This window comes from Arabidopsis lyrata, assembly GCF_000004255.2.
Source record: "Arabidopsis lyrata subsp. lyrata unplaced genomic scaffold ARALYscaffold_6, whole genome shotgun sequence".
NCBI lineage: Eukaryota > Viridiplantae > Streptophyta > Magnoliopsida > Brassicales > Brassicaceae > Arabidopsis > Arabidopsis lyrata.
In genome coordinates, this window is record NW_003302550.1 from 18,687,708 (window position 1) to 18,757,885 (window position 70,178).

The 70,178-nt window shown below is 34.3% G+C and overlaps 3 protein-coding genes, 1 long non-coding RNA gene and 3 pseudogenes across 5 annotated transcripts; 4 read left to right on the forward strand and 3 right to left on the reverse strand.

Moving 5' to 3' along the window:
• Positions 1–7,827: 7,827 nt before the first annotated feature.
• On the reverse strand, positions 7,828–8,853 carry LOC110227494 (annotated as a pseudogene).
• A 621-nt stretch (positions 8,854–9,474) lies between these two features.
• LOC110227403 lies at positions 9,475–12,194 on the reverse strand (annotated as a pseudogene).
• A 1,472-nt stretch (positions 12,195–13,666) lies between these two features.
• Positions 13,667–15,931, forward strand: LOC9308474 (pumilio homolog 15). The gene is made up of 5 exons (XM_002872359.2): positions 13,667–14,363; positions 14,452–14,614; positions 14,988–15,151; positions 15,226–15,475; positions 15,556–15,931. The coding sequence occupies exons 1-5, from the start codon at positions 13,699–13,701 to the stop codon at positions 15,661–15,663; spliced, it is 1,350 nt and encodes a 449-aa protein (XP_002872405.2). The 5' UTR covers positions 13,667–13,698; the 3' UTR covers positions 15,664–15,931.
• A 2,352-nt stretch (positions 15,932–18,283) lies between these two features.
• Positions 18,284–21,445, forward strand: LOC9308475 (E3 ubiquitin-protein ligase ORTHRUS-LIKE 1). 2 transcript variants are annotated; one of them, XM_021021807.1, is made up of 7 exons: positions 18,284–18,762; positions 19,624–20,150; positions 20,250–20,402; positions 20,560–20,659; positions 20,742–20,806; positions 20,880–20,982; positions 21,063–21,445. In XM_021021807.1, exons 1-7 carry the CDS (start codon positions 18,397–18,399, stop codon positions 21,204–21,206), a joined length of 1,458 nt encoding a protein of 485 aa, XP_020877466.1. In that variant the 5' UTR covers positions 18,284–18,396; the 3' UTR covers positions 21,207–21,445. The 2 variants fall into 2 exon arrangements, with proteins under 2 accessions (XP_020877466.1, XP_002872406.1); XM_002872360.2 differs by having other exon boundaries at positions 18,286–18,762; positions 20,304–20,402.
• A 762-nt stretch (positions 21,446–22,207) lies between these two features.
• Positions 22,208–24,687, forward strand: LOC110227506. The gene is made up of 3 exons (XR_002331199.1): positions 22,208–22,509; positions 22,734–22,818; positions 24,409–24,687. It is a non-coding gene; the product is annotated as an uncharacterized LOC110227506 (long non-coding RNA).
• An 8,159-nt stretch (positions 24,688–32,846) lies between these two features.
• Positions 32,847–40,488, reverse strand: LOC9310608 (annotated as a pseudogene).
• A 26,718-nt stretch (positions 40,489–67,206) lies between these two features.
• On the forward strand, positions 67,207–68,566 carry LOC9310609 (heavy metal-associated isoprenylated plant protein 24). The gene is made up of 2 exons (XM_002872362.2): positions 67,207–67,496; positions 68,139–68,566. Exons 1-2 carry the CDS (start codon positions 67,340–67,342, stop codon positions 68,432–68,434), a joined length of 453 nt encoding a protein of 150 aa, XP_002872408.1. The 5' UTR covers positions 67,207–67,339; the 3' UTR covers positions 68,435–68,566.
• Positions 68,567–70,178: the final 1,612 nt, after the last annotated feature.

The window sequence follows — 70,178 nt, forward strand, 5'->3', positions numbered from 1 at the left end:
TTTTTTTTCCATGAGACCATTTGTCTAGGTTGAAAATCATTGATTGTAAACCTCATATTACTTATGTATACAACATTCCTCAGGAATGGTTCTTTTGAATTTTAATTAAAAGCTGTTGACAAAAAAAAAACCTTATATGTTTTCATTTTTATGAAATATTTACATTCTTAGCAAAAAAAAAAAAAAAAGAGCAACAGCAATGATGGCTTTTAAAGGGCTCTAAGCCTAAATTTCTTAAAATAAAAAGCCCAAATTTAAATCAAAACTGATATTAAACCCAATAAACGTTTCTTATTTTAGAGTTTTTTGGGCTGATAAGAGGCCCTGACGTGTCACCGCGTCATTGGTTCGAAAAAGTGAGAAAACAATTTTTTTTTCTTTCGCGATTCATTTTGCCTGACTCTCTCTCTCTCTCTCTCACTTTGTTTTCGCGATTCACAATGCATGTAAGATCGACCAAATCCAAATTCGATCAAATAAATCAAGAATAAACACAAATCAATTATGAATTAAACCAAAAAAAATCAAAGTCAAATTATCTACTTGCAAGTTAGAAGAGAAACCAAAGTGACATGACTGGATTTGGGATTTGAGTCTGGGGAATATATATGATTCACCAGTTCTTATCCTATACTATTATTTGGGGAATATAATTTATAATTACCCTTTAATAATCTTCCTCTTTTTAAGTTATTACATTAGAATGCCATTAGAGATAAAAATTTAAAGAGTAAATTAATTCAGCTCATTAATGATAAACAAGTCTAATACTAATTTAATTAATTTAATTATTAAAAACGAAAATATATTATTAACTTTTAAAAAAAAGAATGACCAATCAAAATGAACATATAAGATTTGATATTTAACTTACCATATTAATTTGTTATTAATCATTATACTTCACCTCTCATCTTTATATGATTCTATTTTTATGAAACAAATAAATCATCATATGATCCATATAACAAAAAAAAAAGTAAATTTTTTCTGCATATGCCAATATTTGAATTTTAAAAAAACGAATATAAATTGTTAAATCTACGAGAAAAAAAATTTAACGGGTCAAAAATTCACATTTGAGTAATATATTTCTTTTAACCAAAAATAAGTTCAACAAAAATTACGACTGAGTAACGGGTCAGAATTTGAATATTTATATTTAATTTCATACATTTATTTTTTGAAATGTATTATTTTATATACTACAATAAGATTTTTAAATATTTTAATTGGTAACATATAAAATTAGTTTTACTTGATATTTTTCAAGAATATCATAAATATTTAAAGAATATCATCAATAAATACTCTAATTTGATTTTTTAAAAACAAATATTTATAATAGGCAGTGGGTTAAATATAATATATTATATTAACAAATGAGTTATGATTCTTATAACTGTTTGAATATTTCGATTTAATTTCATATAATTCTTTTTTGAAATTCATAATTTTATATACTACAAGAAATATTTTTAAAGATTTTAATTTGGAACATTTAAAAATAGTTTAATTTAATATTTTAATGAATATCATAAATATTTAATAGATTAAAAAGATAAAAAAAAATTATAAATACTTTAATTTGATTTTCTAAAAAGATATATTTAAAATAGTTATACAGTAAAACCTCTATAAATTAATAATGTTGGGACCATGATATTTCATTAATTTATAGTGATATTAATTTATCTATAAATTAATACTTATTAATTTATAGCATAAATTAATATTTATTAATTTATAGAAAGTTTTGTTTCAATTGTGAAAACGTTTTTTAAAAAATACGAGCTAAAGCAATGTGATCTAAACAAAATTAATGTTTTGGATGTTATAAATTTTATAGTTTTAACCTTAAACACTTAATAATTCGAAGAGAAAATAATTTATTTTGATAATGAATAACAACGATTATAAAATTCACATATACAAACGATATACATAAATTAAAATTCGTAAATAGTGACATCCATTGTTGTATTTTAAAAATCTATACGACTACTAAAACAAAATTTATGCATATTCAAAATTTGAAAACTTACAAAAACTTTTGGCTATTTTTATGAAAAACACTAAAACTATTATATATGTATATATATGCAAATTTATATGATTATTAATTTATGATATAAAATTATTTTTACATAGGGATTTCAAAAAACTTATTATCTTATTATCTAATCGAATTTGGTTAATTTTTACACTATCTCGACTAGGGACCGGCCAAATTTATTAATTTATCGGGTTTATTAATTTATCGAGTATTAATTTATAGAGGTTCTATACTGTAGTAGGCAGAGGATTATATGTAATATATTATATGATATAAAATTATGATCCTTATAATAGACGGCATGTTAAGATTATATGATCAGATAGATTAAATAAGGTTGACACCACAAAATATTTGAAAATTTGATTGTGCAAGCAATTTTGGAAATAACGAATAATAGATTGTGCACGCAATATTTTCATTAGGATTCTAAAATAAAAATATAGACTCCACGCACGGGTTGAATTTGGTATATTGTTGGTGTCGGATCCCGCACGGATGGTTCGGGACCAACCAAAGATTGCCACATATGTAGAAGAAAAGGCCACTAGGGATAAAGCCCACTAGATCCACAAGCCAAGGACGTGGGCGAGGTGGTTACACCGCGAAGAGAGATCAAAGTGGTTGCACCTCGAGATGGGAACGAAGTCGAAATCAAGTATATTTCTGATCGGGACTTTTTGGGCTAAAGGGCGATTCAAATCGGAGTCGATTCAAATTCGAACGTTTAAAGCAATAAATTCGAAGACCGAAACGGAGGCATAAAGATAGAATAATTGTATTTAATTAGGAATTAAATATGTTTTTACAAGTATAAGTAGGAGGGTCAATTGTCATGTAAGACACACGCAATTCTTTCTGAGCAAATATACTGTAACCATTTTCACACCAATTTTTAGCTTTGTCACATCAATTTTTGTCCTCAAGAATAATCTTTCTCACTAAATAAATATATACTTGAGTGTGTGAATCCGACATCCACATATATTATATACTAAATATATGTTCATAACATATTCGATTACGCGAATAATTGGTAAATTCCGTAGTTACCTCAAACAAATCTCTATTTCAACAACCAAAGAATTAGAAATTGAAAAAAGAATTTCCTAAATTAATTCAAAATAATAGCTAACTTTCTTAATTAATTAAAAATAATCTACGTTTTAGAAGCGATTCATTTATAATATTTTGATTTTTGATCTAACTGTATTATATGCAATCTCATTTTGTGGTTGTTAATATAAATTAACTCATTGTTCAGACCAAATTAATTTATTAAAATAATTTTATTTTCTGTTTTCTTATTTTAAAAAAATATATCCATAATTGAGTATATTGTGACATCCATAAGGTAACCGGGCACTTAACCAAAGATTGCAGTGTCCTTAAAAGGCATAGAGGATTTCGTGAAGGAGTATCACGAAGCAAGAGATAGCGCCAAAGATCAGAACTCCAAAAGACCAAGGTTGTCCAATGAAGAAGAACCAAGGAGTTCGAAAGAAAAGATCAATGTAATTCTAGGAGGGTCCAAACTTTGCCGAGATTCGATTAGTGCCATCAAGAAGCATAGGCGAAATGTTTCACTCAAAGCAAACTTGGGCGAGGAAGTGGACTTTCAATGTGCATCAATATCGTTTGACGAAGAAGAAACACGGCACCTCGAAAGACCTCATGATGACGCCCTCGTCATTACCCTGGACGTTGCCAACTTCGAAGTATCGAGGATTCTCATCGATACGGGCAGTTCGGTCGATTTAATCTTTTTGAGTACTTTGGAAAGAATGGGGATTAGTCGGGCAGATATAGTGGGACCCCTGTCTCCTTTAGTGGCGTTCACAAGTGAGTCGGCCATGTCTCTCGGAACGATCAAGCTACCAGTTCTTGCCAAAAAGGTGTCAAAAATCGTGGACTTTGTTGTTTTTGATAAACCGGCAGCTTACAACATCATCCTCGGGACTCCGTGGATTTATCAAATGAAGTCCCCTCTACATATCATCAATGCATCAAATTTCCAACTTAGAGTGGAGTGGAAACAATTCGGGGAGATCGAGAAGCTTCGCGAACGTGTTATCTAGCTAGTCATCGTTTGAAGATCCAATAGCAATTAACGAAGCTTGCAAAGAAGGGAATAATTCCAAGATTTTCTAGTGGGCAGAAAGAGGATGACGTAGTGATCGAAGTAGTATTAGAAGAAGACAAACCAGATCGAAAAGTCCGAATTGGAGCTACTTTGATCGGCAAAACTAAAGAGGCTTTGATCGAACTTTTGAGGAAAAACAAGATGTCATTTGCGTGGTCAGCAGCGGATATGCCTGGCATAGATCCAAGCATAATTTGTCATGAACTAAACGTGGATCCAAGCTCTAACCTGTAAAACAAAAAAGAAGAAAACTCGGAGTGGAGCTAGCGAAAATAGTAAATGACGAAGTGGACAAACTCTTAAAGATAGGGTCCATAAGGGAAGTACAGTACCCGGAGTGGGTAGCAAATACCGTCATGGTCAAAAAGAAGAATGGAAAGGACAGAGTATGCATCGATTTCACGGACCTCAATAAAGCATGTCCAAAGGATAGTTTCCCGCTCCCGCATATAGACCGGCTCGTAGAATCTACTACTGGGAATGAGCTATTAACCTTCATGGATGCCTTCTTGGGTTATAATCAAATAATGATGAATCCCGAGGACCAGGAAAAAACGTCATTCATCACGGATAGAGGTATTTATTGTTATAAAGTAATGCCTTTTGGTTTAAAAAATGCAGGAGCAACTTATCAACGGTTGGTCAATAAAATGTTTCACGATCATCTCGGGAAGACAATGGAAGTCTACATAGATGATATGTTGGTTAAGTCGTTGAAAAAAGAGGACCACATTAAGCATCTGGAGGAATGTTTTGAAATTCTTAACCAATATCAAGTGAAGCTGAACCCGGCGAAGTGCACATTCGGAGTCCCATCCAGAGAGTTTCTTGGCTATATTGTGACAAAAAAGGGAATTGAGGCCAATCCAAATCAAATCAACGCCTTTCTAAACATGCCGTCTCCAAAAAAACTTCAAGGAAGTACAGCGGTTGACTGGGCGGATTGCGGCTTTGAATCGTTTTATTTCGAGATCAACGGATAAATCTTTACCTTTTTATCAAATTCTAAAAAGAAACAAAGGATTCCTTTGGGATGAGAAGTGTGAAGAAGCCTTTGAGCAACTTAAGGCATACTTAACTACTCCACCTGTATTGTCTAAACCCGAGGTGGATGAAAAGCTTTATTTGTACGTATCAGTTTCGAATCATGCGGTTAGTGGAGTCTTAATCTGGGAGGACCGCGGGGAGCAAAAGTCGATTTACTACATAAGTAAGTCAATAACAGATCCAGAAACCAGGTATACAATGATTGAAAAACTCACACTTGCGGTAGTGACTTCAGCCCGGAAGCTACGCCCATATTTTCAATCCCATCCAGTCGAAGTATTAACTAACCAGCCACTTCGAACAATACATCATAGTCCGAGTCAGTCCGGATGGTTGGCGAAGTGGGCGATAGAGCTGAGCGAATATGATATAGAATTCAAAAGCCGAGTCAGCATGAAGGCCCAAGTTTTAGCGGATTTCCTGATCGAGTTGCCAGTACTTGGCATGCCAGAACAGCCGGAGAACCAGACTTGGAAGTTGCACGTAGACGGATCTTCATCAAAACAAGGATCCGGAGTGGGAATCAAGTTGGAATCTCCCACATCGGAAATTCTGGAATAGTCGTTCCGATTATTATTTAATGCTTCTAACAATGAGGCAGAGTATGAAGCCCTAATTGGCGGACTTCGATTGGCACAAGGAGTTGGAGCTGAGGAAATAGTTGCTTATTGTGATTCACAACTAGTAGTTAACCAGTTCAATGGAGACTATGAAGCCAAAGATTCAAGAATGGAAGCATATCTCAAAGTTGTAAAAGATCTATCAAATAACTTCAAGAAATTCGAGCTAATTCGTATACCTCGAGGAGATAATACAACAGCGGATGCACTTGCCGCATTAGCATCAACGTCAGATCCTGAATTGAAAATAATCATTCCGGTAGAATGCATCTCGGAACGAAGCATTAAAGATGACAAAGAAACTTTCGTCATTACAAGATCTCGAGCAGCGGCATGCGACCGTGGTGAACCTGAGATCAAGCTGCCACTCATCAAACGGAGAAAATCAAGAGGATCAAACATATCTGATCCTAATAAATCCAAGGAAAGCGGTAGCGAGGAGCCTGTTATCTTGTCAGAAGGCGTAATTCCGAAAACAGTTACAGAGACCGTGCCGTTAATCGAAGAGGGTACTCTTAAACTAAACAAGCATCCCGAACCAGATCTTGAACCAAACGAGCATCCCAAACCGGAACCACGAATATTTCATGAAGACGACCAAATTCCGGCTAAAGACTGGGGGCTGATTGGAGGGAGCCAATAAAGCACTACATTAAGTACCTTTTGGTCTTGACAGACTATTTTTCGAAGTGGATTGAAGCTGAAGCATATGTTAGCATCAAAGATTCGGCGGTGAATACTTTCATTTGGAAAAATATTATATGTCGACATGGGGTTCCATACGAGATAGTTACTGATAATGGGCCACAGTTCATTTCGCACAAGTTCGAAGCTTTTTGATCGGAATGGGGGATCAAAGTCAGTTACTCTACTCCACGGTATCCATAAGGAAATGGCCAAGCCGAGGCCGCAAAGAAAACGATTCTGAGCAATCTCAAAAAACGCTTGAATCACCTAAAGGGAGGGTGGTATGATGAACTCCAACCTGTCATATGGGCTTATCGCACAACCCCTAGGCGATCTACTGGAGAAACTCCGTTCTCTCTGGTTATGGCATGGAGGCGGTAGTACCGGCCGAACTCAATGTACCTGGACTTCGCCAAACAGAAGCACCATTGAATGAAGAAGGGAACTCAGCAATGCTTGAAGACTCGCTAGATACCATCAATGAAAGGCGAGATCTAGCTTTAATTCAAATTCATAATTACCAGCAGGCAGCAGCTCGATACTACAACTCTAAAGTCAAAAGTTGGCCGTTCTTTGTAGGAGATTATGTGGTAAGACGAGTCTTTGACAATAAAAAAGAAGAAGGCGTAGGGAAACTCGGCATTAATTGGGAAGGACCTTACATTGTTACCGAAGTGGTTCGCAATGGCGTTTATAGGTTGAAAGACTTAGAAGACAGGCCAGTCAAGCGACCTTGGAATGTGATCAACCTAAAGAAGTTTTATGCTTAAGTGACACGCATTTTTATTATGTACATGGACTACGGTGTGGCTTGATCCCGAAATGGGTACGTAGGCAGCTCGGAAACGAGTTCAGATACTAATAAAATTTGCTTTTATTTTAGAAAATAGTTCGACTACGCGAACGGACAAGATGAATAAAGTTCGACTAGGCGAACATATAGAAACTGGAAACAAAACATTTATTTAAGTAAATGAAACGAAGCGTCGATCTTCACACACTTCGAATTAGGGAAATCTTCTTGATGAGCAAAACACTTGAACTCCTTGACCAGCGAGATCGAGAATCGGCATCATACAATCCGGAATACGAGCAAATTCCGAGATTCCAAGCTCGATCCATTCTCCGGGGTGAGAGCCGAGGACGTGAAGATCTCTCGATATCGCAGTAATCCTGCGTTGCATTCGATTAATCCTTTTTCGGAGTTTCCTCCTTTCCAGCGTCAGCTTCCGGTGTTGAATCGCAAGCGCCCTTATGAATGCCATCGATGTTTCTTAATCTCTGACTGGGAGGTCCTTGATCAAAGCGCACGGAGTTCGGATCTGGGATCTGAAGAAGCCGCGAGGTGGAGAAGGCCGCCTACTTGGCACATTTGGAACATCTTCATCCATCATCCCTACCCTGGAGAAGTCTGGCATAGACTCTGAACATCGAAGGATGAACTCCATACCTGCAAAAAGAAAAGAATGATGAAGGATAAAGAGAAGATGAAGTTACAATTTATAAGGACACCGTATCACTAGTAAGCCACGGTTTCCATCCTGGAGCAGAGTGATTCGCGGAAAGATTTATGCCTTAAACCAATCCTTCATTCAAGATATATCTCCGACAATATTTCGAAAAAGGAAGGTAATAAGGTTTCCATAAACAAAATGGGCCGAAGTCCATTACGAGTCCAAAAGTTTTAAAGAAAAATGAGGTGAAATAAAATGAGCAGAGTTCGGGACATTTATGGGAGAGGCTCAGGAACAGGCTCCTTCATCGCTGGTTTGGACTTCGAAGTGGACGCCTCCTTCTTGCCATCCATTCCGGGTTCGTACCGAACACGTTTGCAAGGATTGTCGTCCTCCTTCTCGTCCTCCTCTTCGCTGTCAAGAGGGGTGACGTCGACCGGGGCATTCACGGGTCCCGGAACCTGACCTCTATCGCGGAGATACATCCGGAGCATCTTCGGGATCTCCGCGATAGAATCAAAGTTCCTCCACTCCCATTGAAAAGGGTCACTCTCCAGAGCCCTCACCTTCCTCTCCACCTAGCCACTGCCTCTCATCGCACAAACGGCGATGTTTGTCGACAACCTGTCACAGAAACGAGTGAATTAAGGAGAAAGACAGAAAATTTTGATAAAAAAAAAAATGATGGATACTAACCTTGTCCATGAAGTCATAAGCCTCTTTCTTTTCCCTCGAAGGGAAGTGAAATACAGCGTGAGGAAAGAGAACGCCGGCCGGCTCGAAACCATCACCGGACAGGAATAGTGGGCTGCTAGGATCGATGGGAATAACGTTTTCGTTGTCCATTCTTGTGAAGTTAATCAAGTAAATTTTGAAATCCCTTGAAGAAAATAAAGAGGCAGAGAAGCTCCTATTTATAATAGGATTAGGGTTTGTCTTGGAACCATAAATCCAGTAATGGTAGCGTGTCCGAGTGGTTTAAACCATTTTCGGAAATAGAGAAAAGGCAGTTATTACCTTAAAGACGTGTGGCTTTTCCTATTTCCCAAGGAGGGTAAAAGGAAAAAGCAACCGTCGCATTTAAGGCAAAAAGCCCATTAAGTACAAAAAGTTTTTAGGCCCAAGCCCAACAAAGTTACCGAGTTAACTAAACCCGAAGTGGGGAACTCGCGTTAAGCCGAGCTTAGTTCTCGCACTCTAAAGAGAAAGGTCTGATCAGCCTAAAAATCTCGAAAACATAGCCACAAGGCAAAAAAGTGTTAAAAGCGGACTTTGAAAACCCGCACATTGTTTTAACCAAACCCTCTAGGGATTACAACTCGAAAAGGTTTAAAAGCCTCCTCATGCAAGTATCTTGTTCAAAAGAAGATAACAATAAAGCCTCCTTAGGCGAAAAACATATCCAAGTTTAAACTTTAAGTCTTTCAAATAGATGGGACAAGCCCTAGTTTATAGTGGACACAGCCACTACAGGTTAGCACCCATCTCGGGCTCGACTTCAGTTGACGAGGGTTCATTCGGCTCCTTCGCCAGGACTTGTTCAGAAGATGTCCCATGCTCGCTTCCAACAACACTATCAACGTCCAGAGTGACCACCGGTACGGCAGGGACTTCAGATGGGGCAACACCTTCTGTATCACTTGGATCTACGAAGAACAGTTCCAATCAGTCAAAAATAAAAAGCAAAGTAGAGGACAAGTGTCAAGGAGTATGAACTTACCAGCCCAGTCTAAACCCGATTCACCTAAGAGAGGTGACTCGGTGAAGAACTCCTCGAACTGCTGAGGGTTGAAAGAGGAAGCGGGAATGGCTGCGAAGCGACTTTGTTTTTCGGCTAAACTAGCAGTCAGCTCGGACCTTTCTTGCTCTTCGGAAAAACCCTCTTCATGAATTTGGTCTAGCAAGTGTAAATTGCTCTCGTGCTCCTTGATATCCGATTCAAGCACCGATCGTGCCTTTTCGGTTTTCATGAAGCGGATGGACCCTTGAATCAACTCCATCCCGTGTTCCTTGACCTCTTTCCTGGCTTTCGAGGCCGATTTTGCCAACTCGGAGTCCCTCAGCTTGACGATCGCCTTGTACTTCGCGTCAAGTTCGACGAGTTGGTTATTCAAGGAATAGGCGGCCGATTCGGATTCGGAGAGTCTACCTTGAACGCCGAAACTCATCCTGAAGTTGGCAATTCCGGTCGTACTGGTCTTGCAGTTCACTTTTCACCTTCGCGAGTTCGGATGTGAGATTATCGACTCGGTCTTCTAATTCATGCTTAGAGCCGGAAGAAGAGCGGAGGTCATCCTCGAGAGCAGAAAACTTGCCCTTCCCCATGTCAATCTCCTGTTGCCGACTGAGCAACAGTCCCTCGTAGTGTTCAACCATGTCGTTGAGTTTGCTGTTTGCCTGACATTTCACATAAAATCGAGATGGTGAGTCAGTACAAAGAATGATAACAAAACCAGAAACCAGAAAAATAAAATGGCACCAACCCGGGATGAATGATACACATGTAGTAAGAAGCGTTCGCGAATTACAGGGCACCACTTGTCGAAATCCGGCAGGATCGAACCAGATCGGGTTTTGAAGCATCGAAAGACGCTACCCTCTTTCTCCATGGCTGCGAAGGCAGAAGGAGAAGAGTTGTAAAATTTGGAATGTGAGCAAGATAAAAATTTAAAAGTATGTATGAATAGCCGCCAGACCCGAAAGCGATTTGCTCTGAGGGACGAGTACAACCTTCGACTTCGGGGGAGCATCTCGAGACTTAGTACCCCACCTTTTTAGGAGACGCGCTCCGGACAGTCTTCTCGCCACTATGTTGGGAAGAGGAGAACATGTCAACAGGAGGAGGGGGAGCCATTGGTCGGGAAGGAGAAGACGATTGAGGGGAACTGCCAGTCCGGGCCCTAGACTTCTACCTCTGAGGAGAAGAGTCACTACGAGATGACCTTTCTCTCTTTTGACAAATCAGATTCTTAAGAGGTTCGTTGCTAAAATCATCTCGTGAAGAAGGACGAGGAGAGTCGTGACGAGGAGATCGAGTTCTTCGAGGAGAACGGTCACCGCGGCGTTCACGACGAGGAGTTGACCTGAAAGCACCGGCAGATCTGGCCCCTTTGCTACTGCCATCGTCAACCAGTAAGGTCCTACTGTAATCTTTTTTTGTCAATGGCGGTTGCAGGGAACGCCTTGTTCTCCTCGCAAGCCTCAATCATCGGCTTGGAAAGCACTTTACGCTGAGCGGTGAGGGCCCGAGCCGACACCCCTTGAGTTGGGGGAGGAGGTGGAAGACGATGAAGTTGTCCAGGGGGACTCATCCTAAGTTTTTGATTGGCCTCTATGAACCGTTCAAGGGTGAAGGAGTTCCAAAGGGTTTCCCCCTCGAGGACTATTTTGAAGAATCCAATGAATTCTTCAGATGGAAGAGTCGGAGCAATGAAAGCTGCGAAATGAAACAACAAATCTAGTTAGTAGAAAGAAAGTAAGATAATCAGAGAAAATATACTTGACCTAATTTCTACCGGGTTTCGTAGAACACTTCGATGGAAGCACTTCGGAAAGGTTTCCAGATCGAAGTAGGGGTTTTCTTATTCAAAAACCAAGAGTGGTGCAAATTCTCATCTTTATTCGGAAGATGAGAGATGAGGTTTCTGTTGGCACTCGGGTACGCTGAGAAGTACCCTGTTTTCTTCGACGAACTTCTCACGCTTAGAAGCTCGTTCAGTTCGGGGACTCCGATAATATAACCAACCTCCGCCGCAACGGTTATAATCCCAAGGATGGTTCGGAGGAGATTGAGAGTTAATTGAGGCAAAGCAATCTCAAGAGCCGCTAGGTATCGAACTAGGGCTTCAGGAACTAGGGCTTTGAAATAGATCTCGTACACACAGAAGTAGACGTCGCGGTGATTTTTTGGGGACTCCGTAGGATTGGCTATTTGCGCTTCTGCCATGATTCCAGGTGGAATCCGGCAAAGCTCTTTCAATCGCTCGAGGGATTGAAGAGTACATGTGGATCTGTAATGTGGACCAGCGAAGTCATTTGGGCGAGTGCATTCGTCATTGCTGGAGCGTCTCTCGTCGTAGGACGGAGATTCGGGTCTCTCGGAATCAGAAGTCATCGAGAGAAATGGTGTTCGGAATTGAAGTTTGGAGAAGAGAAATTTGGCGAAGGAAAGCAGAGAGAAATTTCGATTAAAGGAGAAGAGTAAAAGTAAAAATGAAAGAAGTTACCTCACACAAGCTAGATGAAGATGATGGAACCGCCTCGGGAGTCGTGGGGGAAGTGGGAAGGTTTTTCCCGTTTTAATAGTAATTAATTAACATACGGCCATAATGACGACAGATGTCACACAGTTAAAAATGGATAGTGCCGAAATTAAAGGAGTGATGGGATTTTCGGCGGGAAATCAGAAGATTCTCAAGCGCAATCTTTGTTCATTAAAGCATTAAAATCTTCCGAACTAGAGTAGCACTTCGGAAGACTTGGGGGGCTAATTGTTGGTGTCGGATCCCGCACGGATGGTTCGGGACCAACCAAAGATTGCCACATAGGTAGAAGAGAAGCCCACAAGGGATAAGGCCCACTAGATCCACAAGCCAAGGGTGTGGGCGAGGTGGTTACACCGCGAAGAGAGATCGAAGTGGTTGCACCTCGAGATGGGAACGAAGTCGAAATCAAGTATATTTCTGATCGGGACTTTTTGGGCTAAAGGGCGAAGCTCATGAAGATCGGAGTCAATTCAAATTCAAACGTTTAAAGCAATAAATTCGAAGACCGAAACGGACGCATTTAAGATAGAATAATTATATTTAATTAGGAATTAAATATGTTTTTACAAGTATAAGTAGGAGGGTCAATTGCCATGTAAGACACACGCAATTCTTTCTGAGCAAATATACTGTAACCATTTTCACACCAATTTTTAGCTTTGTCACATCATTTTTTGTCCTCAAGAATAATCATTCTCACTAAATAAATAAATACTTGAGTGTGTGAATCCGACATCCACATATATTATATACTAAATATATGTTCATATCATATTCGATTACGCGAATAATTGGTAAATTCCGTAGTTACCTCAAACAAATCTCTATTTCAACAACAAAAGAATTATAAATTGAAAAAAGAATTTCCTAAATTAATTCAAAATAATAGCTAACTTTCTTAATTAATTAAAAATAATCTACGTTTTAGAAGCGATTCATTTATAATATTTTGATTTTTGATCTAACTGAATTATATGCAATCTCATTTTGTGGTTGTTAATATAAATTAACTCATTGTTCAGACTATATTAATTTATTAAAATAATTTTATTTTCCATTTTCTTATCTTAAAAAATATATCCATAATTAAGTATAATTAAAAAAAGAAAATATATTCATTCTAATATTATATATAGGGACTCACAAAAATCTAATTATAGTTTTTCAATTACTATTATAATATATCACAACTTTATTCTAAAATATATAATATATAAATTTTGTAATAAATAAAATTTAACCCGTATTGTAGTACGAGTGCTGATCTAGTATCAATACAAAAGAATATTCTGCTATTATCTAAATCTGATTAATATATTTTCCTTTTCGATAAATCTAAGATATTGTATAACAGATGGATCTTTCTTTTCTCTAAATCTCTTTTGACTAAACCCTTCTCCAAGTCGTCGTGGTCCAGTCTTCTCCAATGATCAATCGGAACGGAAGAGTGGCGGTCACACCGTTTCAGGAAGCCATGGAATCTCCGGCCCAACGGATTAGGTGGGAGCTTCTCAGAACTTACGACCATTCGTTTCCCTTGAGTGATTATTCACCTGAAACCAGAGCTTCTTTATTTTCCTCTGATTTGCAAACCCTAGAACATGAGTTTGGAAGATTTGATATCTCCGAAGAAAATAATTGTGTTAATGGGTATGATGCTCGTAGGTCATATAACTATGATTTTCATGAACGTAGTCGTAGTGCTAGTGTCATGGGTTCTCCATATCCTCCCTTCAACGGAAATTTAGTAGACGTTCCTTTTTTTCCAAGTAATCCTTTCTTTGACCAAAGCCCTTGGAGTGATGCATATGGTTATATGTCTGGAATCCGCAATACTCTATTATCGCGTGCTAAAGACCGTATAGAGTCTCGCCTGTTGCAAGATGTGATTGCCAAGGGTTCAAAGGAGACAATTGATAAGATATTTGACAATTTGATCTCAAATGTTTGTGAATTGATGCTTGATCCTTTTGGCCATCGCGTCTTTGAAAAGCTTATGGAGAAATGCACCGATGAACAGATCACTCGGGTTTTGGATATAGTCCTTCAGCAACCTCTTCAATTTGTTAGGCTTTGTGTCGATTCACACGGGTATGCATTATTCTTATGTCCATTTCATTTAGGCTCACTATTACCATTTATGTAACTTGTATTTTGTCTCTTATGTTGGAGATAACAGAACCCGTGCAATACAAGATTTGATGCGAAGTCTTTGTTCTGTAGAGCAAATAGCTCGGTTCATGGCAACACTATGCCATGTTGCACTTCTATTGACCAAAGACGCTAATGCTAATCTTGTGATTTTGTTCTGCTTCAATCACTTTTCTCCTTCACATAGCAGAGTAAGCATCTTTACTTCTTTGTTCCTCAAATATGATTTTATAGCTAATTGAGAATTTCACCGAATTTCTTATAACCAAGATGGTGAATAATTAAATTTCCAACACATTTTATGAATTTTAGATGGCCGGATTCGAACTATGGTTATAATGTCGCGGTTACATAGCTTTCAAAACTTAATTTTGTTGTGTGTGGATATTTGAATACACTACTGGTGGTGAGTAAAAGTGTAACAAAGGCTTTCGAGCTCTCTTGCTTGTGTTACAAGAAAATGAGTAGTGGTAGACCGTAAATTTTATTTTGTAAACCGGTTTGAACTTGTTTATGTTTTTTTACTGATCATTTTTCATCTGTGATCTCTTCTATATTTGACAGTATCTTCTTGAAGTGATTGTTCAAAATTGTTATCAAGTTGCAATTGATCAACATGGATATTGTATGCTTAACCAATGCATTAGACAATCCTCTCGAGAGCTAAGAGACCCTTTGATTAAGGAGATAATCACTAATGTTGTGAGATTATGCAAGAATTGCTACGGGTAAGATAAGATGCTTTTATGATTTGTGCGTTAATTTTTACTCTTACATCAAAATCTAATTTTCTATTGGTCAGAAACTACGTGGTGCAATATGTGTTGGATTTGGAAGATTGTGAGGTTACAAGTGCTCTCTCGAAACATCTTGATGGAAATTACGTGCAACTCTCTTATGACAAGTATGGGAGTCACGTGGTGCAGAAGTGTTTGGAAAATAGAGAATTTTGCTCCAGGAGGATCATAGCCGAGCTGCTAAGTGACATTGATTCTCTTCTTGTAGATCCGTTTGGAAATTATGTGATTCAGACCGCGTGGATTGTATCCGAGGTAAGAGGTTAACATAATGATTCGGAGTCCTTTTATGTGGAATTTTTGTCCACTTATCTTGTTTTTTCGGTGTTTTGTAGGATCATATGCGAAATGTATTGTTGTACCATATAAACAGAAATGTTTCATTCATGAGGTGCAACGTATATGGGAGAAAATTACTCCAGAAACTCAATCTTTGGAGATAGAAGAACATCTGCAAAGAGAAGAGGAGTCCACAATTGATAAATGGTGCTGGTGTTGGTTGGTGTTGTTTTTGTTTTTGTGTGAGTGTTTTTTTTAGTTAATTAGAAAAATAGGCAGGCATTTTTGTCTTAGATTCAACTTTCACTAGTTGAGAACGTGGGATTTCTGTGTATTTTTGTTCTTCATGATTTGCTTCAAATTGTTTTATTGAAGTGCTTTTAACAAATAGTACCTTGTTAGATTCTTAACAGAAAATTGTTCTCAGTAAACTTTATTTTCTGTTAACTTTTAACCAAAAAAAAAAACACAAAATGCAAATGAGATTGGAATACCCGCTCCGAAATCCATCACCATGGTATTTGGGTATGGAAATTAAGCATTCATAATAGGGATGTTGTTCCGTGGAACACATCAACAAGATTAACATAATAAAAGTAATGTTCAAAAGTCTTACTCAGAAAATGTATTTGACAACCCAGTTTCTTGAATTCTTCTTACATCCGTTAGCTTTGCAGAACTTTTTAGGCCGTTGCTTTGATTTTTTTTTTTTTGTTTAAACTTTTTTGTTGCTGCAAATCTGTATATATAATTGTTGTTATAAGTTAAATGATTTGAAAATATCTTGTATCTATATTCTAAGATAAGATACACCGCATGTCAATACCCTATATTCAATGTTATACTATAATTATCATATGACATGTATGATTATCGTATGTCTTGTCTACGAGAATAACGAGATTATGTTTGTAGACGTATTTGTTTGGTAAATTCATAATCCAAGCTCATGTTTTTAAAAGAAAAATAAATTATCGAAATATGTGTGCATTTACCTTAAACGTCTTTTATTTTGATATAGAGGTCCTACATGAAATTTACTTGCTTAAAAACTACAAAAGAAAGAAAAACCTTTCAAGTCACCATTTTTTGCAACTTTATCCTATATACTAGATCATAACCCGTGCTGAAACAGCACATATGAAATTTTAATTTTTAAATATTTATATAAAGTTGGATTATTGTTTGTTTTATAGTACAATTTTGATAATTCTTTACATAATACAATCACATATAAGGATTATTTTATTTTATTTTATTTTGTTTGATGAGAAAATATTAGGGGTGGGGTACGGTTTCTCGGTTTAGTATCATTTTTTCGTTTTGTACAAAGTGAAACCATATAGAAACCGTATGTAATTCGGTTTAGTTACAGTTCGATTTTTACGGTTTTTTTATGTTTTGTTGGTTAAAAATTAAACGTATGTATTTGATATATGCTAGTAGTAAGTGAAAAAAGTTGCGTATATAATAAACATATTTTGGTATATAATAAGATTAAATTCAACCCGTGCGTACCTATATTTTTATTTTAGAATCCCAATGAAAAATTGTGTGCACAATCCATCATTCATTAGTTTCATATATACTTATAGAATCAAAATTTTAAATATTTAGAGGTGTCAAACCTTATTTAACTCATCTCATGATATAATCTTAACATAGTTTCGGTTATAAAGATCATAACTCTTTTTATCATATAATACATTACATTTAACGTGCTGCTTGCTATAATGATTAATAACAAATTAATAAGGTAAGTTAGATATCAAATCTTATATATTCATTTTGATTGGTCATTTAAAAATAAAAATAATAATGTATTTTTCGTTTTTATAATTAAATTAAATTAATTAAATTGTATAAATTGACTTGTTTATCCTTAATGAGATGAATTAATTTACTCTTTGAAATTTTATTTATAATGGTATTCTTAAGTAAATTCTTACAAAAGAGAAGGTTAGTTAAGAGTATCTTATAAAGTGTACTCCCCAAATAATAGTATAGGATTCAAAAAATGCAAGTTAATCTTATGAATTCAAAAATAATTCATAATAACATAGATTCCTACATAGATTTTTATCCTATATTTAAATTTCAATCTACTCGTTTCATATATAGATTCTTTTTTTGAAGAAATTATAAATTATAAGTTTATTTTTTTCTCGAAAGAAAAATCATGTATCCTTGTTTGGACCGGGTGGAGCTTCAACAATACAGGCTCAAACTTTTTACGGACTAGGTCGAACTCAAATATATGCGGGTTTTGCGAGCTTTGGGCCAGTCCGGGCTAACCCGATTGATATACCGAAAAGGAAAAAAAGTTATTTGGTTTGAAGTTATTTGAGAGGAAAAAACACTTATGATAGCTCAACTTTTGTGAGCAATCGAATCGAATCAAAGAGAATATAGAATTATCGACTGCAAAAAAGTAATCAATAAGTAAATAAATGTTGCTTTGCCTATATTTTTCTCCAAATTGTTTTTAGAAAGATATCAAATTAGTTTTAAATTTTTTTAATAGTTTACCAAAAATTTTAAAAGTCAAAGGATATAATAGGATTTTAATTATATCAAAACATATATGACCAATAAAATGAATGCATAGATAGAAAATAGTTTAATTTTCCCTAACTAGAATAGGCAAAATTTAGGTTGAATATCAAAATGAAATCAAATAATCAATCAAAAATAGAATTGCAGTCAACGACTTGATTTGAAATTTTTTCTGATATTTCCTTTTTTTGTTTTTGGCAATTCGTCCCCAAAATTTTAAAAACCCGCCTCTTCAATTTTCGGCTCCCTCTCATAAAAAAACCCACTCTCTCTAGAATCTTCTTCTCTCCATATCTCTCGATTCACGGAAACACCTCCGATCTTCGGAATCGCTCATCGAAATGGCGCGTGACAACCAGCTTCCAGGCGACGGCGACGGTGTATCCACGCCGGAGGAATCCCTCACTTACCGCACGTGCGATACCCCTTCGCACGTGACCTGCGTTTCATCTCCTCCTCTTGATCGCTCCGGCGATGTTGATCCTCTTCCTGTTTCCGGCATCGGGGGACACGAATCTGGTGGCTCAAAGGCCGATGAGTCTATGATTGACACAGATGAGACTAAAAAGAGGAAACGGTTACTCAGTGGTGAGGAAAAGAGTGACGGAGAAATCGCGAGTGTCGATGACGGTGTTGATGTGTTTGCTGCGATTTGTGAAGACTTGAATTGTTCTTTGTGTAATCAATTGCCTGATAGACCCGTTACGGTTCGTTCTCTCTCTCGCCTCTGTATTTTGCCTCTTATGCTTGTTAAAGTTAGGGTCTTTTTTGTGATTGTGTTGTAAATTTGGACATAACTTAGAGTAATCTTATAGAGAGAAATGGTTAGTCAATCAATAATAAAGGCGAATACCCTTTTAGCGGCTCTTTAGGGGAAAATGTGAGTCTCGATGTTGATGTGTTAGTGAAAACATGAATTGTTTTTGCTAGGTTCGTGTGTTGTCTTGGATTCTTTCACCAGTTTTCATATCTTTTTGTGAAACTGTTAAATCTCGAATCTATTTTAGTGTTTCTCCTTATTTGTCGAATCTAATTACAAAGGCATAGACTTTATTTACACTTGAGTTGCTAATTTGGGCAATTTAGCAGTTGAATCTATCTTTTTGCTGTTGTTATATTGCGAAGGCATAGACTTTATTGTGCAAGTGTTTACATTTTGTGATAAACTTTGTATATAAGTCAATTTTTTTCACCTACATTTATAGATAACAGATTTTGCCAAGTTCAGTTATGTACAAGAATGAGATGCCATTATGTAGTTAATACTTGTTTATTTATCCTTTTCTGGTTGGGAGTTATCGTGGTAACAAATCTATTGTATTGTTGAAATTTGTTGATAGTAGTATGTGTGCACTTTTCTTGAAGTTTGATTTATTCTATTTTGGTGTTTCTTTGTTATCCATGTTTGACGAGTTGGTGTTCTTGTCAATGATAAACATTATTGTATATGATTGTTTTTTTTTTTTTTTGAGTATTAACTTCTTCTTTTCAGAATAAGTATTTTTGACAAAGATGAAGACTATTAAAGTAAGGCCGATGGATAATCTTGTATGTGTTTTTTTTTTCAGACACAATGTGGGCACAACTTCTGCTTAAAATGTTTTGAGAAGTGGATTGATCGAGGTAATGAAACGTGTGCAAAATGTCGTAGCCCAATTCCCGATATAATGGCAGGCAATCCTCGTGTTAACTCGTCCCTCGTGCCTGTTATCCGTTATGTAAAAGTTGCTAAAGGTGCTGGTGCTGGAACTGCAAATTTTTTTTCTTTTACAAGCAACCAAGGTGGTCCAGAGAATGCTTTTAGAACCAAGCGCGCAAAAACTGGGAGGGCGAATGCTGCATGTGGAAGGATATATGTTACTGTACCATTTGATCATTTTGGTCCTATACCAGCTGAAAATGATCCTGTTAGGAACCAAGGTGTTTTAGTTGGAGAATCCTGGAAGGATCGAGTAGAGTGTCGGCAGTGGGGGGCTCACTTTGCACATGTTTCTTGCATTGCTGGACAATCAGACTACGGAGCTCAATCTGTAGCAATCTCTGGAGGTTATAAGGATGACGTGGATCATGGAGAATGGTTTCTATTCACAGGAAGGTTTGTTTTTCATTACCCCCTAGCTTTTGGTCCATTTGATCTTCTATAATTTAGTTCTCTCATGTGTTTAGAAGTAGCTATTGTCCAATTTGCTTTCAGACTTTTGTCTCTTTACGTCTTGAAAATATGCAAATACGCGGATGTGTCACACAGGGGAAGGAGAAATTTCAATAACGAGGATCAGGAGTTTGAAGAATTGAATGAAGCTTTAAGAGTTAGTTGCGAAATGGGGTATCCAGTTCGAGTTGTCAGGTTAGCTTTTATTCGAGCAGAACAGAACTCCGTTGCTCTTAAAATTGCTTCCTTGATTGAATAAAGAATAGAGTTATGCTAAGCTTGCTGCAGTTATCCTCCGAATTACCGGGGTGTTCCTTAGATACACCTCATAATTTGAGTTACCTTAAACTAGGTCTTACAAGGAGAAGCATTCTGCATATGCCCCTGAGGAAGGAGTGAGATATGACGGTGTCTACAGGATCGAGAAATGCTGGCGAAAAGCTAGATTCCAGGTACACATATAGTGAAACAACCGTAGTTTTTTCCCTGTTCTTTTTATGCATTGACCTGTAACTGTTCTTCTCATTTCCATAGGATTCCTGTAAGGTCTGTCGTTACCTGTTTGTGAGATGTGACAATGAGCCAGCTCCATGGAACAGGTTCGATCTACGTCTTGAAAGGGCCTTTTCGATATAGTTCTATTTTGAGTCTAATACTGTGATAATATTGCAGTGATGAGAATGGAGATCGTCCAAGACCTTTGCCTGATATCCCAGAGCTTGAAACGGCCACAGACCTGTTTGAGAGAAAGGAAAGTCCATCATGGGATTTTGATGTAAGTTCCAATTATAACAGTTAGCGAGTGAACAGATATCGAATTTTCTTAATTCTTATAATATACGCTTATGAAATCAGGAAGCTGAGGGCCGTTGGAGATGGATGAAGCCTCCACCTGCTAATCATGAGCAGAGGAAGAGAATGAGGATCGCTATGACATGTCTTCTCCTTTTTGTCATGATCATTTTTGTTGGTTCATCATCTATCTTATACCGGGTTTAGAAGAATCACCGGCAAATAACTTGTTCTTTTGGTTTGATGATCCCTTAATTATCTTCTTGTACCAAAACAGTCTTCTCTAGTTCTCTCACTACTCGTCTTGGATACTTGAGGTTCTATGGTATGAGTTGGGACACAATTTTTGTATGCTTTGTTCCGTCAATTTGTCCTGTTTCTTCAACAGGCGCATTGATGTTTTTAAACATAATGATCAACTCTTTATATAAATTACTAGATTTGAACCCGTAGTACACTGCTGGGCTATAATTTTTTTAAAAAAATTCTAAATATAATTAGTTTTGTTTATTAATAGAGAGTATAATATAATATTTCGACCTATTTTATAAATGTCTCATCCATATATCTATATTAATAGTTTTGAGTATATTAATTGTGTTTTAGGTTTAAACTAGATCCTCACCCGCACGTACGTGCGGGGTTTCATATTTTAGGAAAATATTTTTTTTTAAATAATGGGTTTTAAAATATATTATGTATTTACTTTTGTGTTTGTAAAAATTATAATATATATATATTAAGTGAGATTATTTTGTTGGTTTTTTATAGAAAATTTGCAACTGACATTTATTATCTGTCTGATTCATTACAATTTTAGAGTAATTGTTTATTTTAAATATTTGTATGTGTTTGTTTGAAAAAACTAAAACTGGTTACAGTGATCAAAAGATAATTTTTACATTTAAAAAGACATGTGTAATAGTTAGAATAGGTAAATTTTTATTTTGAAAGAAACTTAAATTCATATAAATTGTATTTGTATAATAACTATATGTTAATGTTGTTGTTTATTAAATTTTATTACAAAATTCGGAAATCCTCTAAAACCATATGCTAATTAATGGCCCAAATATTTTTTCCGATCTAGTTTTAATGGGCTTTTAAAATATTGTATTAGGCCCAATCGTGATATCGTGAAGCCATTTAGTGTTCCATTTGTTTTTTTTTGTATTTACCGTAATACTGCATATTAATGTATTTGGATTTGTTGTAAACAACTCGTTGTCTTATACAGAAAAAAAAAAAAAAATCACCGAACAAAACGAAGATCATCGATCGATCTCCAGAATCAAATGCGATATTCTCATAAGAACATCATTACTTCGTCTTCTATTATACCTCTGGTGGCTTTCAATTCGTGAATTCTACGAAGAGATAATCTTTTTATTAAATCAAATTTACCTTTCTACAGTTTTTGCACATGTCGGTTCAATCTTCAATCTTTAAAATTTTCTGTTTTAATCGTATAGAACCGCCAAGGATTGTCAAGAAGCCGGATCTTATATGGGTAATCTATATTTCTTAAGGCTGATTCGAAATTAGGTTTTGATAGATTTTTTTAGGTTTTTATACCGAATTTGATTTACTGTGGTTTTGAATCGTTATATAGAGTAGCTCTGTAAATATTTAATTTCGAGTATCCGTAGCTTTTTTTAGTTTGAAAGGAAAAAATTGAGAATATTTTGTGTATACTGTGTTTTGAATTTTTAATTTTTTAGTTTGTGTATTCAGGTGAAGGATGATTAGCAAGTAATTTCAAACAATGGAGGAGACAATGGGATTTTGTCGCAGCTTTTCAGAAATATATGTGTCAAAGGTTAGTAATTCCTTCTTGCAGATTTTTGATTCTTTAAGAATGTCTTCTTGGATTGCAACTGCTAATCCATCAGGTGGTAAACTAAAAAGAGTATAAAGCATATGTTAATTTAGTACTATACCTCTTTCAAAATAACTTATAGGGCATAAATAAATATTTAGTTTACATAAGTAGCAACAAACTCTTTGATTTCTAGCAAAGACATTTCAAAGACATTTGAAATTGATCTTTCACCTGTTAAAAGTAAGGTGAGTTAGTATAACTATAGAAGAATAGAAACTCAATCGTAGTATAGATTAACTTTTAAGTACCTTTAAAGGTATTGCACTTAGCAAGTCGAATCAAGCATATAACCTTGACATTGCCTACAGTCTCACATGCATTCCACATGGTTTCAGCAAATCGTTTCCAAAGAGTACTTGTCAATTGGTCATCACTACAAACAAAGATTTTTTCATTAATCAACTATTTCAAACTTTCAAGATAGTCGAAATAGGGTGGTGATAAAAGAAATAGATCGAATACCTGGAGTCTCGCAGTTCATACTCAAGTTCCTTAGTAGCCTTGTTAGCTACATCCAAAGTGTTCATCTCTCCCAAACTCACGACCTGGCCAATTACATCTTAAATAACATATGAGCATCTTAGATAGATTATAAGAGAAATTAGATTATATGCAAGATAAAGCTATAACTAAAAATATATACCTATCAAGATATTCTCATTCAATCCTGATTCATTCAAAATATCTTGAAAGTTTGCAAAATCGAAGAGCATATCATCTGAAAGAGAAGAACACCTAGTGATAATAGTCTGTTCATGAGGGACATATTGAATCCATGTTTGGTAGCTTTGTACTTTCCCAGAGATTTTGAGAGAGTAAAATTTTCAATAAATCTCCACTCTCCAGACTTGATAAACGTTGTTCATCTGTTGTTTCTTTATAGTAGCATGAATCAATGTACCCTACAAAATTCACATTTGTAGTAAACAAAACAATACTACTTTTTAAATATGAAAGGTTTGAAGTTAGGAAGTTAAAATACTTACAGAAACATCAGCAAGAATCATTTCCATTCACTTATTTTCCACATTGTTTAAAAAGAATGTCACGTTAGCAAGTGGTGATAGGAAAATTTGCAGCCTTTTTTTTGACGAAAAAAAGAAGAAGAAATGAAGTTAAGATTTGAAAGATTGTGTGTTGTGAAAGTGGATTACCGAGTTTACTATATATATTATTAACAGATACAACTCTCACTTTTAGGGTTTAATTTTGTGAATATGGAAATATATTTGTGTAACCGTATTTCTTAGAATCATTAATCGAATATGCTTGAAATATTTTGTGCTTTTGAAATTAGGGAAATATAATAACTGAGATTATAGATCTTATTGAAAACAGTTGCTATAAAATTGGTTGTGTTCCGTATATTTGGGGATTTAATTTGTTGATTAAATTTGCAACTTTCTTAAAAACAGTTTTGCGAATATTTGTATATTTATTGATTTCAACTGATTTTTTTTGGCAATTATTTCTGTTGATTGTTTTGGCAACTTTTTTAATGATTTTTGCAATTATTTTCTGTAACAGCACTGGAGAATATCAGAGTAAAATCTTAATGATTTGTTAACCCAAACGGATCGAATCGAGGATCCGCGTCGGGACCGTATAACGCTGGATAGGATCCGCGTCTTTATCCGAAAAGCAAACCAGGATCCGCGTTATGTACCCTATCAATTTGTCCAATTTAACCTTATCCGAATTTTTTAATTTATTCTTTAACTACAAAAATACCAATGGCATTCTTCGTAATATTCTACAAACTAAAGGTTATTTTATATTTAGTGATTCCCAATTAATAGTATAGATGGTATATCTATATATACACTTAAACGACATTTGTCTTTCTTCTTCTTCTTGCCTCAGTTTAGGAGAAAGATTTTTCTTGCGGTACACCGCGGAACTATTATTTTTTAAAAAAATTTTTTCTTCCTTAAACTTCCAAATCTAGATTTTACCCCACGGTACACCGCGGGTCGATTTTTTTATAACTAAAAAATTATTTTGCAAAATTTTAAGTTGTATTTGTTTTGTTAATATTGTTTATTTTGTTTAGTGTTTCTGATTTTATAATTAAATTTTGATTTTTAATTCTAGGATTTCATCCATAGTATATTGTTTAATATTAATATTGATCTAAACCCGTTGCACCATATAACCCAGTCCCGTAAAATTAAACATCATTTGTTATTTTTTTTGAATAATATTTTTATCCACTACGGGTCGCAGGTTCATGCGGATAAGCTCGTAGAGAGTTGCGGGTTTGCGGGTCGACCCGCCAAAAGAGAAGCTATCTTTTGAAACCCTTTGTTTTGTTTAGAGGTTTTAAGAAAATATCCCTAAAAAATAATTTTCATTATATGAAAAAAAAGAAGTAGAAGAAATTGTAGTATCAACATTCCCGATTTTTATATCACTCGTTACAATTAATTTTTTTTTGCAGATAAAAATCAGAAGTTAACTAAGTCGAGATTTTTAAAAAGATTGTGTATAGATTTTTGGTAAATTGTTGAGAACATATTTGATTTCAAAATCTTTACTTAAATAGATAAGGAAAGATTTTGTAGAGACTTTTGCTAAATATATGAGAAATGAATTTCAATTAAAAATATTTACTTAAATAAAATAAATCTAAATAATTAATGCTAATGGCATGTCATTGTAAATACTTCTCAACTTCAGGATTTATTTGCTAATTGTGATCCAAAAATGTATATATAGATGTTATTCGGTGAAGTTTTTATTTTTTTTGACCAAATATGAGACTGTATAACCATGTTAAGGAATGTCCAGTTTCTTATAGCCAAACAAGAGTTAGTTACATTTATACTATATCATGCTGATAACAGTATTTGATTGTTCGGTAGGATTTGGTTTTAGTTGGAAATCGAATTATGAACCCATACTTATTCTTTAAGACCAAAAGAATCTTTCAAAGATTATTCTTTAAGCACGCCAAGTTTATTTTCGGAATAATTAGATTGTATGTCCTAAATTATATTAGAAATTTGAAATGTATACTAAAATTTTAAAAATTCGATATGAATCTTCTTCTTTTTCTAAAAAGACATTTTTGTCCTTAATTAATAACCGAAAATTCCAAAAACGAAAATAAAATAATTTGATTAGTTAGTTTTTACAAATATTATTTAAAATTCAAAATTAAACTTCATATTAAAAAATTATATATTCAAAAAATTTATTATTATTTTGTGAAAATCTTAGATAATAATGAAACTAAAACTAATAATCATGATATAAACGGTGACTTTTAATTATATAATAAATTATCAAGATTTTGGGTTGATGTAGTAAATATTTTGGATAATGTTTGGTTTAATATTAACTACGAATTTTAATTATATATAATTCAAAAATATGTTTTAGATTTTTCATAGTTAATATTTTTGAGATATATATATATATTAGAAATGATATGTTGCTTAGTTGGATAAACCTTCAATGATATATTGCTTAGTTGGGTTAGATAGATTCTTATATTGAAGCAATTTTAACAAGTTGAATTTTGTGAAATGTGAAGGTTTTTCAATTTTAGGAGCTGCTCTTGCTTAGAGAGCAGTTAAAGAATCTATCTATAGGATGGTAAATGGGACACCAATGACACAAGACAATCAACCTGCAGTATCTTCTTTCATGTCTAATGAAAGTGCAGAAACATTAGCTCTTGGATTATGTGAAATGCGTGGAGCTGCTCTTAAATTTGGGAAAATATTGAGTATACATGATGAGGGTCTTGTTCCTGCTCTGGTAAATAGCAAATCCGAACCATTATCGTTTTGTGGAAGCTGAAGCTGTGTGGAAATAGTTTTGGGATTAAAGAGATTGTTGAGTAGAGGAAGATGAGGAAAATATTTGTTAAGAGTAAGATAAGTTCGTCGTCGTCATAGATTTCAATCGTCAGCTCCTTCGGCTTGTAGCTTGCAGGTTTTCCACAGGTAGAGTCTGCAGCTAATGCTTCGTCAAGAGTTTGCTACAATTTTCCATCGACACGCAAATTACAAATCCAAAATTGGCTACTTAGATGCTGGTTTCAGAAATTTAGGTAGACCTTCCTAAACTTCAGGGACGTCTTCCTTAACATTATGAAATTCTTCCTAAATTTTAAGAATGTGTTTTTGAATCTCTTTATTTATGTTTTGTAATGTATCAAAGATTACTCCATCAGTGAAGCGTAATGTACATACAATTTACAAATCCAAAGTTGGCCACATAGAGGTTGTTTTCAGAAATTTAGGTAGACCTTCATAAACTTCAATGATGGCTTCCTAAACATTCTGAAATCCTTCCTAAATTTTTAAAAATGTGTTTTTGAATCTCTTTGTTTATGTTTTGTCAAATGTATCACATATTACTCCATTAGTGAGGGGTAATGTATCACAAACTCATCTATGTCCCAACTTTAGGAAGGCAAGCTACTGTGAAGTTATAAAATCTCCTTTTATGTCATAATGTGTTTCGTGTTTCATAGAAATATATACGTTCGTTTGTACAAGATCTTATAATTAGAAGCTTGGCTCACTGGTTACATGTTTTATTACAAAATCAATAGGTCCTGGTTTTAATCATGGTGGAACTAACTATTACAGTTTTTTGTTTAGGGAAGTCCTTCCTGAATTTCAAAAATTGTTTACTTTTGCATAGTATGCCTCGTATTAATCACAAATTACACATTTTTTGAGGGTCAATGATCTATAAAATATCTTTTTTTTTATCATGATGTGTTTCGTGTTTCATAGAAATATATACGTTCGTTTGTACAAGATCTTACAATTAGACGCTTGGCTCACTGGTTACATGTTCAATTACAAAAACAATAGGTCCCAGTTTTGAATCCTGGTGGAAGTAACTATTACAGTTTTTTTTTTTTTTTAGGGAAGACCTTCCTGAATTTAAAAAAATTGTTTACTGTTGCATAGTTTGCCTCAAATCTTTCACAAATTACACATTTAAGATGCAAAGGATATGCTGAGAGCATTATGTTGTTAAAAAACCACAATTTTTTCAAATAATGAAATGTGCTTTTCATCTCGGATTCCCATTTACCCGAATCACCAGTTAGTTCAACAAATTTTTCTTCGATCCTTCGTTTACCAGCAGCTAATGGTACCCTAATCGTATAGTCTTCCGCTTTTAATTCAGCGATTACAAGCTCTAGAAAAATTCGAGTTGTTCTAGACGTCCATTTATGCTAACCACATTTTAAAATTTTAAATAATCACAATTATATTTTAAGAAATATATATAGATAAAACTATAAAATGATATAAAGAAAATATTAATAAACATACATTGCGTCTTGTACCGCTTGCACTTCTACTTGATGTTCCTTCACCAGCATTCGATCGTCCTCTACCGACTGTTCCGCGACGACCTCTACTACGTGTTTTATCTGACATGCTAGTCATCTTCATAATATATAATAAAATTAGTAAGATCTAAAATCATTAGTTAAACAATTTCTACTTAAAAATTACTTGAATCTTTCCATATTATAGAAATTGTACTACTTAAAATATAAAACACTTAAAAATATTCTAATCAAAACAATTTTTAATTTTTTTTTTGGCATCGAACGTTCTTAATATATATAAATATATATATTATTCCAACAAAATTATTAATTATATAAAATAAATAAAATTTTAAGATATATATAATTTGACTCATTCAAAATAAGTGCTAACAATAAAAACAAAAATTTCCTTAATTAGTGCTACAAAAATAATTAATTAAAATAAATTATAGAAATGAAATATAACATAAATAAATTCATAATACATGTGATGGATAAGAAATTGAAAAGTACCTTCAATATTGAGTTATAAAAATTCTAGAATTAAATATTATTGAAAACATTTAACAAAAAAAAAAATTCTCAAGATTGTTTTTGAGGGGATAGAACGTTTGTAATTGGGTGTGTAAACTATGAGAACAAAGTACTCCTATTTATAAGCAATATACATTTCTCTCGTTTTCCTCCACTGGTTTTATAATAAATTATTAAAAGTTGATTTATCACTTTGAAAAGTGTGCCTCTTATCTATATGATATTGTTCCACTTGCTTTTTAGCGGATGACTGATTTATGCTGGTTTTTGTTTTTTGGAAGAATTATTTCTTTTTCACTGTTTTGTTTTTCTTCGTGACTCGTAAAAAGAAAATATATCTAGGAAGATTTTTTTGTTTAATGATTTCTTTACTTCTAAAAAAGTCATCCAGTCATACCCTTTCTATAAGTTGTTTCATAGTAAACCCTAAGAAATTGTCTACAAGTCGTCATAACAAATTAAGATGGAGAATGAGAGCTCGGCCGCCAAAGTATATACCACCACCTCAAAGGTCGTTGTCGTTGCCGTATCAAACAAGAAAATCAAAGAAGAGCATAATATTCAACATTATATACTTTCTTTTAGAGATAAGTTATAAAATAGTCAGAAAATCGGTCATTTATACCCGACTTAAACTCAAGTGTTCAATTCATACTTAACATTTTTTTAAGTACTAATATATACCTAACTTTTTAACAAATTCAAATTTCATACTCGAATTTACCAAATCATGCAAAATTATACATTATGCTGATATGGATGCCACGTATTTGATGATGTTGATGACGTAGTTGCCACGTCCTTGATGACATCGTTGCCATGGCATCATTACCTTTGAAAAAAAATATCTTCATCATCAATATTATTCTACGAAACTGTAAAAGAATTATTTGTTTGATGTAAAGATTTATATACTTCCTTTCGATACTTATAACCATTATTTAAATCAAATCTAATATTTAAACTGAATCTAATATATAAACTGTGTTTTAAGAACAAAATACAATTTCTTATTAATTGCCATTGGCAATTGGGATTTTTTGGATACATAAATATAAGCTAAGATACAAAAACAATATTATCACTAATGAGAAATTGTATTTTGTTCTTAAAATAAAATTATTCTAGTGGAAATACATGTAAGTATTTTTTCTTCTTTTTTTTTCTTCAACTTAAAAATGTCTTTCGATGAATATACGATTATTGTAGGGTTTATGTTCTTCATTGAAAGCGATTTGAAGATTTTTAGAAGATGAATTACGAATTTTGGGTTTATAAACTCGGTTTAAATAATAGATTCGTTTGGAATATTGGTTAGAAGTCTCAAAAATAAGATTTTAAATGCTTACATTAAAAAAAAATTCATAGTTCCGTCGGATGATAGTGATGGAGAAGAAGAAAGGGAAGAGAAATTAAAAATATTTTTATTTTGTTTAAAGTGATGATGATGTGGCAACGACATCATCAAGGACGTGGCAACGACATCATCATCATCAGCAAAGATGTGACATCCACGTCAGCATGATGTATAATTTTGCATGATTTAATAAATTCAGGTATGAAGTTTGAATTTTTTTAAAAGTTATGGCATATAAGAAAATGTTAGCTATGAATTAAACACTAGTTTAGGTCGGGTATGAAATGGCCGACTTTCCTAAAATAGTCACTTTTTCAAACTTAATTAGATAAGTGATACGTTCACTATTTACAATTGGGAAAAATCCCACATTTGCACTGTAGGAACTTTTGCCCTGGCCCATATAACATTCAAAATATCAACTATTTACCATCTAATGCCATTAACGGTCTTTGCGAAGAAAGATATTAAAAATGAATTGTTCTCTCTTTTTCTCTTCGTAACAACTCTATTGCCATGAATTTTTTCTTTTTTTTTTTCTTTTTTTTTTCTTTTGCCGACGATATCTCATTAAAGGCTAATCTCTCTCTTCAACCTTGTCACTTCTTTGAGGCGCTTTGAATTTATGCCCTAAAACTATCTTCACTGTGACTCTGCCTATGCAAAATCTTCATCTCCGATTCCTTTGACGATTGAACCAGCGCATAAGAAAGGAGATGCTAGCATTAAGAACGGACATAATTCTCCTGGTCAATGACTCGGTGTCAATATATACGGAGACCAAGTCACTAAACCTGGCGCCATCATTGTTCGTCAACATGGCCCTAAGGTAACACTTAAGGTAACACTTAAGATTACCAATCTTAAGATTACATTTAAGATTCTTCCAATTGAAATTTATTGTTCAAGTAGGAATGCAAGCTAAAGAGGGTCTGATTTAGATGTGGCTATTCGCTGGAATTCAACATATCACATGCTCTCTAGAGCTATAAAGTTTAAAGATGTTCTAAGGAATCTTGCAGATGTAGAAACAAGTTACAAAAGCTTTCCTTCTGATTTAGAGTGTAGTAGAGGAGAGTTGATATGTAAATTTTTTAGGCCATTTTCTAAAATGACAAATCTGATTTCAGGTTCTTCTTATCCTACAGCCAATTTATATTTTATGCAAGTTTGGAAGATAGAGTATTGGTTGAGAGTTCATGAGTATTCAGCGGATGAGACTATTTGTTAAATGGTGGAAATTATGAAGCTTAAGTTTGAAAAATACTGGGAACAGTATAGTGATATTTTCACAATTGATCCAAGATTGAAATTTACATGTTTAGAATACTGTTTCACTACTCTAGATTCATCAACGAGTAAGTTCAGATTGGCTCATGTGCGTTTGAAGATGTATAAGCTTTTTAAAGCTTACAAGAAACGTCAAAGTAGCACCAGTAGCTCCTCTTCACAAGTAGACACTTTGAAAGAAGACATTCCGGCAGGTTATAGTGTTTAGCTATTTAGCCACTGTTTGAATTCTAAATTCTTATTTTAGCCACTGTTTTTGTAGTTTTAATCTGATTTTGCACTACTTATTGATAGCATGTTAAACTTATCAGATTAAATGCTCAAAGTGTCTGTTTGTAAACTTATTTAGCCACTGTTTTTTATTAGATGCTCAAAGTCACTGTTTTTGCTTGTTAGAGTTTATTGTTCAACGTGTATTAGCCACTGTTTTGTAAATTGAAGTTATCTGCTAGTTAAAGTTTATTGCTCAACGTGTATTTAGCCCCTGTTTGTAAATTGAAGTTATTTGTTAGTTAGAGTTTATTGCTCAACTCGTATGTTCTGCAATAACTTGTTGACCGTTAAGCTTGTAATGTTTGTTTAAAATTTTACAGTAGCTTTTGTATCTCATATGTTCCATTTGTTTGTATATTTTCTCAGGGATTTTATGCATTTTTCTCTCAAAAAGCTGGTAGTAGTGGAAAATCATAATTAGACTTATATTTAGGTGAACCAACACTAGATATGATTGCTTTTTGACATTTGAATGTCATAGCATATTGGAAAGAGAACTCTAGTCGGTTTAAGGAGTTGTCAAGCATGGCTTGTGATGTTCTCTGCATTTCGATAAAAACTGTTGCCTCTGAGTCATCATTTAGCATAGGCAGCCGACCGAGTCCTTAGTAAATACAGGAGTAGTCTTATTCCTCAAAATTTCCAAGCCTTAATCTGCATAAAGAACTAGCTGCGAGGCTTTCCAGAAGAGGGAGAGGAAGAGGAAGAAGAAGAAGAGAAAGAAGAGGAGAAGGAAGAAGCTTAAGATTGTTGCAATTGGTCATGTTAAACTTTTTGGATTATTGTTGTGTTAAATTGTTTTTATGATGTCTCTCTTTACAATATTGGTCTTAGTTTTCGAATGGCGCAAGCGGATCAAGCGGTACGGATCAGGCAGATCAAACGGTACGGATCAAGCAGATCAAGCGGTTCATGTAGATCAACTGTGGATCAAGCATATTAGGCGGATCAAGTAGAAAAAGTGCGGATCAAGTAGTTCAAAAGCGGTTTCAGTAGTAAAAATAATTAAAAAACAATGAAAGTTAATATTTTAAATAAAATAAAAATAGATTAAAGAATATTAATAAAAAATAATTATCTTTTTAAAATTGAAAATTATTTTAATATATATATCAAATATACAATTTTGTACTAAAAATTAAAAATGATTGCTTCATTAATTATAAGAATATTATGTATATATTTTCAGGACAGATGTAATTATATCGAACTTTAATTTAATATAAGATAAATATAATTATGTTTTGTACATGTTATACATGAAATATTATACATGAAATAAATACAAAATAACACATAAAAATGACTGAAACTTCTACTATCCAGTATTTTTATCTTGCCATAGTTTATTTGCAATATATTCTTTGATGTTTGCCATTACATCTCCATCTTCTACCTCTGCTGCTTCCATATCATCTTGATCAGTTGCACCGTCTGTGTTGCTATTCTCAGTGTGTCCCATTCTTTCAGAGAAATCTTCATCTGGAAAATTTGAAATTCTAATAAAATTATGTAGTCCCATTGTAGCAATTACCACTCTTTTTTGCACTTCAATATTATATCTAGAGAACTCACAAAGAATCCTCCACTTTTTCTTCTAAACACCAAATGTCCTCTTAATAACTGACTGCAAAGAAGCATGCCATCTATTAAACAATTCATGTTTATTCCTCGAAGGACGATTAGTGTTAAATTGTGACATATGATACCTTACTATCTTGTTTCGTGAAGATCTGTACAGAGCCAAAAATCCTTTTTTATTTGGATAGCCAGAATCCACAACATAGTACTTGTCTGCCGGAGGCATTGGAAATTCAGGATCATTTTCTTGTGCCATCGCAAGAAATGCTGTATCACGACATGATCCAGGTGCTCCATTCTAAACATATGTGAATAACATATTTAGATCACATATTGCCATGATGTTAAAAGATGTTCTATCATGTCGATTCCTATACATTCTTTGCAATGCAGGTTTCACTTTAACGCATACATGAACCCCATCCATAGCTCCAACAAATCCAGTAAAATATTGCCCATATCTGTCATCCAACTGCAGCCGTTCATGAATCATATGTAGTTCTTGTGTTGTTGAAGTTTTGATATAATCACAAGCAAGTAATTTAGTAGCTGTCAGAACTTCAAAAAACTTTCTCTTCACTGTTTCTTGATTCCGTCCAAACCGTAATCCAACATCTCGTTGAACTTCACTGTGCCCACATATCCGGAGAAATATAGCCACACTCTCTTCGATGCTTACATTCAGTGTTGGTTGTAATCCATAATTGGTTTGTAGAATACGACACAATGTTGTGAATGCATCAAGTGACATCCGTAGCAACTATAGACAAGCAGCATTATCTTCTTGTAGTCGAGACCAAATGTTTCTCTATCCTAGACCGCAATCTGTTTGAACAGGTACTCTTTGAAAATATCGTTCATAGTAATTCAATGATGGTTGAATTATCAACTCCTCAAATTGCTCATTTTCCAAACTCCACAACTCGATTCTCTCTTCATAACTTAGAGTGTGTGGACTTTGTGATCTTAATTGACAGATACGAAAAGCCTATAATTCAATAAACAAGAAATAAAAGAAATATTAGATCAATAATAAACACAATTCATTAAAAATTCATTAAAAATTCATTAAACATATAAAATTATATAAAACATATAGTGATTTGTTAATTAAACAAAAACATAAGCTCTCACACTAATCTTTATCTCCTAAACCACTTTGTTGACTTTCATTTAAATCTAGTCTTTCTTTGGTTCCCCAAATATTGAATAATCCTCCGGGTCTATGTGATCGTGGTATCCGTCGAGCATTTGCATCATGTAAATCTTCTATCCGACCTTCCACTGAAAATCCATGTTGCACAGTTTTAGTAGGTCCTAGTTGAGAGCATTTGGTGATGAATCCCATTGTGAAGCATTTGATTGAGAATCCCATGGTGAAGCATTTGATGAAGAACCCTACGGTGGAGCATTTGATGAAGAACCCCATTGTGGTGCATTTGTTGAAGAACCCCATTGTTGAGTATTTGGTGATGAACTCCATTGTGGATCATTTGACGAAGAACCCCATTGCGGTGGATTTGATTGAGTATCCCATTGTGAAACATTAGGAGATGTGTCCCACTGCGAAGCATTTGACGAAGAACCCCATTGCGGAGGATTTCGAGGTGTACCCCAATGTGGAGGATTTGGAGGTGTCCCCCAATTTGGAAGATTTGGAGGTGTCCCCCAATTCGGAGGTTTGGAGGTGTTCCCCAATTCGGAGGATTTGGAGGTGTACCCCACTGCGGAGAATTTGGAAGTGTACCCCATTGCGGAGCGTTTGGAGGTATATCCCACTGCGGGGCATTTGGAGGTGTACCCCATTGTTGAGAACCGTGACCCCACTGTCCATGTGAAGTTTTCCCCCATGAATTGTTACCACCAGAGGATGGACTACCCGAAGGAAAATAACCCGAACTTGGACTTCCAGAGTGTGGAGTTGTGCCTACCCGCTTCTCAATAAAATACTTACGCCAAAATCTGTCTTTTTGAAGTTAACGCATGCTATCACACCAAAATTCATTGAATTTTGGAACTCCCATGGCTTCACATATTTTTTTTGCCTTACTGAATTCAGCAAAATCTTCTGGGTCAAAAGCACGTGGACGTAGTTGTGCAAAAGTTTGGCGTTGGAATTCTCAAATCCAGTCATTGTATCTGTCAAGGTTGTCTCAAAGGCTTGTTTTCTACGGGTACCTCGGGAACCACTTGCGATAGCAACTCTTGAGCTTCCTGCACCTCTTTGTGTATTACTTGCACGGCTTACATTCCCCGTTGTTGAGTTCTGGAAGAAGGAATTCAGGTCGCATCCCGGGTGAATTCGGTTGAAGGACGTGATTCATCGTCAATGTTAACACGATACACCTCTTCATTTTCTTGTGTTTTGGGAACTTGAGTTTGTTCCCTATCACTTCCATCTGTGTCTGAATTCACATGCTCTTCTTCATTATCTACACCCTCGTACATCATCTCTACTCTTCTTTGGTTTACAGAATATTGAGGTTGTGAATGAACATCATATAATGAGAAACAACGTTCCATCACTTCCCAAAATTCTGGTGGTTTTCGATGAAGTGATTTTATTATTCTACATAGGCCTGGGCATGTGGGTATTCGGGTCGGGTTCGGGTCGGGTCTTTCGGGTTCGGGTTTTTCTGGTTTAGAAATTTTGGACCCGTTGGGTTATATGTATAATTTCGGGTCGGGTTCGGTTCGGGTTCACTTCGAGTCCAGGTAATTCGGGTATTGGTTAAAGAACCCATAAATAACCAAAACTATTTCGGGTTTGAGTACTACTTACCCAAACTTTGTCCAAATATACCCAAACATACATAAAAGTACCCATAAAACCCGAAAGATCTGAAATTATAACAAGTTGTTCCTTAAGACAATAATATAAAACAAGAAGTAAACCTTGTTTTGAGTTTGTTCCATAATTTAAATCATTAAACAAGTCATAAATTCAAGTTATTAGTGCATATATGTCCTCATATGTGTATATATGTTCGGGTAATAAAAAATACTCACGGGTATTGGGTTCGGTTCGGGTAATACCCGATACCCACAGTTATTTGAAAACAGAACCCGATCGGGTAATCAGCCAGAACCGAAATAGAACGGGTTTGGGTATTTCGGATCGGGTTCGGTTTGGTTCTTCGGGTTCGGGTATTATGCCCAGGCCTAATTCTACACCCCTGTTAAAAAAATTATAAATTTTTTATACATCTATATTAGTTAAACAAATATTTTTGGTAATGAGATAAATAATAATTAATTACCGCTTCATGGTCTTTCCACCATTGTTGAAATGCAGATATCATGGATATTGTCGGATCAACTGAAATGCCGGTGGACGTTTTCATAAGAGCTTTCCACTTCTTATATTGAATTCTTCATTGAACTTTCGAGTGATAAACTCTCTACCATAAGGCGTCGGATCTTTAAGAGAGTAATTATTCATGGCTAGTGTTTCGGCATACAATTCAATGAGTCTTCTTTTTCGTTGATAAGTCCATTTAAAATTAGCTTCACTCTACGATTTTAAGAACATATATTTATAATTTAAATAAAAAAAAATATGAATACATTATAAATTCTAAACTAATTACAATAATAAAAAAATTACCCGTGCTGTTATTTGATTATGAGCACTTGTGTTGCCTTCCTCGAAAGAATTTGTGTTTCCTCGACGATTTGATGCCATTTCTACAATCGACTGGTTAAAAATAAGAAAAATTTACTCAGATGTTATAGAAAAATATGTTTATTATTAGAATATCATATATCTTTTAAAAATTACTCATATGTTTTGAGCATTTGTGTAATTACAATTAACACCCTTATTAGTTTTTTTTAATTAATAATTCTTAATTCGTTTTTAATTAAAAATAATAAATAAAAATTTGATTATCCATGTCATTAATCCACATCACCAATCCCATACTCCTCAAACTCACGTTATTTCTCCTCTTCTCTTTTTTTTTGTCTCCAAATCCAAGAAAAGCTTTTAGATCTAATATTTTGCAACTAACTTGGGTACAACATTGACAGAGATCTTCAAATTGCAGGATTGGGCTGGATCTTCTTATACCTCACAGCCGCAACGCTTGCCATAGGGTCCCAAATCAAAAGCTTCGTCAGATCTACTCGCAACCTCGCTAACGAAAAAAGTCATCAAAAATCAAAACCCAAATCAAAGAGATCTATGGAATTCTACATGATTCGTTACAGGTTTGAGTTGAAATCAAGAATATCTACTCTTTTACTTTGATTTTACATGTCTCTCGTTTAATCTTCCTCTCAATCGATCTATTTGGAGACATTTCTACTTCTATCTATGTTTTGATTCATACGGTTTAGTCTTCCTCCTATGTATCCCTCAAACATATTTTTACGAATCTTAATTTGATTGTCGTTATTTGACCAATAAATTTCATATTGTCTTCTCCAAAAAAAATGTTGCTTTCCGATCTGTATTATAAATCAGCCGTAAAGTGATGTAACTCAGCCGTAACATGTATTTTACACAACCTTTCGTCTTCCCTGAATGATAACTCAGCCGTGACATGTAATTTACTGAACCTTTCGTCTTCCCTGAAGCATATAATTCAGCCGTAACATATAATTTACACCCATCTTTCGTCTTCCCTGAAGAATATAACTCAGCCGTGACATGTAAATTTACCGAACCTTTCGTCTTCCCTTAAACATCTAACTCAGCCGTAATGTAATTTTACCGAACCTTTTCGTCGTCCCTGGAACATATAACTCAGCCGTGACATGTAAATTGACCAAACCTTTCGTCTTTCCTTAAGCATATAACTCAGCCGTAATGTAATTTTACCGAACCTTTCGTCTTCCCTGGAACATATAACTCAGCCGTGACATGTAAATTGACCAAACTTTTCGTCTTCCCTTAAGCATATAACTCAGCCGTGACATGTAAATTTGCCGCCAAACAATAAGAGACGCAACATTTCGTCTAACTTTATCATCGAGCACCAACTTCACAAGTTTTTCGTGCGTTGTTTCCGCATCTTTCTGCACAACTCTACACCCTCTGTCATCGGTGTTAAATATGTATTTGTGTTTCTATACCCAATTACCGGAACCGGATCAACCATATCGGGAGAAGAATGAAAGAAATTGAAGAAGAATGAGGAAGACGATGAGGAATTGCAAGTTCCGGTGATGTTAAAAACTCAGGTGAAGAAGACGTGTTGAAAAAATTTGGCCCTATTTTTTTGTCCTTTGATGATGATGACATGGAATGTTGCATCCACGTCATTTTTTAATTGATGAAGTGGCAAGTAAGCCACCAAACGAAAATGTAAATCAGCTTAATTAAACCAGCCATCAAACAAAATTTTAACTTAGCCGCAACATGAATACTATTACAGTACAATAAGTAAAAAACAAAAAAATGGCAGCGAAATTCAGCCGTTTACTGTCGTAACTCAACCAAAAATATTTAACTCAGCCGTGTCGTTTAATAAGTCGGCTATCAATGGATGCTATTCTAGTAATTAATCTTTCGCTACTAATTCAGCCGTAATATGGCCGAGTTTTCCGTTAATCCAGCTCATTACGGCTGATTTATGACACTCGAACATAAATCAGCTGTAACGTCATCCCATAACTAAGCCGTCTTTGATAACTCAGCCAGCCGGAGAAAGTTAAGTCAGCCGTGTCGAAGCAATAACTCAGCCAAAAATTTGACAAATCAACCATCGGGTGAAAACTCAGCCGTAACTTATGCTGGGTTATGCTCGAAAGTCAGCCGTTTTATCATAACTCGGGCAGATTTCAGTAAGTCAGACGTAACTCCAGGCTGGATTATACTCGTAAGTCAGCCGTTTGCTCATAACTCAGCCATTTTTCTTAAATCAGCCGCAACATACCGTAACTCAGCCGTCACTGCCGCTATATCGTTTGACGGCTGAGTTCATTAATACACGTCAGCGATTTCTGACGTGGCGACGCGGCTTTGCTGAAGTGGCAGTGGCATTCTTTGTAATTACGTTTTTTCCTGTAACGTTTAACAGGGGCACGTTGGGTATAAAAAATATACCCAAAATATGATAGTAATATAAAAAAGATCTGTATGTTTCTAGTAATTTCATATAAAATGTTATACATCTGAGTAAAGTTCCCTAAAAATAAAGTTAGCATATTGTATTATTTAAAATTTTTATAATAACTTGTAACATAATAAAATAGCATAATCCTTACAAACCAATATATTTAAATTAAACTAATTTACTTATAAAATTGTGTGGTTTATAAAATTTATCTAAAATATTGTAGTTCATATAGAATAATTTTTTTTTTTTAATTTAACACATTAGTATTACAAATCAAAAAAGTTTTTACATTTAAACTGTTTTATAACTAAAATAATAAAAAGGTGTTGTGAATTTAATTTATTTGTTATTTAATATCCCATTTAATATTTTATACATTTATTTAATAAATTTATTAACAATATATTTACTAGCTTAAAAAATAATAATTGCTAATATAAGATTCACTGTAAAATTTATATCCTACTACTATATAATAGTTACTTAAATTTTAAAAATAAATCAAAATGTAAGTTCAACTTTTTTTTATAATTTTATAACTTATTTTACAAAATTATAAGTAATACATTCATATTGCAATTAATGAGCATTTCTAAAATTAATAATCATTTGTACGTAATTTAATTTTAAATTTTCTATTATTTTTGAAAAATTCATATTTCAAAAAATAAGAAATGTATTTTGATTTTAATAATCTAAAATTACTTTAACTTCAAATGTTCTTTTAAATTTTTATAACTCATTTTATAAAAATCACAAGAAATACATATATTTGTGTTACTCACTTTTAAGCTATGTTCAAAAGAATATATGTTATTAGCCATAACTTTTTATAAAGTTATATCACTTTTAAGCTATTTTCAAATCAGTATTGTAGATTAGAGGAAATTTGTAAAATCTCTCCAAAATTTTAAATATTTTCAAAACTCTACTTTTTAATATTTGAAAACTAATTTTTTGTAAATATATCATTTATAAAATTAATCATAACAGGTCTTAATTTTTATTTTCTAACTATGATATATATCTTAATCCTTTTGTTTTTATTGTATTTAATTTTTTATTTTATAATATCTTCTTCATCTTCATAATTTGCAAAAAAAAAAAAGTTAGGGATGAAAAACAAACCTAAACTCCAAGCTAATGCAGAGGAGAAAAAAATCGTGCCCTTTTGTTTTTTTGATTGTTTGTTCTTCAAGTACATACCTTATGAAGATTTTTAATATATTAGAACCCCTAACACTTAAGTAGGTAAAAAAAGAAGGTTGGTATATCACGTTTTTTTTTTGCTGATTATCATTTCATTTTTTTATTAATAAAAAAAAACATAAATGCACCGCAAACACGCCACACCACATGTAGTTTTACTGTTCAAGGCATTTCAATCTTCTTTCTTCACAAAATCTGGCCCGCTTATACAGTAAGTATTTTTTTTTTTTTTTTAATTGGACTGTCTTTTTGTACCACCTTTTATTAGATGAATTGTGACAAAACCATAGTTCACCCACACTGCGGTTGACCCACCCTTAATTCCACACACCATTCGCAACCTTAGTCATTTTGGATTGTTGTGATGTTAAACTTTTTTTCTCTGTCCATGGACATATCCATTTGGTCATTGTCATTTTTGGACTTGGTCAATTTTGGACTTGGTCACTTTTGTGTTTGGTCATTTTTGTTAACAAAAAAAAAGTGTCCAACTGGACAAGACCATATGGTCATGGTCAAGACCAATTGACAGCTCTAGCAGAGGGAGTCAAAACTTGGGATTATTAGACGCAAGGGCATTTTCGTCACTGCACTAATTCTCTTTTTGCTCTATTAGAAGGAGATTCTATTAGACTCACCCTTTCTTTTTTCCGACCAAGTTCGTCATCAGAACTTCTGTTTTTGTCAAAACGATGGACATATGTACAGGCTGCTTCTATAAAAGAAACTATAACTCACTACACATTGGTATAGTTATAGAGATAAACTTCATCATCTTGATGACTGTGTTCCTATTTAGGGTTTTGTTTATAGAAGCAGCCTTTGCAACATAATGAAATGAGTTCCAAGAGTTCGGAGACGCCGATAGAGTAGCCCACCTCGACCACAACGGTGAAGATCCCTAGAACCATTCGAAGCAGATTTGGGGCGAGCTGGGGAAAAGCTATATTCAAAGTTTTGAGATATCGAACCAACACTTCAGGGAGTGGGAAGAACAGCCCGCATCCTTTGAAATAAATTTCGTAAAAACAAAAGTAGTCTGGACGGTGGTTCTCTAGGAATTCAGTCAGGTAAGGATAGCCGATATCCCGCTGGATCTCCTCCTGGAATTCAGCACAATCTTCCGAAGTTCGCAAGGGACTAGAGAGTACAGCCAGTGCGAAAGTGTGGACCGGTGATGTCATTCGGGTGAGTACATATTGACTGAGAAGAAGGGTTAGGAGAGGAATCTCTCTCCAGCGATTCAGCTCTAGGGGAGTTGGTTCTAGAAGGCAAAGAGCTCATTCTCGGATTGATCGAAGAAATCGAAGTAAGAAAATAAAAAGAAGGGATTCTTTCGCGAAAGAAGAGCCAAGGAGATTTGTCCAGCGAAAGATACAGAAGCAGTAAAGTAAAGAACAATGAAAAAAAAAAGCTACCTTTTTAAGTTAGTGGCTGAGAATGAAACCGCCTCGGTAATCGTGGGAAAAGTGGGAGAGTTTTCTCCTCTTAAATAATATTTTATGGGACTCAAATTAATTAATTTGACAGATTTCATCATGAGTAATCATGAAAATTCTTGAAATCCGAAGGATGTGATCGTGGAGTCAGAGATCGTCTCAAACAATCTTTGCTATTAAGTAATTAAGTCCTCCGAACTAAAGAAACAGCTCGAAGAACTTAAGGGGCTAATTGTTGATGTCGGATCCCGAACTTAGTGTTCAGATGCACCCAAAGAATGTCATGTAGGACTAGAGTCAACAAAACAATGGTCAACAGAATACACCCCCGAACCGGAGTAAGTATCCGAGGCAAAGATCTTGAAGAAGTTGGCCGAAGCGGAAAAAAGCTCAAGAAGCAAGTAATGGGCCGAGAGCTCGAAGGCCTAAGAAGGATTCAAGAAAATTCAAAGAGAAACGTTATGGCATTCATTGGAGAATCAAAATGGACACATTTAAGAGTATTCATTGCATTAATTAGCTAATTAATGTAATTATTTGTGTATAAATACGAGACACCCCCCTCCCCCCAAATCTCTTCTATTAGTATAAAATTTTTAGCATAAAATATAGTATTTCGTAAAATTTAAAAGATAAATATTCGAGCATAAATATAATAAGCGATATACAACATCTATAATGTCGACGATAATGTTTCTTTGACAAATAAATAGTTTGATATATATCGTGTTGTAACAAATATCACTTAAAAAATTCGCAAAAGAATAAAAGATATCGACCACCATCTAAAGATCCATTTATCTTATCTTTAAAAGAGTTTCTTTCTTATTCATATTCTATGAGGACATTTTTAAAGAGTTTTTAAGTTAATTATCGATTGTAGATCTAATTGTAGATATTATTTATGATTAAATGTTGATACGAACATAACATCATTTCCTATAAAATGCGAATATACCGAGCTTCATGAACATTATTTAGTGTAAATGTACATATATAGCGAGCTTGTTTTACCCATCGAAGCAAGTGCAGCGCGCCATAAGAGAATTCTCTCCTAAGTCATCAATTGTGTCTATCTTCTCTCACTTTGCATGATTACATGGCTAAACGGTTAAGTCCAAGTTTGAATCTATTTTTTTTTTGTCATCCGTAATTAAATAGTGCTCAAAAGAGCCATTTCTGTGTAATGTTGTTTACATAAGTGATATGAAGCGGTTCTGTACGAACTTTTCGTGCCAGATTGTCCGCTTTTACATTTGCACAACGAGAAATTAAAGATAGAGAGAAGTTGGAGAAGTTTGAATCTAGTAATCTGTTTAACAATTTATGTCATTTATTTCTCTAAAAACTCATTCGTTTCACACAATGAATGAGATCTCAAACATTTTACCTAGTCACGTGCATTTATCTTTCTAAGTCTTAGAAATTTATTTTCAAATACTTTTAATTACCAATTCTCTCGTCATCTTCTATGATAAACTCATTGCCTGTTTACATCTACTTTCTTTTCACATTCTATTGACTCATATATAATATATATTGGGCAGTGAATTTGATTTTTAAGACATATCATAACTATTTTCTTCTTAATTCTTATCTTTCAATACTGAATATTTTGGATTAAAAACATTTGATTTAATTGATGAAATACCAAACTTGTTTTTCTTTTTGATCATGTTATAATGTTATATTTCAACTTGAGAATATGCTACACAAATTACATATCACATTTTTTCTCACAGCTTACATATCATTTTTTATATATTTTGTTGTAGAACTCATGAATAATGTGATCATTGATTATTTATTTTTTAAAGATGGATGACCAATTAAAGAGTTTTTTAATAATTAATGTGTGGTTGACAAATAAAAAAAAAAGATGGATGATAATGTTTTAAAATTTTCAAGATTTGTTTTCATAATTTAACAAGATAAAATGTGATTTTTACAATATCTTCGGCTTAAATTATCAATTTTACGTTCAATTTAATAATTTTTATTTTTTTTCTTTATGTAAATAAATAAAAATATGTAGTATATTGTTCTTAGAAACTAATGTCTTAGTCAGATAAAAATAATGTCTTAGAAACTAATGTCTTAGAAATAAAAAATATATAGTATATGATGCATCCGGAAAAGTCGCCAGGCCCGATGTTATGACAGCCTTATTTTATCAAAAGGCTTGGATTACAATTAAATCAGATCTTCTTGTTTTGGTTAATTCTTTTTTAGAGGATGGAAATTCTGACAAACGGTTAAATACGACAACCATTTGTCTGATTCCAAAAACGGAAAGACCAATGACGGAATTACGGCCTATAAGTCTATGTAATGTGGGTTATAAAATTATCTCGAAGATTCTTTGCCAAAGACTTAAAACGGTTTTACCAAAACTGATTTCGGAAACATAATCGGCTTTTGTCAAAGATTTCGGATAATATACTTGTTGCACAAGAAATGATTTTAGGGGTTGAGAGCTAACCCGTCATGTAAAGGAAAATTCATGGCCATCAAAACTGATATGACTAAAGCTTATGACAGGGTGGAATGGATTTTCGTTGAGAAGGTTCTAAGAAAATTGGGTTTCTACAAGAAATGGATTAATTGGATAATGTGGTGTATTACAACAGTTCAATATAGAGTGTTCCTTAATGGGCAACTTCGAGGACTAATTGTACCAGAAAGGGGATTACAACAAGGAGACCCGCTATCTCCTTATTTATTCAGCCTTTGTACAGAGGTGTTAATTGCGAATATTCGGAAAGCAGAAAAGGAAAAATAAATTACGGGTATTAAGATAGCGAATGCAAGCCCTTCGGTTTCACTTTTGTTATTCGCGGATGATAGTTTCTTATTTTTTAAGGCAAACAAGGACCACTGTGAGGTAATTTTGGGGATTTTAAAGAAGTATGAAGCGGTCTCAGGACAACAGATTAATTTTGTAAAGCCATCGATTCAGTTTGGACATAAGGTAGATGAGGATATCAAAGTAGAAATCAAATCTTCCTTTGGAATCGCTAATATCGGTGGGATGGGGTCGTATCTCGGTTTGCCGGAGAGTTTGGATGGATCTAAAAAAAAAATCTTCTCTTGTGTTAGAGATAGATTACAAACAAGAATTAACGGATGGTCGGCAAAATTTTTATCGAAAGGTGAGAAAGAAGTGATGACTAAATCGGTAGCTGCAGCATTACCAACTTATGTTATGTCGTGCTTCAAACTGCCAAAAACAATCACTTCTAAACTTCCTAGTGCGGTTGCTAAATTTTGGTGGAGTTCAAATGGGGATTCCAAAGGTATGCACTGGATGGCTTGGAACAGGTTGTGCAATAGCAAATCGGAAGAAGAGTTAGGTTTTCGAAATGTTGACGATTTTAATTCAGCCCTATTAGCCAAACAATTATGGCGGTTAATTACGGTCTAGATTCTCTTTTCGCGAAGGTGTTTAGAGGGCGGTATTTTCAGAAATCCAATCCTTTGGAAAATTTAAAATCATACTCCCCATCATATGGATGGCGCAGTATCTGTTCAGCTAGATCTCTGGTTAATAAAAGACTTGTTAAAAGAGTCGGATCGGGGACATCCATCTCAGTTTTGGAGGATCCCTGGATTCCAGCTCAATTCCCGAGACCAACAAAGAGTAATGGTTCACTTGTTGATCCATTGCTAAAAGTTAACAATCTTATAGATAGGCGGTCAAATTTCTGGAATATTGCTCTCTTAGAAGAGATCTTTGATCAAGAAGATGTCGCCCTAATAAGTGCCCTACCTGTGGGTGCGCCAGCTAGAGAAGATACATTGGGTTGGTATTTTACAAAATCCGGAAAATATACAGTCAAATCAGGATATAATACCACAATGTTAGAAAAGTTGGAGACCAATTTATCTTTGATTGGCCCGGACATCAAACCGTTAAAATCACATTCTTGGCAAGTGCAATGTCCACCTAAGATAAGTCATTTCTTGTGGTAAATCTTAACGGGTTGTGTACCAGTTACGGAAAATTTATGGAGAAGAGGTATTTATTGTGACAAAGGATGTGCCAGATATGGCGAACCAGTGAAAAAAATCAATCATACACTCTTTCAGTGCCACCCGGCACGACAGGTTTGGGCACTTTCCCAGATTCCTACGGCAATGGAAATTTTTCCCACAAAGTCTATTTTGCGAATTTGGATCACTTATTTTGGAGAATACCTTCAGAATTTGATTCTTCAGCTTTTCAATGGATTATCTGATATATTTGGAAAGCAAAAAATGAAAAAATCTTTGAAAATATTGATAAAGATCCGTTAGAGGTATTACGGTTAGCGGAAAAATAAGCACAATTGTGGCAGTCAGCCCAAATCGAGTTTTATCATGAAACTATTGGTACTGTGGAATTGGCAACTCGTTATCGAGTGGGGGATGCTTCACTTGATTCGAATTATTTTGGATGTCGTTGCTTTGTTGATGGGTCATGGAAAGAAAGTGATAAATTCTCTGGTACAGGATGGTTCTGTACATCTTCAAACGGAGAGTCGCCAACCATGGGAGCTGCCAACCTCCGTAAAAGTCTATCTCCATTACATACAGAATTCGAGGCTCTTCTCTGGGCGATGAAGTGTATGATTGGTGCAGATAATCAAGACATAGCTTTCATTACATACTGTTCTGATCTGGTGAAGATGGTGTCTTCTCCAACCGAATCGCCGGCGTTTTTAGTGTATTTGGAAGAATTCCAAAGTGATAAGGAAGAATTCTCAACCTTCTCTTTATCTTTAATTTCTGGTAATGCTAATGTAAAAGCGGATAATCTGGCATAAAAAGTTTGTACAGACCAGCTTCATATCACATATGTAAACAACATTCCTCAGAAATAGCTCTTTTGGGCTCTAATTAATTTTGGATGACAAAAAAAAACAAAAAAAAACTAATGTCTTAGTTTAAATTTAATCTTCTTCTTTATAATTTTACATATGGAATTGCATAAATTTAGTTTTATACTTCTTTTCACCATGCATTTAAATTACTTTCATTCTAAAACTCACTAACACATTTAAAAATTTGAAGTATGGTCATTTTTAAGTTTTATCTAATAAAAGTTTAATTATATTATTACTACTAATAAAATTTTAATAATATTATATTTATTATATTAACATCTCATTTATTTTACATAATTCGGTTTTTATTTATTTTAATTTTTTATTAATTATAAGTCACACAAATATGCAATAAATGAATGTTTTAATTTTTTTAATCTTATAATAAATTGTGTTGCTTAGGTAGATCCTTAGGTGGATTGGCTAGATGGAGAGAAGACTCTGCTATTATATATATATATATATATATATATATAGATTTTCTCTCTACATTTTTGTCGACATTTAAGTCTATCTCCATTATATACAGAAATTCGAGGCTCTTCTCTGGACGATGAAGTGTATGATTGGTGCAGATAATCAGTTTGTGAATCCGACATCAACAGAGTTCATCAAATGATGGTTAAACGATTCCCATTTGATGCAGGACGGTTTTTAGTGAGATACTTGGGGTCCCTCTTGTAACTAAGAGCTTAACAGCAACTGATTATGCTCCCCTACTTGAGCATATTAAAAAACGGATCAAGTCATGGACGACTAGATTTCTATCATATGCGGGAAGGTTGAATTTGATAAATTTTGTTCTATGGAGTATTTCAAACTTTTGGCTAGCTGCTTTCAAAGTTCCACGGGAATGTATTCAAGAAATAGAAAAAAGGTGTTCCACTTTCTTTTGGTTGGGGCAAGTTTTAAATCCGCGAAAAGCTAAAGTTTCATGGCATAAGTGTGTAAGCCAAAACAAGAGGGAGGCCTAGGATTGAGATCTCTTAAAGAAGCTAATGATGTTTGTTGTCTAAAACTGATATGGAGACTAGTCTCACATGATTCATCGCTTTGGGTAAAATGGATCACCACATATCTACTTTAACAGGAATCATTATGGAGTGTCCGAGAAAACAAAAGTTTAGGGTCGTGAATATGGAGAAATTTTTTGAAACAAAGGGTAATATAATGGCTAAAAATTTCTATAATAAAGATGTCTGAAATGGCTCATCGACAACATTCTAGTTTGACAACTGGTCACATCTAGGTTGTCTCATGGATATAACAGGATGTAGGGGTTATAGACTCGGGAATTGGAAAGAATGGTTTAGTGGTTAAAGCTTGGAGCTCTCAGCGAAGACGGATACACCGTGTTCAAAGTCTGAACTTGGTAGAAAATGAGTTAGAACTTAGTGACAATGAAGAAATGTGAATGAGAGAGACATCGTCTTATGGAGAGGAGAAGGGGACTTGTACACAGCATCTTTCTCGAGTAAAGATACTTGGAATCATACTCGAACAACATCAAATCAAGTAGCTAGGCATAAGGGAGTATGGTTTATACACACAACGCCAAAATACTCCTTTTATACTTGGTTAGCGATGTGAAATCGTTTATCAATATGTGATCGTACGCTCAGTTGAAATGCAGGAACAATGTCTACATATGTCTTGTTAAAAGACTATTTGTTTTTTATGTGCAGCTAGTCCTCGGACATATGAGTTGCACTCACGCAACGCCTACTCCAAAGCCAATTCTCAAAGGACTAGCAAGAAGTGATCGATTGCATCTTGACCACTCAGCTAATTAATCTGATCCAAACGCTCCAAACTCGCTATGCTTTCCAAATATTGGTACACGCGAACTAGAGAGAACGCAACACGAGAAGACACGGGGAGAAACTCACTCAAGTGACTAGAATCATCAACTTGATCGATGAACAAATTTGAAATCAATTTTCAGCAATTCAAAGATTAGGAGACAGGAAATAGGAACCCTGCTTACAAGCTTGGTTATACGAGTGTTAGGTGTAAATTTTTATCTAGATAATAATTCAAAATCAAAAACTGAATCATTTGATGGACAAAATGTTATTTTTTCTTAAATTAATTTAACATTAAATTCCAAGAAAAATGATTGAACGTGATGGATTTATATTATTTATCGTAGTTGGGCTTTTTGGACCTTTTATTATTGTTATAGTTGGGCATAATTGGACATTTTAATACTAGACCTTGTTGAGCTTATTCTTGTTGGGTTTAAATCATTAGCCCCAAGTAAGTTGAGTTTAAATCTACTAGTAAACATTCTGAACCTTTTTTTAATTGGTAAAAAGGTTCTAAAAGATGAAAATATTAGGCTGGGCATAATACCCGAACCCGAAGAACCGAACCAAACCCGACCCAAAATACTCGAACCCATTCTACTTCGGTTCCGGCTAATTACCCGATCGGGTTCTGTTTTCAAATAACTGTGGGTATCGGGTATTACCCGAACCGAACCCGATACCCGTGAGTACTTTTTATTACCCGAACATATATACACATATGAGGACATATATGCACTAATAACTTGAATTTGTGACTTGTTTAATGATTTAAGTTATGAAAAAAACTCAAAACAAGGTTTACTTCTTGTTTTATATTATTGTCTTAAGGAACAACTTGTTATAATTTCAGATCTTTCGGGTTTTATGGGTACTTTTATGTATGTTTGGGTATATTTGGACAAAGTTTGGGTAAGTAGTACTCAAACCCGAAATAGTTTTGGTTATTTATGGGTTCTTTAACCAATACCCGAATTACTCGGACCCGAAGTGAACTCGAACCGAACCCGACCCGAAATTGTACATATAACCCAACGGATCCAAAATTTCTAAATCCGAAAAACCCGAACCCGAAAGACCCGACCCGAACCCGACCCGAATACCCACATGCCCAGGCCTAGAAAATATGAAGCAATTTGCAATGTTTCATTATTCCTCAAAAGCCTGGACATTTAACTAACTAGAAATGGACCCACGCGTTGCGTGGGTTTATTGCGTGAGTTTAGCAATATATATTTAATTTTTTTATAGTTTTGTAAATTATATTATTTAAATATTTTTAATTACAATACTATTTGAAAACTATATGTAATTCTATTGATAAAAAGGCGGTTATATAAATATAATAGAAATATTATAAATGATAATTGTATAGATTTATACGTTTATTTATAATATACTACATATATTAAACATTTTTTTTTCTTTTGCATTTGACTTAGTATCCTATGACCGTTCATTATATATATATATATATATATATATTTTAGTACATGAATTCTTATGCATAACATTTTCTTCTATAATTCTAGAAACTCAAGTGTGCTATTTTAAATGTGGTTTATCTTTTCCAAATTTATATCTATTGTATTTAGAAGCAAAAATAAAAGATATATATATGGTCCGCTCCGGAACATCCCTTTGTGAAGTGTAATTTTGATTAGGGCTGGGCCGGGTCCGGATTTTCGGCTTTTTTAGGGAATCTGGATCCGCCTTTTCCATTATCCATTATCCATTATCATTTGAATTCTAGATGGCATCAATTTTTTAAGAGTGATATAGATCGTCGTGATCTTGTAAGTTCCTAGATGCTTCTTGTGAAAAATGCTATCTGATTTGTTTTCATTTTAGATTAGGTTCAAATTTCTTGATAGATCTTTTCTTTAATTTTTTCAATGGCTTGAAAGGTCACTTGTGGATGTGCAGCTGGAGTTGCTGCCGCTTTTAGAGGAGGTCAAATCATGGTGGGTTCCTTCTCTCACATCCTATGTCCAAAGTGGCTGAATTTACTATGTTCTTAGAAACAACAATGGAGGAACATTTGTTGTCTATGCTGTAACATCCTTAGCAACTAGTGTCACTTGACAGCTTTGCACTGGTTTTTTACACTGTTCTGGATTTTAACAGTGTTTAAAAGATGGGTGTCTGGTTCTGTCCTATTTTTCAGCACGAAACAAGTTTTGAGATTTGAGTTGTCAAAATTATCTTTGTTTTTCAGGTTTTTTTGGAGGCAGAGAAAGGGTACAGATCGTTGATAAAGATTGTCATTGCGTTGGGTGAAGACCCTCCACGTGTTGGTGTTCATTGCGTTGGGTAAAGACCAGGTTTAGTCATTGCGTTACCGTAGTTGAATTTTTTTTTTATTCCTAGTCTAAAAATCATTCATCCAGTTTCCCTTCTGTCAGATTTTTCTGTTAGGCTAACATATGGAGAGAGTTCACCTTCTTTCATATATATGGGCTATATGTCTATAAAATACATATGATCGCCACGTCAGCATTTTATGCTCTTCTGGAGATGCCACATCAGCTTTCTTTCCATCCAATCAAAACATTTCATTAATATGAGTCAGCTTTTATTTTTTACACATCAGCTTCTAATTATTAATGTCAAATGGGGAAAACACAATAGCCCATGAGGGATGGCCCATATGAATTTGAAAATCTATTTCACAAGTTAATAATATATTTATTATTTAATTATATATATTATTTAATTTTACATATTGATTTTTACTAATACTAACTTATTTTGTTATTTTATGTTTTTTTCCATGAAATTATTTATTGGTTTTATATACTACAAAGTTTTTTCGCTAATTTTTGTAATCTTAACTCAAAATATGAGTGGATAATAGTATAGTGGATTAGCTAATGGTTTAAGTAAGTTTTTCTCTTAATTTTTTAATCTATATATGACACTGAGGGTGAAGAGTACGTAAGATCATCAAATTTTGGATGTTCTATAATCCTAACATTACCATCTATAAAATTGGTTTAGGAAAGATTGTTTACGGATTGTGTGAGTGATGCAATGATGAGTATGTTGGTTGAAAATGTATTTTAATACTAAGATTGTTTACGGCTTTAAATTTTCCATTATCCGGATCCGGATCCGGATCCGCTTTTTCATTATCCGGATCCAGATCTGCCCCACCCGGATATCCGGTTTTTCGGAGCGGATCCCGGATCGGATCCCGGATAATTGGTCTCAGGGCTAATTTTGATGCCAGTTTCAGCCAAATCACTATGCAAGCTCGTGGAGGATGGATTATACGGGATCATCACGGTACTGCAAAAGCATGGGGATCTTTGGATTTGAATGGTGCAGCTTCTCCGTTGATGGCCGAAGCAAAAGCACTTCTGACAGCGATGCATCAAGCATGGTTAAGAGGATTCACTCAAGTAATCTTGGAGGGAAACTGTGAAGTATTGATCAACTTAATCAATGGAAATTCCAGTCATAGTGAAGTAGAGAATCTGCTGCAAGACATTGGTTTTTGGAGAGGAAAGTTTAGTGATATAAGTTTCAATTTTGTAAAACGATCTTGTAATTGTGTAGCTGATAGTTTAGCCAAATTTGTTTGTCCAATGTCGTTTTTCCTTCCGGATTCATTGATTCCGCCAATATGGCTTAAGGAACTGCTGTGTAACGATTTGTTAACTTAATAAAATAAGTTCTTGACGAAAATATATATTTTTTATTTTATATATTGGCTTTCTCTTTAGGAATTTATCTTTCTGAGACTAATTTTGTCACTCAGTTCCGATATTTTCATATTCTATTATTTTAATTTTAATTTTTTGTTTGTATCTTATTAAATCCAATGTTGCAATTGTGTTATTTCTACTTATTTTCGATATTTTAAAAATAATCTTTTTATATTTTTAATAAGTGCATAATGTTTGTACTACAATCAAATGCATTTATACATTTACTTATATAAAATTTTATATTATATTTATGATAAGCTAAAAATTAATAGTATATATAATTATATTTTAGTTTTGTTTTCAATTATTATACACGATACTATTTAGCTATATTTTAACATTTTGTTTACTGTCATTTATAAACTAATCAACTATTATTTTAATTAGTAAATTGTCATAAGATTCATCACTAATTCACTATATATTTTTTGAAAGCTAAAAACTGTATGTCTTTCCAACTTTTATACAATTTTTAGAAATACCCAACATATTGATTTTTAAATATGTCATGATTCATTACTATATTTTTTTTTGAAAGCTAATAAATGTATGATCTTTCAACTTTCATACAATTTCAAAAATATCCATCATATTAATTTTTAATATATCAATTATAAAACTGAAATGTTTATAAAATTTTTAATATGATTAATCTTAAACATTTTCTCGCTAAAATTCAAATTATATTTTTAGGTATAAATTTATATTTCTTTGCTTTTTACATATAATATTAATTCATTTGTATTTAACTTAAATATTTTATAATTATAAGTAACAATAAATAAAAATAAGTATGTATTGAATGAACATTTTAAATAAATTATATTTTTTAATTTTTAATTAGATGCATGCTTAGGTGGATGATGATGTGGATAGCCTAGATGGAGAGAGGACTCTCCCATTATATATATAGATTTAAGTACTCGGACCGGGTTCAAAGTCAGGCCCATCGGATTTAGGTGTTATGATTCTAAACATTTAAATCTCATTCGGATATTTTAAATTTTTGTTTTAAAAGATGAAAATATGAAGCATTTTGCAACGTTTCATTATTCCTCATAGACCTGGACATTTGACTATTTGAGTACTCGGGTCGGATTCAGGTTGGGCCAATCCGGATTCAGATTTTTATTTTGAGTCTTGACATTTAAGCCCCATTTTAGTAATTAAATTTTTGGTTCGATTATGATTTGGATTCGGGTATATTCTCGTCTTTATATTGAGCAGTGTTCTAAAAAGCGGTCTAGGCAGTCGCCTAGACCCCGACTAGGCGCTAGGCTCTCATGGGACGCCTAGATAACTGCTTTGACCGCCTAAAATATCATAGATCTTGTTTAATGTTTTTTTTTAATCTCAATTAGAGTTTTATTTATATATATATATATATATATATATATATATATATATAGTTATAAATATTTATATATTGTTAATATAAATATAAATAAATGTTTTATCTAGTTTTTGTTTATAATTTCATAATTTTTAGTTTTATATAGATATTTTATATAACTTTTATATATAATATCATATTTATAATATTTTATGTTATAAACGTCTAAACCGCCTAAAAAATCGCCTAGACCCCGATTAGACGTTCTAGGAGCTAGACACTGGATCACCGCCCGCTTAGCGCCTAGCGCTTTCTTGAACACTGATATTGAGAAGCGGTGGGAATCAGAAATATTTACGAGTGTGGTTTGGATGGATACTTTGTATCCTGATCTATCCAAAAAGTATTTGAATAGACCGAAAGTATCCAAAATACCCAAAAAAATGGTAGTTTATATCACCGAAATATATCCACATCTATCCAAACTACCTGAAGATATCCAAAATACCTAAAAAAATAGTATTTGTATCACTCAAATTCTCCGAGAGTATTTGCAATATCCGAAAGTTGTAGTAATTTTGGGTATTTGGGTTAATTATTATAAGTATAAATATGACTGATATATTCTTATATTTTATGGCATGTTCAGATATCCATTCGGTTATCGATTTGGTTTGGATCCAGTACTAGTTCGTCGAGTCTAGAGGTTTAGGTCATATTCTGGTATTTTGTCTCTTCCGGTTCCGGTTCCGGTTTTCTTTTTTGGATCATCAGTTCCAGTTACTTTTCTACAAGTGAAGATTAATATAATTTTACCCATATGTGAGGCTTTTTCAGAAGCTAATAGAATGGCCAATGTGAGGCTGAGAGTTAGCCTTCAATTTTAACATTGGACGTCATACATGAGACTTGAGAGTTAGCCATCAACTTTAATTTTGGAAATCATACATAAAAGTGCGATAGGTGATTTCACTCTTAGGTATTTCGATACATATGTTTTGAAAGTTTGAGAACCTTGATAAAGTGGAAAAAAACTGAAATAAGCTTAGTGTACATAAGGGTGAAAGGGTGAAACTCCCAACCCTGAGTTCGATCCTTTCTGGAAACAAAAACACATTTGTTTGGGAAGTCTGTCAGTTGGGCCTTGGCCCAATTGGTTTACCTAGTAGTCAGAAATGCAGGCAGCCTGACTACCTCCTGTCATTAGTCGGAAGGCACTCTAAACTCGGATCAGGCAGTGTCGTAGCCCAATTCTGGATCTCATGGATCTCATAAATCTCATGGCCCGTTCGACCCGAGTCCGCTCGAAGATCATGGTGTCCGTTGAATCGTTGAACCGTTGAACCGTTGAACCGCGGGAATAGTCCACTCTGTAGCACTTCGATACGTTCCTACCGGATCTGCCGATAGGGTTTATAAAAAAAAAAAAAAAGGGACAATTCATAAAGAAATAAGCTTAAAAGCAATACAATATCAGTGGAGCGCATGCATAAAAATCACAATTTTTCTTCACCTACTAATTTGTCTTAAGTTGACAAAAGTTGCTTTTGTCAAAATAAAATAAAAAGCTTAGCGAAAGTTAATTGCCAAAACAACCATGTCCGTTACTTCGTGTGTAAAGATTTGATTCAATCAATAAAAGGTTAATGGACTTTTTAAACCTAACTTCATCGACGTCATAATTGTAAAAATTTACAAACGTTGTTATATCCTATATAGTTCTTCAAAGACGAATCAAACCACATTAGTTTAAATTGTGTGAAACCTTTTGAAATCTTAAATATATTATTTATATGTAAAAGGTTTGAACAATAGTTAAACTATATAAAGACTCATATATAATTCCAGACATCAATAATTAATCAATGGTTAAAATATTTTCAAGATTTTGTACTAGTTGAAGACTAATTAGTTTTCAAAATTCTAATTTAGAATTGTGTAATTATTCTAAATTTTAGTGATATGTTTTTACAAGAAAAATATTACAAAACATTATTTTATGATAAAAACAATTTAATTTAACCAAGAACGATATGAAATATATTGATTAAGAAGGTGAAGTTGGTAAATTACAAAAATGTTTTTGCATACAAAACCGGTTGTAAAATAGTAAATAAGTGGAGATTTTTTTGCTAGTAATTTTAAACTAAGAGCTTGATATCATGTAAAATAGCAGAATGTCATCGGTTAACGTACGATCTTATTTGATTTAAAGAGCACATACTTTATGTTATTTGTTTAAAGCACTTGCTGTAAATGACTTAAATTGTTTATAATTTTTTCTATCCATCATCTTTTGCAAATTAATGTCAACATCTAGTGTATATATTCTAACGATAGGTAAAAAGATGAAGAGTAGAAACCTGAACGATAGGTAAAATCTTCTATTCTTTTTTTCTTTTTTTTCTGTCAACTGGTCAGCCAATTAAAATCTATTGAAACACAATCTCATATTCAGGCCTTTAAATTAGCAACTATTAATTGAATTACGACTATTAAGTATGATGGGTAATACATTTTCCCCACTGTTTCTAGTGAACTAGAATTTTTTTTTTGAAACTATAAACATATGCAAAAAATTGGTATTTTAGGTTGATATATATAATATTTTTGGACCAATATATATTGAGTTGGAATTTTTTTTTGCGTTGAAATATATATATTGTTTTAATTGGTATTTTAGCTTTGAAATATATTATGAATGAGAATAAATAGTTTTCTCACATATTCAAAGTTAGTATCACCTTTGAGTTGGAATCATGCGCTTATACAAAAGTGATTCATGGTGACTTCAACGTAAAATACCAATTTTGCATAGATTGGGTAATGCCTATATATCCACCATATGAATATTTAATATTGTAGATGTTGCTCGAATGCTATTATGGACGAGCGCGGTTCCCTCATTTATTATTTGAAATATAGATATTGCTCCATTGAAGAATATTGGGTATTGACAAAATATATACATTGGATAATGTATTAATTTTTAACGGAAACGAAGGTGACACGTACATGTACTCAATCAACAAGATGAGTTATTCATAATGTAATGAAATGGGACATATCAAAACTTGAGTGGTAGAGTTGCAAACAGTTTGAAAGCAACCCTCCTTCTAACTAAATCTGATATAGCTCCACTTTATCGGTCGTCCTTATAGAACATGTGGTTGCAAACTTAGTACATATAGAGTTTTCGATAATTTTATTCATTCACCACAAATATAATTATACAAGTTTCATATGTCATAGTGATAATCTTCTAAACTTTACCTTAAAGTATAATTGTTCACATATTAGCTTCCCGCATAACCAACATGAAGAATAGGTTAGACAGTACTAAATTTCCGTATATATGCGTCAGTAGATTGGTGTAATGATACTTCTCGTACTCTCTTCTTTGGAGATATGCTTGTTTCATTTTCTCATCATTTATTTATGCGCAAAATACCCTGAACTACCATTAGCTTATACTTGATTTTATTTTTGTTATAATTGATTGTTGCCGGAGATCACCTCTTAAATAGTGAGGTAAGAAACTACCTAGTAGCCGAAGTTTATCCTCAATAGTAACTAACTATTAACTCCTAAATAATATATAATCCCGATAGTATAATCATCGGCTAATATTTTAGTGTTATATAGTCTCAATGATTTTATATAGTAACAGGTGGTGCTTTTAAATTTGTATTTTAAAACTAAAACTCCCCATCGCATCAACAATTCCACTTCAACTTTGTGCCAGATGTCTCGGCAACAAATAGGAATTTACATGAATGTCATTTTCATTGTATTTTTGTATGGGTTTAATTTCTTTACATATTATTGTCAATTCATTTAATTTCTAAATGCCGCTGACCCCAATCACAAACTTGAATCAATGTCTGCTGTTGAGACATGACAATACTGAACTGCCATGTGTCCTCCAAATTTGATAAATCCCTCCTCAATTATTGACACATTACTTAATATTTACTTATTTAGTGAAAAATGAAAATGTATGGTTTGCATTTAATGATTTGTTAAACATTTTTTTTACTGTTCCTTTTACTCTGTTCGGAAAGAAATTTTTTAGTTTTCTTTACACGTCAAGCTTCACAAATTCCTCCGCACCACACATGAAAACCTGGGGTTACGGATGTGGAAAATGTTAAAAGTAACCTAATATAAAACATGTGATATATTACGGATTTTACCAATTTTAGCCGTGATATATGTGTCAGTTTTAGAGTCTTTTTGTTGTATGGTTTGCATTTAATGATTTGTTAAACATTTTTTTTACTGTTCCTTTTACTCTGTTCGGAAAGAAATTTTTTAGTTTTCTTTACACGTCAAGCTTCACAAATTCCTCCGCGCCACACATGAAAACCTGGGGTTACGGATGTGGAAAATGTTAAAAGTAACCTAATATAAAACATGTGATATATTACGGATTTTACCAATTTTAGCCGTGATATATGTGTCAGTTTTAGAGTCTTTTTGTTGTTTCTAGAGTTTTTTGAGTATTTTCAGGTTTTTACACGTTCGGAACAAATCTGGAGATAAGGAACCATTCTGGAGCTAAACCGGAGATTTAGAGCTGAAAAAAAGATTTCGGTGTCAGACCAAGGCATGAGTGTCGACCGACGCCCTTTGGTGTCGCTCGACACCACACGAGACCCAACAAAAAGTCTCGACGGTTTGGAGTTTTTAAAGCCCGAAGAATCAACCCAGACAACTTCCCTATTTGCAACTTTAGTCCCTGCACATTTTTGGAGACTTTATAAATAGTTTTTAGGGTTTTTCTATTTCATTATCTTAGATCTTGCTTTTTGCTTTTGGCTTTGTAATTCTCTGAGCTTGAACCCTTTGGAAGAAAATTGGAAAGAGCAACTTTTCAGATATTTCAAAACCCTGTAGAGAGAATATTTATTCTAAACTCTTTTCTTCTTTTGATTTCTTATTTTACAATTTATTTAAACATATTTTCTGTTTCATTAATCATGTCTGAGTAATCACCCTGTTAGGTTTAGAGATTCTCATTAGGGATTTAGATGAATTAGTAAATCGATTTTCTGTTAGGATTAATCTATAGAGTTCTTCACCTTAGGTTGTTCTTAATGCTAGTTCAAGAGTAGCTAACTAGAACTTGATCATAGGATAATAGGTTTTGATCCGAGAGAGCGCCTGTTACTGGAACTATCTTAGGTGGGTAAAGATTTCTAGATACATTCGAGAGGAGGTCTAGGAATATTTGTGAACATATATCAAACCTGTTTTTAATGCTAGTTTAGATCTAGGAGTTCGCATTCGAGAGGGTGGAATTACCTGATATTAGACTAGTTAGTCAATGTATCTGAGAGGAGGTTGGCTATACATTTGTGTTTTGAGTTCTAGAACGGTTCGATAATAATCCTAATTAATTTGCTAGATTTACTATTAGTTTATTTTCTGAGAATATCCCTAAATCTGACGCTTTAATCCATTTGAATTTTCACCTGATTTAATTGCTTGTTTTTATTTGAATTTGCTTAATATTCTATTTAGCCTAATTTCGAAATTGTTAGCTTACTGTGTGAACAAAAGAACTTTGTGGAATTCGACCCTAAAGTGCTGCAATTGTTCTCTTATTTGAGAGAGTAGTCTATAGGTCTAATTTAACTCATATATATCAAATTTGGCGCCGCTGCCGAAGTTCTTGGGAATCACCATTAAGTTTAGTTTAAAAATTTTGTCTAAATTTTACTTTTCTTTTGATAGTTTCGCGTTTCTTTCTTTCCTTTTTTCTTGTGTTTCAGGTGCATGCCTAACCGCATAACTTGGAGCAGCAAAGAAAAAGACCTCGTCAATTTGACTACACTTGAATTGGCATAGTTAGAACGCACCAACCGCAAAGCTCAAAAATCATCAACAATGGTTCGTGGAGAAATCAGAGCTAATGAACTAGGGGTTTTGAGAGATGACGATGGACAAGCCTACAATGAGGCTGGACAACGATTGGACGATCATGGGATTGTCATGCCCGAGGATCTGATTGTGGATGATCCAAACATCCGGAATCCTGATCCACCAAACGCTGTGGCTGATCACGTCCTCGGTGTGGAACGACACCACCAGGGTGTAGCTCGACACCCCCTCCCAGCAGACGTGCAGATCAAAGCTGGCCAGCAGGGCCGCCAACAGCCGCCTGTCACGGCAGAACATCAGTTAACTCTTAGAGACTACAACATGCCAGACCTGTTCTATGCTATTCGATCAGCGATCGTACCCCCCGCTTTTCAGAGAAACGACTTCGAGCTAAAACCCGCATACTTTACTCTTGTAGGACAACATCCTTTCCACAGCTTCTCTAATGAACAGCCAATGGACCACATCGAGCGCTTTGAGGATTTGGTATCTAGCATTAAGGCTAATGGAGTTTCAGATGACTATCTTCTCTGCAAGCTCTTCCGATACTCACTTGCTGGGGAAGCAGCTTCTTGGTTAAAGCAGTTGAAACCAGAATCTTTGACTAGCTGGAGGAAGATCAAGGTAGCCATTTTGAACAACTTCTATGATGATGGTAAGTCTGAGGAGCTGCGCAACAAGTTGTCTACATTCACTTAAAGACCAGCAGAAGCATTTAAAGTTGCTTGGGTCAGATTCAAGAAGTACCAACAAGATTGCCTGCATCACGGTTTCAGTGAAGTTCAGCTCATAGGTACATTCTTCAAGGGAGTTGATTAGAGATATCAGATTGCTTTGGATGCTGCAAGAAATGGCAACTTGAACACCAGGTACCCCGACGATGTTGTAGCTTTAATTGAGAATCTCGCATGTAGCAATAGCACGAAGAATGCAGACTTCGAGAGGAAGAAGATTGCAGGCGCGATTATAGGTACTCAGTATGCAGAGGTTAATGCCAAGTTGGATTAAGGCCATAGCCACCTCACGGGAAAGAAAGCTGTCTACTTTGGTGCCAAAGTTGAAACTACTGAGCCAGAAGAAGAGTATGAAGAAGGAGTATTCTACATTGATGGCCAAGGATACAGGAAATTCGGGCCTCCATAGGGTAACTTCAGTGGTCAGAGATTCACAGCGAATCAGAACAACTCCGGTTTCAACAACAGGCCAGCGTTTCAGAAGACATATCCGCAAACTAGTAGCTTCCAAAGAACATACGGGAATACGACCTACCAGAACCCACCTGCACCCACTCCCGAGACTAAGATGGAGACGATGCTTGAGCAGATTCTAGAGGGGTAGACAAAGCTTACGGTTGAGTTCAACGGGAAGTTTGATGCCATATACTTTTATTTGAATGGCAAGATTGACACTTTGAACACTCACATGAAGAAGCTCGATGTTCAAGTTGCTCAAACTACCGCCGATGTTAAGAGACAAGATGGTGTTCTTTCTGGTATGCCTGATGCTAACCCCAAAAGAGCCTGCAATGCGATACTGGTCCGAGATGGAGATGATGTTTGGGACGAATTGGACACTGACGATGAGCATGAGCTCGCTGCTGTAGAGACAGTGTCGACCGACACCCCCTGGTGTCGATCGACACCCACTCGATACCCATGGAGAACAATGTTCGACGAATCGTTGTCGACCGATACAGCTTTGCGAAGCTCGATAGCAACCCTCATTGTCGACCGACGCCACCATGGTGTCGATAGACACTATCTCGACAACGAAGCAGTTTCGATGTGTGACGGACAGAGATCGACCAGGCACGACACAGAGGAGTCGCACCATATCAGAGTGTCGACCGACACTCACCTAGTGTTGATCGACACTGGGTTCGCACAGCTCCTTATGCCATCATCTTTCCACCTGCAAAGCCTGTCTACACGCCTCCAGTCCCTTTTCCTAAGAAGCTTCGCTCTAAGCAAGAGATTCAGGATGCACGCTGCAAGGCTATCATGGAGAAGATCTTGACTACTATTCCTAAAGTCAATCCCGAGAGATCTTCGCCTCCACTTGAGAGGTATGTCAAGAGATTGGTCAACAATGGAATCTGTGCTGAAGAGGCTGCGTTGCTCACAAAAGATATCAACTTGATTGTGCTGCAAGAAGCCAAGAAAGAGAGGAAGAAGAAAGTGGTTGTGTCTGAACACATTAGCTCGATCATTTAGAGTAGGATGCCTGAAAAGCTACCTGATCCAGGAAGCTTTTTTCTTGATTGCTCCATCTCTACAGGCCGGTTCAGTAAATCTTTGTGTGATCTTGGATCCATCATCAATCTGATGCCACATTGAGTTGTTGTGCGCCTTGGTATGACTGCTTACAGGCCAACATGGATTACTTTGCTTCTCACGGATTGTTCTAAGCGAATTCTCGAAGGAATCTTGGAAGATGTTCCTGTACAGATTGGTGAATGTCTCATACCTGCTGATTTCGTAGTACTGGACTACGATGAGGAACCCAAGGATCCTCTTATCTTGGGTAGAGCATTCTTAGCCATAGCTGGTGCAAAGATTGATGTGAAGAAGGGAGAGATTTCGTTGAATGTATGTGATGTGAAGATGAATTTCGACATGAAAGGCTCAAGTACACCTCCAATACTTAGTGGTAAGTCATTCTCTATTGAATCTACACGGGAATCTGCGGAGGAATTGGATTCTACTGCACCTACAGAAGCCGCTACTGCAACTCAGTATCGTTCAGACGGACTAGTGTCGACCGACACCAACGACGAGCAGAGAAGCGGATTTTGGCGAAAACTGTTGTTGGGACTGCAGACAATGCCAATTGTTCAGGAGCTGTTCCCGATACATACACGCCTTGATCAGCAAAGGTATTGCACATCTCCTCCTCATCCTTACCTTCTTCACTTAATACTTCCATATCTTCGAAGAAGGCTTCACAGGTAAACGAGCCACGAGATTCTCGAGTGATTGTTTCTTCTGTTGTTGATGCAGGAAACGGAACAACGGACGCTGCAGCTTCTACCAGTTTCCTTGGACATGAGCACGCCTCCAACGCTTATGCTCCACCATGGATGGCTAGGCGTCGGTCTTCTGAGAAGTCTTCAAACACTTTTTCCGCTCCACCTTGCTCCTGAAACCCGACATAGTCAAGCTAATGACTGAAAATAAGCGCTTAGTGGGAGGCAATCCACTGGTATGTTTTTTTGTTTTTCTTTTATTTTATTGATGTTTTTCTTTTTATTTTATTTTCGCTAACTCCGGATTTGAATGCCACTGGAACAGTGTCGTTTAAGTCTGGGAGCGGCAGTTACTAATTATGTTTTTTTTTTTGAGTCTTATTTTTATTTTTCTTTTTCTTTTGAGTCGTTTTATTGAGTCAAAATTTTGTTGGAAATTTTGATCTTTTTCTCTAGATTATTGCCTGGTTAGTTTAATGCTGTAGATTAAAATCAATCCGACTAATGGAAAATCCAAAGAGTTAATCAATAGACCAGAGGACATCCACGTTTTCAACACAATCCGCTAAAGCCTGAGCAAAGTTCATGCTCTTCACCTCGTCAATACGGTTAGTATTTTCAGAACTTGACTCCTCGTTCATACCTGATAAATGAGACCAATGTGGAAAAAGAATGGTATTTCTCTCCATTATATTAAAAAAAAAAACGAAAAAAAAAGATTGAGATGATTTTCTTTTGGAGTAAAGAGATAAGAAAATTTCCCGTTATCTCATTATTTTACTTCCAAAGGAATGATCACACAAAAGTTGGATGCGAGGTTAGGAACATTTCCGATGATACCATTATTCGTCTACACCTTTGTCAAAAAAAAAGAGAATTAGTTTGGGGGAGGGAAAGAATACCAAGGAAATATTGAAATGGTTGATTTATCATAGTATAGTACGGGAATGAGTCCAGAAGGTTCTTGAGTACTGATTTTATTGATGAGATTTATGCGATGAGGGCTATAGGATATAGTTGTGGAATTTGGTTTGGAATTTGGAATGTTGAGAATGCTTGCAGAGAATTACATGGTGGTTAGGATTTGATGCGATCTGCTAGGCATTTGGATTTGGTTTGAATAATAACGGTAATAGGCTAGAGAAATTGGGAGTTTCTGTGTTTTCAAACTTCTTACACAGGTTCGGTTTTTGTGTTTTGCTTGAGGGCAAGCAAGAGCTAATTCTGGAGGAGTTGATATATCACGGATTTTACCGATTTTAGCCGTGATGTATGTGTCAGTTGTTGAGTCTTTTTGTTGTTTCTAGAGTCTTTTTGAGTATTTTCAGGTTTTTACAAGTTCGGGACAAATCTGGAGATAAGGAACTATTCTGGAACTAAACCAGAGATTTAGAGCTGAAGAAACGATTTCGGTGTCAGACCAAGGCATGAGTGTCGACCGACACCTTTTGGTGTCGCTCGACACCACACGAGGCCCAGCAAAAAGTCTCGACGGTTTGGAGTTTTTAAAGCCCGAAGAATCAACCTAGAAGACTTCCCTATTTGCAACTTTAGTCCCTGCACGTTTTTGGAGACTTTATAAATAGTTTTTAGGGTTTTTCTAATTCATTATCTTAAATCTTGCTTTTTGCTTTTGGCTTTGTAATTCTCTGAGCTTAAACCCTTTGGAAGAGAATTGAAGAGAGCAACTTTTCAGATATTTCAAAACCCTGTAGAGAGAAGATTTATTCTAAACTCTTTTCTTCTTTTGATATCTTATTTTGCAATTTATTTAAACATGTTTTCTGTTTCATTAATCATGTCTGAGTAATCACCCTGTTAGGTTTAGGGATTGTCATTAGGGATTTAGATGAATCAGTAAATCGATTTTCTGTTAGGATTAATCTATAGAGTTTTTCACCTTAGGTTGTTCTTAATGCTAGTTCAAGAGTAGCTAACTAGAACTTGATCATACGATAATTGGTTTTGATCCGAGAGGGTGCCTGTTACTGGAACTATCTTAGGTGGGCAAAGATTTCTAGATACATTCGAGAGGAGGTCTAGGAATATTTGTGAACATATCAAACCTGTTTTTAATGCTAGTCTAGATCTAGGAGTTCGCATTCGAAAGGGTGGAATTACCTGATATTAGACTAGTTAGTCAATGTATCCGATAGGAGGTTGGCTATACATTAGTGTTTTGAGTTCTAGAACGGTTCGATAATAATCCTAATTAATTTGCTAGATTTACTATTATATTATTTCTTGAAAATTTTCCTAAACCTGACGCGTTAATTCATTTGAATTTTCACATGATTTAATTGCTTGTTTTTATTTGAATTTGCTTAATATTCTATTTAGCCTAATTTTGAAACTGTTAACTTATTGTGTGAACAAAAAAATTTTATAGAATTCGACCCTAAAGTACTGTAATTGATCTCTTATTTAAAAGAGTAGTCTATAAATCTAATTTGACTCGTATCAACATGCATGCTTTTCAAAGAAATTCTTGTTTGTTAGTATGCAAGTTAGACGGACGCAAATACCAAACTTTGACAAACAAATATAGAAATATATATATATATTTTTTTCTTCTTCTTTTTTTTGATAAAAAGGGAGAAAGAAATAGTTATTGCGTAAATATATGTTGTTGTTTTCAACTTTTCAAATTAGTAATGTTTTATTTGTTACAAGCTCGAAAAAGAAAAAAAAACGAAATTTATTAGTTAGGTTAACATACATTTTTTTATAGATTGGATATTGAACATACGGTTCAAACTTTATATATTAAAATTAATAAACAAAGAGTTGTGTATCTTTCTAAAACAAACAAAATTTTATGTATTTTTCTTAAAATTGAAAAACACTTGATGTATTTTTAAGGAATTTTTTTTTTTTTTAATTGTATAGAAATAAACAAACGACGATGGGAAAAATGTCGAAAAATGCGCGAACTTTCAAATTTGGGACGAAAAAAACATGAACTTTCGAAATGTCATTTAAATCATAAAGTTTAGGTTGACTTTTTGACAAAATAGTGAAGTTTAGTTTGACTTAGTCATTTCGGGCATGCCGTTAAATTTCCGTTAACCAGAAGATGAAGGTGTTAAATTTCAGTTAGAACTCTCTGTTGAGTCTAAACGACGTCGTTTTGAAACTCTGAAACAACGTCGCTTCATTAGAAAATAAGATGGAAACAATGCATTCATGGAGAATCGAACAGCTGACCTACTAGACTATCGAGAGATGGTCAACCATTGCGCTACAATAACATTATGATATTATACCAAACAGAACATATATATATTAACAAATAATTATGTACAATTAACTAAAACTATATACAATTAGTTAACAATAACAAAACTAGAAAAAATTATTACCAAACAGATACAAATATTAAATATACTTAAATAAATAAATATTTTGAAATTTCAAATACTAATTTTATATATAAAGATTTCTTCTTTATTTGGAAAATTATTTTTTCCTAAATTATAAAAAACAAAACTGAAACTTATAGAGTATAGAAAATTAAATATATGACATAAAACTTATTCAATCTTTCTAACATAAATATAGGATTAAAGATTGTATAAATTATAGGATTAAAGATTGTATATTATGTGAGAAGGATTGTATAAATTTTACATTTATGTGAGAAGGATTGTATAAATTTTATGTCATATATTTAATTTAATATATTCTATAAGTTTCAGTTTTGTTTTTTATAATTTAGGAAACAATTTTTTTTAAATATAGAAGCAAATTTTATATATAAAATTAAATATTTAAAATTTCAAAATATATATTTATGGTAAGTATATTTAATATTTAAAATTGTACATAGTTATTTGTTAGTATATATATGTTCGGTTTGGTACAATACCAAAAAATTATTGTAGCACAACGGTTGAGCGCCTCTCATTAGTCCAGTAGGTCAGCTGTACGATTCTCGGTGGATGTTGTTTTTCCATCTTATTTTCTAATAAAACGACGTCGTTTCAGATTTTCAAAACGACGTCGTTTTGATTCAACAAAGAGTTTTAACAAAAATTTAACACCGTGATCGTCTGGTTAACGGAAATTTAACGGTATGTCCGAAATGGCCAAGTCAAACTAAACTTCACTATTTTGTCAAAAAGTCAATTTAAACTTTATGATTTAAATGACATTTTGAAAGTTCATGTTTTTTTCGTCCCAAATTTGAAAATTCGCATGGGTTATAATGATTAAATGCCAAAGGCTTGCATGGGTTATAATGATTATTGGGAAAATTGGATATAAAAAATAAATAATTAAATTATTATTCATCTATGCATTCTATATTTATAATTGATCATATATGTTTTAATATTGGTTATGCTTTAATATAATTAAAATCACATTTTGTCCCTAGTTATTTTAAATCACATTTGACATCGGTGCAAGTTTCTTGTACTATCCACGAGACCCCAAAAGCAATTAATGACCTTTGTATTGTTCTTTCAGAGGCAATAATGTAAATTATAAAAAAAAAATCCTATTTTATTTTATTTTTACTAAACAAAAGAAAAACACTCTAACAAAATCCTATTTTATTTTATTTTTACTAAACAAAAGAAAAACACTCTAACAAATAAACAAATAATCTGCCATTGTCACATGAGTCACATCCATTTGACTACACGAAATGCACTCACTGTAGATAAATTTAAATAAGGTGAATATCCCATGCACCACTGTATATGGTACAAAAAGAGAGCCTTTCTTCCTCATTTTACCACTCTTCTAAAACATATTTCTCGTCTTCTCTCAAGTTCTTCAAGAGAAAACAAAAAGAACTGCAAAGAGAATTGGTGTGACTGAAAATGGGAGTGGAAGGAACTATGGAGTATATATCGGACTTTTTGAAGAAGAGGAAGAGGAAGAAGAAGAAGCAACTGCAAACAGTAGCTCTCCGAGTTGCTCGTATCGACTGCGAAGGTTGTGAACGTAAGATCAAACATATCCTCTCCGGTGTCAAAGGTATGTATTTAGATATATGTACGTATGGTTTAACATGAAAGCCGAAGGCGTATCCACTTTATGTATAATTATAAAAAAAAAAAAAAAATTATATAAGAAATCAGTTTTAGGCAACCACCATGATCCATTAATGGTTAGAGATTTGCCATGTTGGTCGAAGCCACGGATCGAATTCATTCCACTACTTTCCATCTTAATTGACAACAAAATTTGGTATTTTGTATATGCCCGGTCTAAAGCATAGGCAAAGAAAAACATTAATATTTCGGATCCGACATTTTTTAAATGCCAACTTTTAGAAAAGTAAAGGTAAGAATAACTCAAGCTAAAGGGTATCACTTTTAAATTTCGAGTGGACATCTGGAAACATTAGACCGGCCCCGGATTGGTCTCAATTACTTTGTGTTTGGCTCTTTGATGTCAAAAACTTTGGTTTTCTTGAATCTCATCATGAAATATGTGTTTTAGGTATTTTTGAATATATATCACATTTTGGACCAATTTTAGTCAGACACTACGATAGAACTCTGATTATCCGGTGCTATTTACAATTTATAGACTCGTTGCACTTTAGAAAATGTGACTCCTAAGAAAAAAAAATATGAAAAATGGATTTAATTTTTTTTTGACTCATTTGGACAGGGGTGAAGTCAGTGGACGTAGACGTGAAGCTGCAAAAGGTAACGGTAACGGGATATATAGAGCCGAAGAAGGTTTTGGAGGCGGCCAAGTCAACGAAGAAGAAAGTGGAGTTATGGCCTTACGTTCCTTACACAATGGTGGCGAATCCGTACATATCTCAGGCGTATGACAAGAAGGCACCACCAAACATGGTTCGGAAAGTCCCCGACACAACCTCTGTCAACGAGACCACCGTCGATGACTCTTACACCATTATGTTTAGCGATGAGAATCCTAATTCTTGCATTATCATGTAGAAGAGTGTACATTTTGTTATGGATTTTGGTAATAGTATACGTAATTAAGAATCGTTGTAAAAAAAAAAAAAAAAAAAAAAAGAATCGTTTTGTCTGTAACGTGAGAAAATCGAAATGTCTTTTGATACTTAATGGAAATTTGATATGCCTCAATATTAGTTGTTTTAACATATATAAGTTTAATACCAAAACAGACCAATATAATACATATATTGGTTTATGTCAATGTGTCACTATCCGAATTGAAAACTCCATAACACACGTTGTTGACAAAAAAAAATTATCAAAAATAATTATATCTTTTATCAATTATCTTATATTAGTTTCCGATTCTACAACTTCAATCAATTATCTTATATTAGTTTCCGATTCTACAACTTCAAGTATTCATACAATATCTAAAAACATGTTAAATAGATGGGATTGGCTTGAGGATCATAGATCATATAGATTTCTAGTTAGTAAATTGATGTAGTATTTCACCATCTCCAAACTTAACATACCTTTCATAGTTGACAAGTTATTATTAGTAATGGGCCTAACTCAACACCCAAAAGCTAGCTCAAGGGAGGAGGTTTGCCTCATACTATATATATTGCCCAAGGATTTTATTTCTTTCCAATGTGGGACTCTAACACACCCTCCTCACGCTCAGGACTGGACATCTGAAGCGTGAAGTTTGTGGGACTGGATATTCACGGATGGTAGCCCACTTTCGAGAAAGTTGAACCTGGCTTTGATACCATATTAGTAATGGGTCTAACTCAACACCCAAAAGCTAGCTCAAGAGAGGAGGTTTGCCTCATACTATATATATATTGTCCAAGGATTTTAATTTATTTATTTCCGATGTGGGACTCTAACAGTTATGTCAGTACTTATTTAATTTGAATCAGAATCAGAATCAGAAGATAAATCGAAACTACTTGAATGCATTTTTGCACATATTATACCTTCAATTTTGAAAAGACACTGTAGAATCGAAAAAAATGAGGCAGAAGAAGAAGGAGCATTGTCTCCGTTGAAGTCTGAGCTTGTTTGATGACAAGGTGGGCCTGTGGTTGGGCCTGGGGATGGGTTGAGTTGCAATTGCAGTACTTTTTTCTTTTTTTTTAACGTATAACATGTTTGATTTGTCTTCCAGTTGCAGTTTTAGTAAGGTGACTTTTCTCAAATAACACATTTTCAAAGATTACTGTATGTAACAAACATGTTAAATTAAATTAAGCTACATAAAAGCACTTTTTTTGCAGAAAATTGTGGACAGAAAAATCGCGATAGCAGAATCAAGTTTTAAGCCTAGCATACAAACACATGTTTTTAATAAAAAGTTATGGAACTCTGTGTTTTAAAAAAAAACAAAATTATATATATTAGATCGTGTTTTAGGGGAAAAACTGTGGAGTTGTATTGTATATAATTTTGGTCAAATTAAATGCAAAGCTGCGTTTTTTTTTGTCAACAAATGCAAAACTGCGTTTTGGCAGAAAACTGTGTTTTGGCAAAATAATTGCAGTATCAAAATTTCAATGGAAATAGCGAGAAAATAGCATAATTGTGTTTTGGAAAAAAATATTGTGGATCTGTTTTAATTCTTTTTTTTTTGGTTCGAAACGATCACACAAATTATGAAGACGCATACATGTTTCAAAGGATGAAGAACATGTTGTTTTCTTAGATGATTTCTTGGCTGACATGAAATGTATGATCAAGATTCAATTCGGAGTTAGATTTTCACTGAATA

Coding starts and splice junctions, on each gene's coding strand:
- LOC9308475 (XM_021021807.1), top strand. CDS start 18,397: ATGGCGCGTGACAACCAGCTTCCAGGCGACGGCGACGGTGTATCCACG. Junction 20,660..20,741: donor GGCGAAAAGCTAGATTCCAG/GTACACATATAG, acceptor TCATTTCCATAG/GATTCCTGTAAGGTCTGTCG. Junction 20,983..21,062: donor GTCCATCATGGGATTTTGAT/GTAAGTTCCAAT, acceptor TTATGAAATCAG/GAAGCTGAGGGCCGTTGGAG.
- LOC9310609 (XM_002872362.2), top strand. CDS start 67,340: ATGGGAGTGGAAGGAACTATGGAGTATATATCGGACTTTTTGAAGAAG. Junction 67,497..68,138: donor TATCCTCTCCGGTGTCAAAG/GTATGTATTTAG, acceptor TCATTTGGACAG/GGGTGAAGTCAGTGGACGTA.
- LOC9308474 (XM_002872359.2), top strand. CDS start 13,699: ATGATCAATCGGAACGGAAGAGTGGCGGTCACACCGTTTCAGGAAGCC. Junction 15,152..15,225: donor TTATGCAAGAATTGCTACGG/GTAAGATAAGAT, acceptor TCTATTGGTCAG/AAACTACGTGGTGCAATATG. Junction 15,476..15,555: donor CCGCGTGGATTGTATCCGAG/GTAAGAGGTTAA, acceptor GGTGTTTTGTAG/GATCATATGCGAAATGTATT.